This window comes from Musca autumnalis, unplaced genomic scaffold (assembly GCF_047663935.1).
Source record: "Musca autumnalis isolate F117 unplaced genomic scaffold, ASM4766393v1 scaffold_3, whole genome shotgun sequence".
In the NCBI taxonomy this organism is placed as follows: domain Eukaryota; kingdom Metazoa; phylum Arthropoda; class Insecta; order Diptera; family Muscidae; genus Musca; species Musca autumnalis.
The window spans coordinates 160,680,330-160,752,418 of NW_027411866.1; the positions used below are offsets into that span (position 1 = coordinate 160,680,330).

General features: G+C 35.8%; 5 protein-coding genes across 6 annotated transcripts; all 5 read left to right on the top strand.

The window, feature by feature from the left end:
• The first annotated feature begins 1,874 nt into the window (after nucleotides 1-1,874).
• LOC141396561 (uncharacterized) lies at nucleotides 1,875-2,700 on the top strand. The gene is made up of 3 exons (XM_073972123.1): nucleotides 1,875-1,984; nucleotides 2,059-2,220; nucleotides 2,275-2,700. Exons 1-3 carry the CDS (start codon nucleotides 1,880-1,882, stop codon nucleotides 2,614-2,616), a joined length of 609 nt encoding a protein of 202 aa, XP_073828224.1. The 5' UTR covers nucleotides 1,875-1,879; the 3' UTR covers nucleotides 2,617-2,700.
• A 4,936-nt stretch (nucleotides 2,701-7,636) lies between these two features.
• Nucleotides 7,637-8,410, top strand: LOC141396562 (uncharacterized). Its single transcript, XM_073972124.1, has 3 exons — nucleotides 7,637-7,740; nucleotides 7,814-7,975; nucleotides 8,030-8,410. The coding sequence occupies exons 1-3, from the start codon at nucleotides 7,654-7,656 to the stop codon at nucleotides 8,366-8,368; spliced, it is 588 nt and encodes a 195-aa protein (XP_073828225.1). The 5' UTR covers nucleotides 7,637-7,653; the 3' UTR covers nucleotides 8,369-8,410.
• Nucleotides 8,411-24,628: 16,218 nt separating this feature from the next.
• On the top strand, nucleotides 24,629-25,466 carry LOC141396563 (uncharacterized). Its single transcript, XM_073972125.1, has 3 exons — nucleotides 24,629-24,742; nucleotides 24,821-24,982; nucleotides 25,037-25,466. The coding sequence occupies exons 1-3, from the start codon at nucleotides 24,638-24,640 to the stop codon at nucleotides 25,361-25,363; spliced, it is 594 nt and encodes a 197-aa protein (XP_073828226.1). The 5' UTR covers nucleotides 24,629-24,637; the 3' UTR covers nucleotides 25,364-25,466.
• Nucleotides 25,467-48,692: 23,226 nt separating this feature from the next.
• Nucleotides 48,693-49,747, top strand: LOC141396564 (uncharacterized). Of its 2 annotated transcripts, none has more exons than XM_073972126.1 (3): nucleotides 48,693-48,845; nucleotides 48,926-49,087; nucleotides 49,142-49,747. In XM_073972126.1, exons 1-3 carry the CDS (start codon nucleotides 48,759-48,761, stop codon nucleotides 49,472-49,474), a joined length of 582 nt encoding a protein of 193 aa, XP_073828227.1. In that variant the 5' UTR covers nucleotides 48,693-48,758; the 3' UTR covers nucleotides 49,475-49,747. The 2 variants fall into 2 exon arrangements, with proteins under 2 accessions (XP_073828227.1, XP_073828228.1); XM_073972127.1 differs by having other exon boundaries at nucleotides 48,926-49,051; nucleotides 49,142-49,735.
• A 5,145-nt stretch (nucleotides 49,748-54,892) lies between these two features.
• Nucleotides 54,893-55,904, top strand: LOC141396565 (uncharacterized). Its single transcript, XM_073972129.1, has 3 exons — nucleotides 54,893-55,008; nucleotides 55,089-55,250; nucleotides 55,305-55,904. The coding sequence occupies exons 1-3, from the start codon at nucleotides 54,922-54,924 to the stop codon at nucleotides 55,626-55,628; spliced, it is 573 nt and encodes a 190-aa protein (XP_073828230.1). The 5' UTR covers nucleotides 54,893-54,921; the 3' UTR covers nucleotides 55,629-55,904.
• Nucleotides 55,905-72,089: the final 16,185 nt, after the last annotated feature.

Genomic DNA, 72,089 nt, shown 5'->3' on the forward strand with positions numbered 1-72,089 from the left:
TATTATTATTAGATCATCATTTTAAATTACAAGCTTCTTCTTTGTCGTAACCCCAAAACTTGTTAAAATTTCGCGCCCATCAAATCATCATTGCGACTTCCAGAGTATCTGAAAAATAAGATAACAACTTTGTTTTTGGTTCATTTCACATTTTACGACTATCACCAACAAATAATGGGGCCTCTTCTGGTCGGAACTTGACCTCCCAACAAAATTTTGTGACGATCGGTCCATAATTGAGGCCTAGAGTGTTTATTACAATTTTAATGGACGGACGGACATACAACATCAAATAAACCAAGTGCAGGAGTATGCGCAGAGAGGACACAACACCATTACCGTTGGACAACACCCCTTTGGAAGAAGTAAAAGAATTTATCTGTTAACGTCGACTGGAGGCTCTGGAGCAGATATAAATGGCCGCATGCGAAATGCAAAACAAGCATTCGGTACACTCAACAATATATGGAGATCATCGGAAATCGGACGTAGTACAATAATACGGCTATTCAACTCAAATGTAAAGTCAGTCCTATTGTGCGGATGCGAAACATCGAACATGTCATTAAGAACAGCTAAGTCACTCCAGGCATTCGTCAATAGATGCTTAAGAAGAATTGTAAGAATACATTGGCCTAATGTGATTACGAACCAATCCCTTTATGAAAGGTGCAACCAAAACCCAATGGTCGAGGAAATGACACTAAGGAAATGGCGATAGATTGGTCACACACTGAGGAAACAAGAAATACTGCCAAATATTGCCAAAGAATCCCTTGAGTAGAACCCGCAAGGCAGCCGCCGTAGGGGTAGACCTGTGGTAACGTGGAGACGGCAAGTTTTAGAAGAACAGAGGAAGGCGAATAAATCTTGGAATGAAATTAAAACTTTTGGAGGTTTGGCGTTTTTTAATTTGGGATGACGGGATGACTTCTATTTTGTTTTTCAAAATAGTCAGGCTTAATCCCATAGTCGTTGTATTAATATTTTACTAAAACAACTTTAATTTATTAGTGGGAAAAATTGGCGATATTTACCAAGGGGTAAGGCAGGGAAGACTATAGTTTCAGATCTCGCCACAGATCTTCATCAGTTCCCTTGTTTCTTGGTTTTCAACAAGAAACTTTTTATACCCAAGTGTCAATTGCTCGCTCAATTAGATACGTGTGCAAAGAAACACTCTGATCGAGAATTTCTTTGGCACTACCTAAACTCGAGCAACTTCACTTGCAAACAAAACCAAATCTTTCCCACTGCTATGCGTTCGTCGATTCTCGACGAAAAAACACATAACTAATTTGTTGCAATACCAACAAATTAGTTATGTGTTTTTTCTTGTTTCTTGCTGTTTACTACAGCAATAAACAACATTACGACGGTGCCCGGTCTCACAATTAGGAGGGTTGGCCTTTTTTTATTTGGGATGACTTCTATTTTGTTTTTCAAAATAGTCAGGCTTAATCCCATAGTCGTTGTTTTAATATCTTATTAAAACAACACTCGATCAGAGTGTTTCTTTGCACACGTATCTAATTGAGCGGGCAATTGACACTTGGGTATAAAAAGTTTCTTGTTGAAAAACAAGAAACAAGGGAACTGATGAAGATCTGTGGCGAGATCTGAAAGGATAATAACCTTACTGTCATTTATAAATGTTTGACAATTTTAATTTACATATGTATATTGAAAATAAAACAATGAATATAAAATCTAGTTTTCAAAACAATTTTAAAGTGTAATTTGTGAGGCAATTATAATATTATCTGATTTATGTTCATCATTTGAATTTAAGTGGTATTATTAAAAGTTTTGAATTCAATAACCACAATGATATATTTTTTAAAAAATATATAAATATCCATGCATGAATACAGCAAATATGGAAAGTGAAAGAAAAATGAAATTCATTTGGCTAAATTCTCCGATCTTTGCTCTACTATTTTTTTCTGCAGTGCCAAGGGCAATGTCAGTTTTTGAAACGAAGGTATGGATTGAATATATTGTGCCATAACTCATTCGATTTTAATACATCCGTTTGGTGCCTCCTTTTTTAAATAGCAAACCTGGACATATGAATTGAAAACCATTGAAACCTCTACCTCCGACTTGGATAAGTTTAGCTTTGGAGAGTTTAAAGTGGAACGTATAAGTCGTGGTGTGTATGCTGCTTCGGGATCGTTTACAATAAATGTCGATTTTGTTGAGGGTGATTCTAATATGGTAAGCGTTACAGAATTGTTATCTTTATTGCAACATTGAATAATTCTATTCTAGATTGAAACTCATACATATCGCAGTGAAAATGGCAAAGATTTCAAACCGATTGCCCTGCAAACACCTCGTATACATATATACGAATATTTCAATACTTTTTATAAGGACTATGCCATGGAGACTTTAAAAGATTGCTCTAATATGCCAGTATTTGAGGGTAAATTCGAACCACCATTAGAAAAGAAAACGTATGTTCTGGAAAAATGTCAATTTGAACAATCTGCATTTCCCCCATATCTCCAAGAGGGATTTTACAAAGCCGATATTGTAGGTACTGGTGATGTGGAATGGCATTTTATTTTCACGGTTCTAGTTGAACCAAACAAAGGAGTAATGTATTGAAAACTTTTTTTTGAAAACAAATTGTTCAATGTGAATTTACACATAGAATATTGTATGTGTGTTGCAAATAAATAATATTTTAATTCGAACAAATCTGTGATTTTCAAACAAAACAACATAAGTCGGCTTATGTAAATTAATATGGGCCTTTCTGCAAAATAATTTTCAATATAAACTTATTATGTGGACAAAACAACAATAAATTCCAAACATTTTCATAAAAAAGGACGAAAAGGACATTGAAGGAAGCGAGTTAGAAGGTCGAAGTATTCTACGAAAATAATCCTCATTCGATTTGACATGGCATCTCAAAAATAAGCTAAAGCAACAGTGAACAAAGATATAATGCTAATTCCTGATGGCTTACAGGGTCTCTAGCAAAAACTTCATCACGCCATAACGCGGAAGTCCTACTCACGGCGAATCTGTCCTTCGTCATTTTTAATATACTCGCCAAGGCCTTTCTTCCCGAAGACTTTCACCTCCATTTTGTTACACAATGTAATAAATGCATTTTATTTGTTATATTTTGCAATGAATTGCACACATTCCGCGGAATACCTGTATCAAAACACGTGCTTTGGGCTACATCCCATCCCAGCAAAATTTGAAGGAAGGGGTTTCATGCGATGACGTGATTTCATGGCATCTTTTGCATTGGTTCAAACGAAGTCGTGAAAGATCCGATCTTTTCACTAGCATTTGATTCAATGCAAAGGAAGTCGTGAAAGATTCGTTATTTTCATCAGCTTTTGAACCCATGCAAAAGAAGTCGTGAAAGATCCGATATTTTCATCAGCATTTGAACCCATTCCATCGATCCAATAGAGATGAATTTTGTGTTTTTATTTATACATTTTTTTTCTAAATATATAAGATTAATTATTTACAATAGGCTTGATGTTGTCGGAGACTCGAAATCACAACCAACGTTGTTAAAATTCTCGTCGTAATAATAATGTCATTGCAAAGGGTTGGTGAAAATGACATGCCAAAGCATTGGTGTAAATGACATGCTTTGGATCCAAAAATGAATAACATCTTTTGGGGTCCACGTTCATATAAAATTCATCGATGAAGATCCTAAAAAATGACATGCCAACTCACTTGCACCCATGATTGAATTGCATCTTTGGCATCGAACATTTTGCTGGGATTCTACACCAAGGGGTTAATTAAATGTTTTATGTTGCGTTAATTAGTTTGCATGACTTACTTATGTACTTGCCTCTAATGCAGTGCCGACCAAGAAGAGAGCAGACAAAAATGTGAATGTATTAAAAACATTGGCAATTTATGACAGTGTGTTAGTAAGTTTGTATGCACGCAAGCTACAAAACAAAAACAAATCAAAACATATGCTCTCTCTTGCCCGCTCTTTCTTTGCGTTCGGGTCGTGTGTGTGTGATTTGCCGAAAAACTTCGTAACCTCAACAATACTAAAGGACGACAATGCTCTAATGTAGCAGTTGATAAGTAGGAGGTCAAATAAATGTCATATCTTGCAAAATATTTAACACATATTCACAATTAACTAAACCCGTTTTATGTCGCACTAACATTACTGTCATTTATAAATGTTTGCCAATTTTAATTTATATTGAAAATAAGACAATGAATATAAAATCAATTTTTCAAAACAATTTTAAAATGTAATTTGTGAGGCAATGATAACTTTATCTGATTTATATTTGTCATTGCCGTAGATCATAATCGCAAATGAATTTTTATTTTAAGTGGTATTATTAAAAGTTTTGAATTTGAATAATCACAAAGATATATTTTTAAACCAGTAAGGAAAGGATCAAATTCGGGCGGGGCCGACTATATGATACCCTACACCACTGTGAATATGTAAAATATAAATCGGAGCTATATCAAGATCTTAACCGATTTTGATATATGTAATTTGGCACATTTATTTCCAGAGCGAATTCAGTCACACATTCCAAATATCATTGAAATCGGACTTATATATCGTGTTTGGAGCAGAAAATACAAGAAATCGGCCGAAAATATATATGGGTGCTATATCCAAATCTGAACCGATTGCGATATAATTTGGCACATTTATTTCTAGACTGAATTCAGTCACACATTCCAAATTTCATCGAAATCGGAAATAAATAGCGTGTTTGGTACAGAAAATACGTGAAATCGGCAAAAAAAAATCGTGAAATCGGGCGAACATATATATGGGAGCTATATCCAAATCGGAACCGATTTCGATATAATTTGGCTCATTTATTTCTGGACTGAATCCAGTCACACATTCCAAATTTCATCGAAATCGGACATATATAGCGTGTGTGGTACAGGAAATACGTTAAATCGGCCGAAAATATATATGGGTGCTATATCCAAATCCGGACCGATTTCAATATAATTTTGCACACTTATTTGTAGTCAAAATTCAGTCACACATTCAAAATTTCATAAAAATTGGACGTATATAGCGTGTTTGGTGCAGCAAATACGTGAAATCGGACGAAAATATATATGGGAGCTATATCCAAATCTGAACCGATTTTCACCAAAAGCAATAGCGTTCTTCCTGTGGCTAAAAAAGTTGTAGTCCCCAATTTTCAGCTGAATCGGGCAAAAAATGCGACCTGTATGTTGCGAACAAAAATACATGGACAGACAGACAGACAGACGGACGGACACGCATAAATCGACTCAGAAAGTGATTATATGTATATCCCCAAAAGGAACTATGGGTCTATTTCGTTTCCTTTTGTATGTTACATACAAATGCACAAAGACATAATACCCCTTAGGTAGGGTATAAAAATATATAAATATCCATCCAAGAATACAGCAAAACTAGAAAGTGAAAGAAAATTAAAATTCATTTGGCAAAATTCAACGATCATTGCTCTGCTAATTTATACATGCCCAGTAGAAAGTGTCTTGAAGACAATATTGATGAATCGTGCACGACATTTCCCATTCGTTCACGACTCTTTGCAGACAGCCCTTTGGGATCGTTGATGGCATTTTCATACAAGTGCCCCAGTATTCATGCACTACAACTTGGGCGACAGGGAAAATCAAGTTGTTGTCAACGACGATCTAGATGACTAAAATCCCCGTATTTCGTCGATGACTGTTTCACCGACCCTGTCTTGCTACTAGTCATCGATGACCCAAATAAAGAAAATTTCGTTTACATTGTCGTGTGTAAATTTTTTATTTTATTTATTTATAAAACATATTATTTTTATAAAATAAATGGACGAAATGTGTTTCAGGCAATTTGGAGTCGATTGAGCAATGTCCGTCCGTCTTTATATTATATTCTTTATATTTTGTCAAAATTTATTTTAACTTCTAAAATGGCCCATATCGGACCTCCATAATGGTACCTCCCCCACAAAAGTTAAACATTTGTGGCTTAGTGCAGTTAATTCCTAATCCACATTTTTGTCGCAAGTTCAAATGTCCAAAAAAGGCCACAAAATTCTGAAGAGACCTTAAATATATTCGATCTGTCCGTAGGTGAAAGTTTCACTTCACATTGGCTGAGGGTATATATCTGTCGGCAAAGCCGACTGACACTTTTTTACTTGTTTTAAGGTATCACTGTGCAACACGAAATTTGAATTTATCTGAGAGGCAAAGTTGTAGCTCTTGTCTTAAAGAACAAAAATTGTGAACACATATAAACCATCAAACTTCATCTGCAAGGTCAAAATCGCCATGGTCTAATTTCTTTACAAATTTTCTCAAGTTTTGTTTCGTATCTTTGGGCCAGAGGCAAAGAAAAAGTATAAAAATTGGATATTTTCAAAAGTTTTTTTGCTACTTTTACTACTTAGAATCCTTCATAGACATTTCGCATGTTCCAGAAAGTTGTGTATTGATGCCTTTGCTACGCATTGTGCTTGATTGTTTTCTTGAATTTTGAACGGTTTAATATCTATGGAGCAGAATCCTAGAAAAGAGGATAAAAATCGCAAATGTTTTGCTATTTTGACCATTAAGACATGTTCCTACAGGGTTCGTATATTCTAGAAAGATGTTTATTGAAATCTGAGGTACATTTAGTTGTTTGCTTCAAATTTAATGGGTTTAATAGCTGTATAACAAAACTTGAGAAAAAAAATTACAAGAAATTTTACCATGGCGATTTTGACCTTGCAGATGAATTTTGATGGGTTATATGTGTTCACAATTTTTGTTATTTAAGACAAGTGCTACAACATTGCCTCTCAGATAAATTCAAATTTCCTAACGGTTTGGAAGATATAGTCCCGACTAAATGACCCTTTCTACATCAAAGCCTCAAACCTTTGGAGACTTATAACCGCGAAAGTTGATGAGATAGGGAAAAACGGTGAGACACGTGTCTTCTCATTTTTGGTGTTCTACCACACTGTGGAGTCAGTTGTGAAGTATTTTTGAAGCCTTTTTTACTATCAAGTCAATCTACTGTCTCTGGTCTTCATAGAATCCTTCTTCAATAAACACACATATACAATCGAAGATTTTTTTCTTGGTGAATTGTAATGCCTTCCAGTTCGGAAGTTTGATAGATTGGTAGTGGCTTAGAACGCTAAGACCTCGACAACATTATCAGTTTTGTTAAAGAGGACGCAGGTTCAAACCTCAGCCGGGGCAACCGGCTCATGCTATGAATTTTTATTTAACTGTTAAATTATTAGGACGAAAATCATTTATTTGTGAGAGTTTTATTTAATTGAATTATTTGAGCTATCATGAAATAAGGAGTTTTATATTGAAATGGTGATATCTAGCGCAGTCCACACACACCCAACCAATATGGGTGTATTGGGTGTTTAAATATTTAAATTTGTATTGAAGATAAAACAGTGAATATAAAATCTATTTTTCAAAACAATTTTAAAATGTAATTTGTGTGGCAATTATAACTTTATCTGATTTATGTTCATCATTTGAATTTAAGTGGTATTATTAAAAGTTTTGAATTCAATAATCACAAAGATTTTTTTTATTTAAAAAATATATAAATATCCATGCATGAATACAGCAAATATGGAAAGTGAAAGAAAAATGAAATTCATTTGGCTAAATTCTCCGATCATTGCTCTACTAATTTTCTCTGCAGTGCCAAAGGCAATGCCAGTTTTTGAAATAAAGGTGTGGACTATATTTATTATGCCATAACTCATTCTATTTTAATACATCCGTTTGGTGTCTTTTTTTTAAATAGCAAACCTGGACTTATGAATTGAAAAATATTGAAGCCTCTTCCTCCGACATGGATAAGATTAGCTATGAAGAGTTTAAAGTGGAACGTATAAGTCGTGGTGTGTATGCTGCTTCGGGATCGTTTACAATAAATGTCGATTTTGTTGAGGGTGATTCTAATATGGTAAGCGTCGCAGAATTGTTATATTTATTGCAACATTTCCTAATTCTATTCTAGATTGAAACTCGTGCATATCGCAGTGAAAATGGCAAAGATTTCAAACCGATTCCTCTGCAAACACCTCGTATACATATATACGATTATTTGAATACTTTTTATAAGGACTATGCCATGGAGACTTTAAAAGATTGCTCTAATATGCCAGTATTTGAGGGTAAACTCGAAAAGTTAGAAAAGAAAACGTATGTTCTGGAAAAATGTCAATTTGATCAATCTGCATTTCCCCGATATCTCCAAGAGGGATTTTACAAAGGCGATATTGTAGGTACTGGTGATGTGGAATGGCATTTAATTTTCACCGTTCTAGTTGAACCAGACAAAGGAGTAATGTATTGAAAACTTTTTTTTTTAAAACAAATTGTTCAATGTGAATTTACACATAGAATATTGTATGTGTTTTGCAAATAAATAATATTTTAATTGAAACAAATCTGTGGTTTTCAAAAAACAAAACAACATAAGTCGACTTATGTAAATTTTGAGTTATTAATGGCACGTAGTTTTACTTTTTGTGAGCTTCGCCTATTACTTTTTCATTTAAAAAAAAAAAATTTAGTTACTGATATATTTTTTTGCAAAACTGCGTAAGTGGGCCTTTCTCCAAAATAATTTTCATAATAAACTTATTATGTGGACATACGTAACAATAAATCCCAAACATTTGCATAAAAAGACATAAGACGACTTAGGTCATTTTGGATAAAAATAAAATATCGATTGATTCTCTTTCAGGTGAAAACGACGTAAATATTATTAAAGAATTAAATATTAGTAAATAGTAATATTAAATATTACTTTTCTGTTTTTATGTAGTTTACTTCCTAAGACATGTCTCGTTGCGTAATTTGTATGAGAAAAGAGATCCATGACCGAAAAAACAGCAAGAACTGCTGATCATTCATTTAACCACTAAAGTACAAGGTTGGGACGTAATCGCAGTACAACAAAATGAATAAATAAGTACAAATTCTAAAAGTGTATTATATATGTATCTATAATTAATAATTTACCGTTTGTAAGTAACATTGGCATAAAGAATATTGTTTTAGTTTATTTTCGTCTTCGATCGTTTGCTTTTGGAGTGCTCTATATATACATATATATATATATATATATATATAAAAATCATCGACAATAAGCAAATATTACAAAAACACTATTGTATTCGCTCTCCAGAAAATTTTGATTTTTAGACTTATGTCGTTTCCCACGAAACCCACAGAAATACATATGTATCTTTGTCTTCAATACAATCATTGCAACCTATTTAGACTATTTATTGTTGTATGATCCCGAAAAGATGCCCAATTTTATATTTAAATGCACCAATAACTATCAACCGTAATATGTCTATGTCGGGCTTTCTGGCTACAAAATGTGAGTCATTTTAACCCGGCAAACCCGATTTCCCGGTCAGGCAACATTAAATTTTCAACAGTGACAAAATACCCCACGGTAATGTTGGCGACATGTAAAACTTCTCTTCAAGGGGTGTCGTATTCGGCGATACCCAATACGAATCGGTTGCACTCATTGATATGAAGGAAGTCTCCCTTGTCCCTTCCGGGATGTTTGTGGAACAATCATATATATTATACATTTCAAATAAATATTCTAAAATTGGAATATTGAAAATTAAATTTTCTTTGGATATCAGTATCCATTTTGGTAGACACCTAATATAACTAAACTAGCAAAACGCCCGCTATTTCGTAGTCGGAAAAGGAATAATAAATAATAAGTCTGTCTGGTTTCTTTCCCAGCAAGAATTGTCCAGCAAGAACTTTCTCAGAGAGTAAGGGGTTTTTATTCTCTTTTGCTAGAAAATTGTAAAAACTAAACAGACACCTTCCCAGCAAAAACCAGCAAGCAATCAGCTGACTTGCCAAAACAGAACAATTTGTCCGCCAACAAAGGAAGCAAACACGTTGTATTTTATTAAAAATAAAAAAGAAAATGAAACAAAAAAGTATTTTTCCACTTTACAAATTTTTTCTCCATAAAACAATACAATTAGACTAGACAATTGATTGTTATTTCCACAATAAAATTGTTTTTAATGTTCACAAACATAAATCAACAAAAAATTAAAAACGGCTGATTGATTGTTTTCAGGAAGAAGAAGAGCTTGCAAGTGCTTGCTAGAAGAAATTTGTCCAGCAAGAATTTGCAAGCTCTCAGTGAAAGAACTGTCAAAATGTCTCTCTCGAATCGCTCTCTTTTGCTGGTTTTTTGTGTTAACAGACGACTTCCAGCAACAATTGGTACAAATTGTTACAAATTTTAGGGTAACCAGACACAGCTAATATTTCAAAATAAACAATATTCGTAAACAAAAATGGTAAATATTTAATTTAAATTAATATTTAAGTCACTTTGGCAGTTTTGTTGAGATGTGTGTTTTACTTACTATTTGTATGTAAGTCAAGCTTAATCTCATATTTGTTGTTTTCAAATTTAAAAACAACAAGTTTAATGTGGGATGTAGTTAAAATTGATTACTTTAGGGGATGGCAGAGAAGACTAGTTTCGTCCAACGCCACTTGGGCTCATCAGTTCTCTTAATTCTTTGTATTGAAACAAAGAACCCTTCCCCAATTTAATGACGACTCGAGCTCAAGAATAAGTGTGACTGATGAATTAATTCGTTTAAATGCGAATTCAACCGAAACACCTAAAATCTCTCGTAGCCGCATATGTAAACCAAATAAAATTGGGGAAGGGTTCTTTGTTTCAATATAAATAACACTGTGATACAAAAGTGCACAAAATTTTTTTGCAGGATATCTGATGCATAAATTCGGTTTTGTGGGAGTCCATAGAAGACGAAAATACCTTTGGTTTCTTTGGGTCAGTTCGGGTTTTGATTTTATAACGGTAAATGTAGTGAAAAATGGTCTTTCTTGGATTTTCAACTTTAAACGGACATTACTTCTTTTTTCCACAACCGATTTGCACACACTGTAAAGGAAAATATGAAAAAAAAACCAAAAAGTTGAAATACAAAAAATGCCACAACGCATTCATTTTTCAACGGATTTTGTTGGGTTTTCCCATTTTGGAAAGCCAACTAAATTTCCTACTTGCTAACTGTAAATAATTGTACTGTTAGGTGTAATTTACGCAGCCTAGAGCACAAGGAAAAACATTTTACTGTTTTTTAATGCGTTTTTGTCACACTTAAACCACTAATACTTAGCCATTTGTTAACCGATTTTAAAAATCTATGGCTTGTTCGAAAGGCATTACTCTCCCCTTTATAACGAAAAACAGTGTATGCAAATCGATTGTGGAAAAAAGAAGTAATGTCCGTTTAAAGTTGAAAATCCAAGAAAGACCATTTTTCACTACATTTACCGTTATAAAATTAAAAACCGAAGTGACCCAAAGAAACCAAAGGTATTTTCGTCTTCTGTAGACCCCCACAAAACCGAATTTATGCATTAGAACCCCTGCAAATTTTCACTGTAGCACAGTGTAATTAATCAGAATACCACTTCCATTCCTTTATTGCATTTTAGTACTTTTCGCACAATTTTTATATAATTCCAGCTTCATTCCTACACCCAACACCAAATTTAGTACCATTTTGTACTTTTCGTTGCCTTATAGTAGGTATTTCCAACACCACCTCAATAACTCGTACCTAATTTCAGAATTTGTATGCACTTCAAAAACTCGTTACATAAACACCAACACAGACTTTAATAAAAAAAATCGAAACTCCACCTACCAAATGTTGTACATAGAATAGGTATAAGCTTCGAAAACTACATACCTATATCCAAAACTATATTCCAACCTTGATGCTCATTTACAGCTCTATCAGTTCTCTTAAAACCAATTGTAGTAGTATTTAGTACTTCTCGTATAGATAAGTACGAATTTCCGAAACCTCCTCCTTATCTCCACACTAAACGCCAACTGCTATCGGAACATCTCTACCCAATTACACAATAACAATTTGAACCAAATTCTGTGCCATTAAGTAATTTTCGTACACTTATCGTACGCATGTATATCCACACTACTACATCCATATCTCAACGCTACACACCAACAGCGACCATAATATCAAATCGTTCTGTATCATGACAACGCGAGCTCTCACACATCGATTAAAACCATCTCCTGTTTGATCGGACAAAACGTGGAATTGATGGGACATTCACCGTACAGCCCTGACTGGGGATCCAATGATTTCATTTGATTCCAGTGTAGCCCTCATATAACGTGTTCTTGTAGGGACAGTATAACATGCCGATTCTGGCAATATTTTTACAGAACATATTTTGCTCAGCAAATATTGTTGGATCAACCATATGTTTTATGTTGTGTTAATTAGTTTGCATTACTTACTTATGTACTTGCCTCTAATGCCAGGTCAGGCAATTAGGCGCCCGTGTGCGCTCATTTAACGTTGCCCTCTCCACACACACAATTCAACCCATAGAACAAGTAAAAAAGTGTTAAGTTCGGCCGGGCCGAACTTTTCATACCCTCCACCATAAAATATTCTGAACTAAAATTGTTTAGTTTTCATTCCTGTCCCCAACTTTAAGTGGGTACGTTAAAATGTCAGATAATGTACATAAAATGCTTCATTCGGGAGGCCCTTTTTATGGTGCCTATATCTAACTATGTATGTTGACAATTTTTGGTGGGCTAGAAATTGGGAGGTACCGTTATATAGGAATTATAATAAAAAAACACTTTTTGATGGGAGCCTTTAATGTCAAATAACTACTAATTCGGTTAAAAATTGCAGCTAGAATCCTCAAAATACAGAAAATCGGTACATAACGTGTGAACTTCAAATGTAATTAACAGCCAGTTCGGAGGTATGTGGGCTATACGAAAATATGAACTTAAATTAACAATTTTTGTTGCAGAACTTTTGTTGGCTTTTAAATTTCAAATTACAGAAACTTCGTCCAAAAAATAAAGCTACGATACGGAAAATCGGAGGTTTGTTTTGGGGCTATACCAAAACATGGACCTACGTTCGGTTAAAGTAAAATACTCAAAGTACCGAAAATCGGGAAGTATTGTTATATTGGGGCTATGTTGAAAATTGTTGATGCAGATGTGTGGTGACCACTACAACCTTCAAATGTCAAATTACATTTAGTTCGGTTAAAAAATGTAGCTAAAATTGCAAAACTACTGAAAATTGGGAGGTACCGTTATATGGGAGCTATATCCGAACATGGACCTATGTTGAAAATTTTTGATGGAGATGTGTTGTGACCACTAAGAACTTCAAATGTCAAATTACTGCTAGTCCGGTTAATATTGTAGCTAAAATCATAAAATTACTTAAAATCGGGAGGTACCGTTATATGGGGGCTTTATCAATACATCGACCTTTCTTGACAATTTTTGGTGGAGAGGTGTGGTGACCACTAGGAATGTCAAATGTTCAAATTACAGATAATTCGGTTAAAACTTGTAGGTAAAATTCTCAAAATACCGAAAATCGGGAGGTACCGTTCTATGGGGGCTATACCAAAACGTGGACCTATGTCCACAACTTTTGTTACATAAGTTTATTGACACTTAAGAACCCTAAATGTCAAATTATAGCTAAATCGGTCTGAAAATGTAGCTAAAAACGTCAAAATACCGTAAATAGGGGGTACCGTTATATGGGGGCTATACCAAAACGTGGACCTATGTCCACAACTTTTGTTACATAAGTTTATTGACACTTAAGAACCCTAAATGTCAAATTATAGCTAACTCGGTCTGAAAATGTAGCTAAAAAAGTCAAAATACCGTAAATCGGGAGTACCGTTACATGGGGGCTATACCAAAACGTGGACCTATGTCCACAATTTTTGTTATATAAGTTTATTGACACTTAAGAACCCTAAATGTCAAATTATAGCTAAATCGGTCTGAAAAGGTAGCTAAAAACGTCAAAATACCGTAAATCGGGGGGTACCGTTATATGGGGGCTATACCAAAATGTGGACCTATGTCCACAACTTTTGTTATATATGACACTTAAGAACCCTAAATGTCAAATTATAGCTCAATCGGTCTGAAAATGTAGCTAAAAACGTCAAAATACCGTAAATCGGGGGGTACCGTTATATGGGGGCTATACCAAAACGTGGACCGATATAGCCCATCATCGAACTTGACCTGCCTGCAAACAAAAGACGCATTTTCCCAAAGCGTTTTTTCAGCGTCCTATCTCAATTTTTGTGGATGCTAGAGTGATTACCACAGACGGACGGACGGACGGACGGACGTGCATAGATCACTCAGAATTTTACCCTGATCAAGAATATATATACTTTATAGGGTCGCAAATAAGTATTTCAATGCGTTACAAACGGAAAAACAAACTTAATATACCCTCCATACTATGGTGGAGGGTATAAAAAGCATGCACTCACACAATGAAGCCCCGTAAAGTATGCAATAGAAAATTATGGTGCCTGACGCTGCTCTAATGTAGCAGTTGATAAGTAGGACGCCAAGTAAATGGCATACACAGAAAAAAATATTTCAAGAATTTTTACGTATTTTCGTTCGTGATGTAGTTTTTTCATACTGTACAGGTACCTCACATAAGATACATGTGCAGTTTCTTGTTTCCATCCAGACACTTTTTTTCACAAATATGTACGATTTTCATGAGATGCAAAATCACTTTCCTATTTTCCGATATTTCACTATTTGCTCTCATATTTCCTCTCTTCTTTGGTAAATGCAAAGTTGAGAGCATTCGTTTTCTTTTGAATGGTCTCGTCGTCAATGTATCAACAAACCACACCACACACATACACACCACAACAACAACCTAAACTACAAGTGTTGTTAGTTAACTGACAAACCGAACAACTACAGTGCGTTTGGTGTCGAAAAAACAAAGTTCTTGTAGTCAAATACTTCGCAACTACAAATTTGTAATTTCTTTAATATAAAGGCAACATCTAATATTTCAATCTAGTGCTGATAGACTCAACATGTATGTACATATGGTTCGTATTGTTCTGCTATGTTCACAAGACGATAACAACTACAGTGAAAATCATTAGAAGAAACCGTAAGTTACAATAATACAAAATAAAATAATTAAATAAAAGTAGCAAAATTTGTCTCTGGTTTGGTTGGTGGTGTGTGGTTGTTAGTCAATAATAGCAAAAACAACAACTCACCAAAATTTTTTTTTCAATTTCTCAGAAAAACCAATATTTTTTTGCTTTATGAAAGGCGTTCATGAAATGCAGAAATTTGAACCTTGGCAAGACTTTGTGTATCCTTCAAAAAACATAAATGTGTTGTGGATGCTGCTGGAATGTAAAATATTTATTAATTTAATATTATAAACCCGTTTTATGCCGCACTAACATTACTGTCCGTGGGGGATTGCTAGATCCCCTATCGCTACCCTCCCTTTAGCGAATTGGGGACGTTAGACTCGCTAAATAAACGAGTCGGATACCAGGGAAATAAAATATCTGGGGTGTGCCTTAGTATCAGTGGAAGGCGGAGGTTAAGTGAACCGGCGCAGTGGCATCCACATAAACAGCTATTATACCAAGCGTCTGTTCTCCGTGTTAGGAGCGGTTTATCTATGACTGCTATTGTGGAAGCTTAGTTGGCAGCCCCATCCCAGAATAGAGTGCATCAGGGTAATGGCCAGATCACTTTAAACCCAATGATTACAGAAACCACCAGAAGGTACAATCAAAATCCCCCCTCGATGCACAGTGGGTCCACTTCTATGGGGAAAGTGGCCAAAGTGGCCTTTCCCCTCTGGAGGGGGTATACGGTAAGAATTGTTTTATGCTGTTAATGCAAAATGATATGAAAAAAGTTTCCGATTATCTTATGATGCAAAAATAGGGTTGGGGAAACTAAACAATCTCCAACCAAATTAGGGGATAAAAAAATCAACATTTTTGTCTGAAAATTGGTAAAATTTTTAATATAGATCTTGTAGCGTTCTTCCTACAGGGTACGTACCGCCAACGTAAGACAATTTTGGAAGAAGATTTCTTTATCTTGCCACTGATGCCAATTATGTTAATGTACGTGGTCAGATAACAGAGTTATACGCTAATATATCCGTAAAAACCCTATTCTAGGGCAGCGACCACCATTTATAGTCTGGCACTAAATGACAGCCGATTTTAATACTGAATTATCTTAAACCCATGACCTACTTTGGAAACTTATTCCCGAGGTGGGCAAGTATATGAGGTAAAATTTAAGTATATAATCGAATGGGCATTACGAAATACACTAAAAAAAATCAGCTAACTAGAATTCCACAACACGCTGAAACACTATTTTTTAATGAAAATTAAAGCATTACCACCTCCTTCAAAATCAACTATATTATTTTGCTATACGTATTAGATTCGCGATGTTTTGAATATATTTACTTGCACTTAAAATATAGGTTGTACTCACAACAAAAACTCTTAGTCAAATGTTCCGACTTTTGAAGCTATTCTTAAGAATATTGCGTTCGAATGAAACAAAAACTAATATAATTTTAAAAAGGTCCATGTCATAGCTGTCAGAATTGCCAGATGTTGTATCAAAATTTTTACATTAATTTATTTATTTTTGGCCAATGGGTGGATCCACTGTGCGATGACGACATTCGGAATGAAAACAAAAACACGATTTGAAACATGGAATATTCGCACAATGCTTGAACCCTCAAAACTTGCCCAGATAACAAAAGAGTTCTGCAGATATAAACTAACACTCCTTAGCCTCTGCCTTTTTATACTCGGGCAAACCAGTTGGACAGCCAAGATCTAGTGGAGTTGGGTTTCCCCTTTCCAAAAATGCCAAGGAAGCACTTGCTGATTGGAAACCCCATACGGATCGCATAATAACAGCAAGATTTCGTACGCATGCCAGATACCTTACCGTTATACTGTGCTATGCCCCAACTGAGAACGCTGAAGATTTCGACAAGAGTGTTTTTTATAGCCAGTTCACAAATTTTTTAGATGCAACCCACAGAGGAGATATAAAGATCTTAATGGGCGATTTCAACGCCCATGTAGGATGAACGATAACGCTGTGCGGACACGAAAAAAATTAACCATTTTCTGACACCACAGAGTGATAGAAGACAAAAAATAAGAAGACACGTATCCCGGCGTTTTTCCCTATCACTTCGGGTTTCGGGGTTATGGCCCCCAAAGAGCTGAGGCCTTGATGTCAAAAGAACTCATTTTACTAGGTTCATATATTCTAAACCGCTAAGAATTTTGGTTTACACGTCGAAGCAAAGTTGTAGCTCTAGTCTTAAAGAATAATAGTTGTGAACACATCAGATCAATTTAACCTCATCTTCTAGGTCAAAATAGTCAAGGTCAGATTTTCGTCATAATTTTTTGTCGGATTTTGGTCTTCAGATATCAAACCGATCAAAATTGAAGCAAACAACCAACTACAAAAATGTACCTTATATATCAATAAACAACTTTCTAGAATATGTGAACTCTGTAGAAACGGTTTTTAATGTCCAAAATAGCAAAACAAATGTTATTTTTATCCTCCTTTCTCCGATTCCGGTTCATAGCTATCAAACCGTTCAAAATTCAAGAACACAATCAACTACAATAATGTACAAAGATATCCCAACATACCAAATAAAAATAAAAAGTAATAGGACTTGATATAATATTATAAAAATAGAAAATTCACAATCAATTTGTAACAATAAGTGTGTCTGCGTACTCGATAATTTGTAATAATTTTTACAAATTATTACTGAATGTTGTCTTTTTACACAAATGTTCAGTAAAAGAGAATGAATTGAGAAACTTGTTTTGAAATTTTTATTACTGAGAACTTATAATTTTTACTGAAGGAATTTTGTTCAGTAACATTTCGTAGCTTTAGGCAGTTGTCAAAAGTTTAAAATATTCAAATATCGTAATCGTAAATATTAATCAAATTGAAAATTTTTACTGAATGTTGTCTTTTTACTTTTTTAATTTTTCCTTTGAAAGAGTACAAAATGCTTTACTCTCTAAAAAAATGTTACTGAGTAATATTTACTGAGAAAGTACAAGGACAAACATAATGCTTGTAAAACTATTACTGGCACAAACTTTTCTAAAGTCTGCCTTAATTCAAAATCGCAACCAAGGAGGAACATTTCATGTAATGGTATCAGAAACGAAATTTATGAATTCAAGGATCTATTCAAGAATAATTCAATGTCAATTGGATCGGTAAATTCGGTTAAATACGTAAAAATGTATAAAAGAAAACAATGTTATATCACCATATCGAGATATAACATTATGTTAAATTCATAAGCCATTCACTGAAGAATGATAGCAACAAAATGTCCTATCTTGTTGTATTTATGTCTTTGAAAATAATCAAATTTTGAGCGTGAAGAATCATTCCTAGAATGTTCATTTGTTCTAGAAAGCTGTTTATTGAAATCTAAGGTAGATTTTAGTAGTTGGATGTATACGTAATTTGTGAGCGGTTCGATATCTGTGGACCAAAGTCGGAGAAAAAAATGTAATATTTTCAAAAGTTTTTTGCTATTTTCACCTTTAAGGACCATTCATAGACAGTTCGTATGTTCAAGAAAGTTGTTTACTGATATCTTTGTTACATTATTGTAGTTGATTTTGTTCTTGAATTTTTTTTTTGTTTTGCTATTTTGGACATTAAGAGTTCACATATTCTAGAAAGTCGTTTATTGATATATAAGTTACATTTTTGTAGTTGGTTGTTTGCATCCATTTTGATCGGTTTGATATCTGAAAACCCAAATCCGAGAAAATATTATGACGGAAACTTGACCTTGACGATTTTAACCTAGAAGATGAGGTTAAATTGATTTAATGTGTTCACAATTATTATTCTTTAAGACTAGAGCTACAACTTTGCTTCGACGTGTAAACCAAAATTCTTAGCGGTTTAGAAGATATGGGCCTAGTAAAATGAATCCTTTTGACATCATGGCCTCAGGTCTTTGAGGGCCCATAACCGCGAAACTCGAAGTGATAGGGAAAACGCCGGGACACGTGTCTTCTTATTTTTGGTCTTCTATCATGTTGCGGTGTCAGAATATGGTTCATTTTCCATGACTCAAAAAATTACACGCAGTGTAATGGTACGCTTTTGGCAGAAACATGCGCCAGAAACGTTTTTGTGAGAGAATTCACAAGAGAATTCACAAAGCCACATGGGTATCTCCGGATTGCTTAATGGAAAATTAGATAGACTACATTGTCATCAGTAAAACATGGAGAGGGTCACTTCTAGATGTGTGTGTAAAAAGAAGAACAGATGTAGGTAGCGTCCACCATCTACTGATAGGAATACTCAGGTTTAAGGTAGCGGCAATTAGAACCAATAGAACAAAAAAAAAAGCAGATCAAGCTGTGATGTTGCCAAACTACAAAAGGAAACCGTGAGCAACACATACTCGAGGAAACTCGCTGCAAAATATGCCGAATTACAAGTCATCGAAAATTCTAACGTAAATGATTACTGGGAAAAGGCTAAGACCACAATTTTAGAAACAGCCGCCGAATATATAACTGCCAGGAGAATACCCAGAAAATGCTGGATACACTGTGCAACATTTTTATGGTAATACTGTGCAAACAATTTGAACTGAGGATTTTTTGAAAGTACAGACGCAAACGACAAAAACCCTATTTGGGTTTTGTTGTGTCAGATCCAGCTTGGATTTTATGGCCATATATAAACATAGTTGAATATTGACTGTTTAAAGCAACTCGGGGCTATATCTCTGAAACCAATGTGAATCTTCTTCTGACATCTGAAGCAAATTTGTAGATATAGACAAGAATAAAATATTTGGAGAAATAATGAACTCGAAAAACTGCATTTACTGCCTTAAATTTAAAAATATGTATATCTAAAAATTCCATAATTTGTATACATTTAGCACCATATCGCAATGTTATCTTTGAGAAAACTATTCGCTGGAATGTAACACATAACTCTTCAGAACACCCCATTGTTGTAAAATGCCTCTATCACGTTGTTTTTAGTATATTTTTAACGACGGTTTAATAAACATGTCAATAGTATGGTAAAATCCGAAATGCGAGAATAAACTTTTGGTGTGAACTGTGTTTGAAATACGTGTTGTAAACGATGTGTTACAAAATACCACTGAAATAACATGAGAGTTTCAGAATGTTCTGAAGAATTGCTGAGAACATTATTTGAACGATTTTTGCAACAGGTTACTTGGTTCAACCCCCAATAGTTTAGCAGCTTCTGACCAGAATTCCAGAAATTATGTAAAATTTTCTATATTAGATCGATTTTGATGCCTTAGATGGAGTTTTTCTTGTACAGTCTGATAACCAGGTAAGTTCTACTTCCAAATTCCTATTCGTTTCTGAGATAAAGGCCCAAACAAGATCGACAAAAAAACACCTTAAACAGACACAACAATGAGCTGGATAAGAAAAGACATTGGTCAGAAAATATTGCAGTACATTGCAGCATCATCCAACAAAACCAAAGAAATATAACAAACAAAAAAGAAGCTTAGTGGAAAAAAGACAACATTTTCAAAAGGTAAATCCTTAGTCGGTCAAGATAGTACAACCCACACAAACAGCCATTCACAACTCGATATATGGGTACATCACTATACCAACATTCTGTCCATAAACCAACCAGTCCGGAATTCAAATATCTGCAACATAGGCACAGCACCTCGTTCCATAGACGAAATATGTCATGTCACATCATCTTTAAAAAATAATAAAATTGACGAAATTGTCACTGAAATGCTAATAGCTAACCCAATCACAAGCGCATTGATCTTACATCCAGTCATCAACAACTTTTGGAGTACTGGGGAATTGCCATCCGACCTAAAGGAAAGACTGGTAATAAATGTACCAAAAAGGCAATCGTTCTCAATGCTCAAATAAATAAAACAATTGCATATATTCTAAACGACAGAATTTCATCAGCAATTTCATCCGAGCTAAGAAAGCAGCAACCTGTGTGGATCACATAAATACACTAACAATTATCATAGAGCAATCAATAGAAATAAGATCATCATTATATCTAACGTTCAAAGACTTTCAAGCATTCAAAAGCATTCGACACTATATACCACAATGCCATATGGGCGTCCCTAGTATGCAAGGGTGCTCCAACAAAAATAATCGACCTTATTAAAGTTCTCTATGATGACTCACATTGCAGAATTTTGCACGATGATTTAACTAGCCAGATAATTAAAATATGTGCAGTAGTAAGACAAGGATGCGTATTATCCCCGCTCCTTTTTATACCCTCCACCATAGTATGGAGGGTATATTAAGTTTGTTTTTCCGTTTGTAACGCATTGAAATACTCATTTGCGACCCTATAAAGTATATATATTCTTGATCAGGGTAAAATTCTAAGTCGATCTGAGCACGTCCGTCCGTCCGTCCGTCCGTCCGTCCGTCTGTGGTAATCACTCTAGCATCCACAAAAATAGAGATAGGACGCTGAAATTTTGGGAAAATGCGTCTTTTGTTTGCAGGCAGGTCAAGTTCGATGATGGGCTATATCGGTCCACGTTTTGGTATAGCCCCCATATAACGGTACCCCCCGATTTACGGTATTTTGACGTTTTTAGCTACATTTTCAGACCGATTTGGCTATAATTTGACATTTAGGGTTCTTAAGTGTCAACAAACATATATAACAAAACTTGTGGACATAGGTCCACGTTTTGGTATAGCCCCCATATAACGGTACCCCCCGATTTGCGGTATTTTGACGTTTTTAGCTACATTTTTAGACCGATTTAGCTATAATTTGAAATTTAGGGTTCTTAAGTGTTAATAAACTTATAAATTAGAAGTTGTGGACATAGGTCCACGTTTTGGTATAGCCCCCATATAACGGTACCCCCCGATTTGCGGCATTTTGACGTTTTTAGATACATTTTCAGACCGATGTAGCTATAATTTGACATTTGGGGTTCTTAAAAGTCAATAAACTTATATAACAAAAGTTGTGGACATAGGTCCACGTATTGGTATAGCCCCCATATAACGGTACCCCCCGATTTACGGTATTTGAACGGGTTTAGGTACATTTTCAGGCCGATTTAGCTATAATTTGACATTTAGGGTTCTTAAAAGTCAATAAACTTATATAACAAAAGTTGTGGACATAGGTCCACGTATTGGTATAGCCCCCATATAACGGTACCCCCCGATTTACGGTATTTTGACGGGTTTAGCTGCATTTTCAGACCGATTTAGCTATAATTTGACATTTAGGGTTCTTAAGTGTAACTAAACTTATATAACAAAAGTTGTGGACCTAGGTCCAAGTTTTGGTATAGCCCCCATATAACGGTACCCCCGATTTACGGCATTTTGACGTTTTTATCTACATTTTCAGACCGATTTAGCTATCAATTGACATTTAGGGTTCTTAAATGTCAATAAACTTATATAACTAGTGGACATAGGTCCATGTTTTGGAATAGCCCCCATATAACGTTACCGCCCGATTTCAGGTATTTTGAGAATTTTACCAACAAGTTTTAACCGAATTATCTGTAATTTGAACATTTGACATTTGAAATTCTTAGTAGTCACCACACCTCTCCACCAAAAATTGTCAAGAAAGCCCCCATATAACGGTACCTCCCGATTTTCAGTAATTTGATGATTTTAGCTACAATATTAAACCGAACAAGCAGTAATTTGACATTTGAAGTTCTTAGTGGTTACAACACCTCTCCATCAAAAATTGTCAACATAGGTCCATGTTCGGATATAGCTCCCATGTAACGGTACCTCCCAATTTTCAGTAATTTGGCAATTTTAGCTACAATTTTTAACAGAACTAACTGTAATTTGACATTTGAAGGTTGTAGTGGTCACCACACATCTGCATCAACAATTTTCAACATAGCCCCAATATAACGATACTTCCCTATTTTCGGTACTTTGAGGATTTTACTTAAAATGTTTAACCGAACGTAGGTCCATGTTTTTGTATAGCCCCAAAACAAATCTCCCGATTTTTCCGTACCTTAGCTTTATTTTTTGGACGAACTTTCTGTAATTTGAAATTTAAAATTCTGCAAAAAAATTGTTCATTTAAGTTCATATTTTCGTATAGCCCAGATACCTCCGAACTAGCTGTTAATGACATTTGAAGTTCCCACGTTATGTACCGATTTTCGATATTTTGAAGATTCTAGCTAAATTTTTTAACCGAATTAGGAGTTATTTGACATTAAAGGCTCCCATCAAAAACTGTCAACATAGGCCCATGTTTTATTATAACCCCTATATAACAGACATCCCAATTTCTAGCCCACCAAAAATTGTCAACAGTTAGATATAGGCACCATAAAAAAGGCCTCCCGAATGAAGCATTTTATGTACATTATCTGACATATTAACGTACTCACTTAAAGTTGGGGACAGGAATGAATATTTTATGGTGGAGGGTATGAAAAGTTCGGCCCGGCCGAACTTAATGCCTTTTTTCTTGTTAATATTGTTCTAGACACGGTTATGGCTGCTGCGATGCGGGAGCTTGGCGGCATCATCAGGGGATTAAAAGGACTACGCTGATGATATATGTATGTCTTTTGTTGCATCATAACACAAACATGCAACATCAAATAAACCAAGGGCAGGAGTATGCACAGAGAGCTGGCTTTCAGATAAGCATATCTAAGACTAAATGCATGCGCATCAATGCTGGGAACGCAACACCATTAACTTTGGACAACACACATTTGGAAGAAGTAGAAGAATTTAATTATCTCGGCAGTATTTAAGCGTCGACTGGAGGCTCTGAAGAAGATATAAATAGCGGCATGCGAAAGGCAAAACAAGCATTCGGTGCACTCAACAATATATGGAGATCATCGGAAATCAGACGTAGAACAATAATACGACTATTCAACTCAAATGTAAAATCAGTCCTATTGTACGGATGTGAAACACGAAACATGTCCTCAAGAACAGCCAATTCATTCCTGGCATTCGTCAGTAGATGCTTATGAAGAATTTTAAAAATACATTGGCCTAATGTGATTACGAACCAATCCCTTTATGAAAGGTGCAACCAAAACCCAATGGTCGAGGAAATCACACTAAGGAAATGGCGATGGATTGGTCACACACTGAGGAAACAAGAGGGAAATATTGCCAAAGAAGCCCTTGAGAGGAACCCGCAAGGTAGCCGCCGTAGCGGTAGACCTGTGTTAACGAGGAGACGGCAAGTTTTAGAAGAACTGAGGAAGGCGAATAAATCATGGAACGAAATTAAAACTTTAGGTTCGAAATAGTTGGAAACATTTTGTTGTGACCCTATGTTCCACCTAGGAATATTAATAATAACATTATTGTCATTTATAAATGTTTGAACATTTTAATTTATATTGAAAATAAAACAATTAATATAAAATCTATTTTTTAAAACAATGTAATTTGTGAGGCAATTATAACTTTATCTGATTTATGTTCATCATTTGAATTTACGTGGTATTATTAAAAGTTTCGAATCCAATAATCACAAAGATTTTTTTTAAAAATATATAAATATCCATGCATGAATACAGCAAATATGGAAAATGAAAGAAAAATGAAATTCATTTGGCAAAATTCACCGATCATTGCTCTGCTAATTTTCTCTGCAGTGCCAAAGGCAATGCCAGTTTTTGAAATAAAGGTATGGACTATACATTTATATTATGCCATAACTCATTGAATTTTAATACATCCGCTTGGTGGCTTCTTTTTTAAATAGCAAAGCTGGACTTATGAATTGAAAGCCATTGAAACCTCTTCCTCCGACTTGGATAAGGTTAGCTTTGGAGAGTTTAAAGTGGAACGTATAAGTCGTGGTGTGTATGCTGCTTCGGGATCATTTACAATAAATGCCGATTTTGTTGAGGGTGATTCTAATATGGTAAGCGTTACAGAATTGTTATCTTTATTGCAACATTTCCTAATTCTATTCTAGATTGAAACTCATGCATATCGCAGTGAAAATGGCAAAGATTTCAAACCGATTGCAATGCAAACCCCTCGTATACATATATACGATTATTTGAATATTTTTTATGAGGACTATGCTATGGAGAGTTTAAAAGATTGCTCTAATTTGCCAGCATTTGAGGGTAAATTCGAACCACCAATAGAAAAGAAAACGTATGTTGTAGAAAAATGTCAATTTGATCACTCTGCATTTCCCCGATATCTCCAAGAGGGATTTTACAAAGTCGATATGGTAGGTACTGGTGATGTTGAATGGCATTTAATTTTCACCGTTCTAGTTGAACCAACATAGGAATAATGTATTGAAAACTTTTTTTTTTTTTGAAAACAAATTGTTCAAAGTGAATTTATACATGGAATATTGTATGAGTGTTGCAAATAAATAATATTTTAATTGAGTGAAATCTGTTGTTTTTTTAAAAAAAAAACAACATAAGTCGTCTTATGTAAATTTTGAGTTATTAATGCCACGTAGTTGTACTTTTTGAGAGCTTTCCCTATCACTTTTCCGTTTTTGAAGAAAAATGTTCAGTTACTGATATCTTTTTTTGGCAAAACTACGTAAATGGGCCTTTCTCCAAAATAAGTTTCATAATAAACTTATTATGTGGACAAAAGCAACAAGAAATTCCAAACATTTTCATAAAAAGACACAAGACGACTTAGGTCATTTTGGATAAATATAAAAATATAAAAAGTAAGCTTAAAGCAAGGATAAGTGGTCCAAAAAGCGAGGAATAAACCTATAGAACAAAAAACAGCTCTAGCGGCTCATTGTTCCTTAACAGGACATACTCCCAACTTCGAAAAAGTAGATATTTTAACGCAGGAGAACAACTACAAAAGAAGGTATATGTTGGAAATGCTACATATAATTAATATTCCTGGCGAAAAGCGCATGAATTATAAAACAGATACTGAACACTGTGCGCAAATATATAGAAACATAATTGAAAAGCACAGAAAAACTTAGTTGAAAATTAAACTCAAACGTGAACACAATATAAAATGTGGTGCTAAAAAAGAAAAAATAAATGTAATTATTATAAAAAATTTTAACGTTTTTTGCTTAAATATTTATTTAGAACCTTTCGTTATTGTTTTTATACTTAAAGCCAAAAATCCCTGATGATAATCATAGGATATGATTGAAATATTGGAAAAATAAATATTAAAAATCAAAAACAAATTCTGGTTTTTATTTTTTCACATGACCTCGAGCCAAACAAAAGTAAAAAGAAGATAATATAAAAATAAAATAGGCCGATAGCCCTAGTTGCTAGTGCTTTTTTATTATAATTTTTATTTATTATAATTTTTATTATAATTTTTAATTGTAATAAATATTTTTAAAATAAAAAAAAAATATTTATTGATTCCCTTTCAAGTGAAAACGACGTAAATCTAAATTTTCTCTGTTGCATGCTATGTTATATGACTTTTCTGTTTTTATGTAGTTTACTCCCTATAGCAAATCTCGTTGCGTAATTTTTGTGAGAAAAGAGATCCATGGACGGAAAAACAGCAAGAACTGCTGATCATTCACTAAAGCACAAAATGGGGACGTAATCGTAGTACAACAAAATTAATAAATAAGTACAAATTCATCAGATTCTAAAAGTGTATTATATATGTATCTATAATGAATAATTTACCATTTCTACATAACATTGGCACGAAGAATATTTTGATTTTGTTTTAGTTTATCTTCGATCGTTATTTAACAATCGCCTACAAAAACTGATAACATTTTTGATATACAAATTTTTTATTTACATTTTTTTCAAATGTTTTTTACTTCTATTAAGATTGGGTAATAATTTGTAAAATAAATTTCACCGAAAAGCAATACAAGTGTACATGTGTTTTTCATTTTGCTCCGCTCTTTTTCATAAAAAACAACATAAGTATAAATCATTTTGTGCAGGAAATAAAATGCGCATCCAAAGATAAGTTAAAAAAAAAATTAATAAAAAATACATTTATAAAAAAATTAAAGTTTTTTGTTTCTAACATTTTTTGGGATGCTTTATCAATATATAACAAAAAACTAACATAAAATCATCGACAAGTAACAAATATTACAAAAGAAAACTATTGTTTTCGCTCTCCTGAAAATTTTGACTCTGTAGTTTTCTTGGAAAACGGCATAAGTTTTCCAAGAAAACCACAGGAATATGTATCCTTGACGTCAATACAATCATTGCAACCTATTTAGACTATTTATTGTTGTATGATCCCCAAAATATGCCCTATTTTATATTTAAACTAGCTGAACCCGGTGCGCTTCGCTACTCCGACTAAGATAAAATAAAAATATAAAGGAATGACTATAATTACATTAACTTAAAAGTTAACATTAATTAAATATTTATATACATATAAATACAGGATATACGAATGCGTTCTCAGTCCGTTCAGTGCTGTGAAGGATTTTATAAAGTATATTGCAGGAGGTAACATTCATTCTATATCCTTTCCGACATAAGTACTCCTACGTTGGTCACATTTAAAACATTTATATACTTTTACACTCCTTAGTCTACTCTCCCCTTTAAAAGAGAGAATTAAATTAGGAACAACACTAAGTTTGAGTACCATATGTTACAAGTGCCAAATTTATTTAATTCATAGGATTAATTTCTTCCAAACAATTGTGACACCTTAAATTACTCTTAGGATAACTCCCACTTGTATTGATAATTTTTACTCCAATATTGATTGAGGTATGTCATAAGTAAAATGCAGGTGAATACATAGCGTGTTTAATGCTTCAAAACAAAAAATCGATCGAACATATATGTGGGAGCTATATATAAGTTTGACACATCTATTTGACACATCTATTTCTAGGCCAAATCCCGTCACACATTCCAAATTTTATTGAAATAGGAAATATATAGCGTGTTTGGTCCATCGAATACATGAAATCGGCCGAAAATATTTATATGGGAGCTATATCAAAATATCTTCCCCTGACCTCACCCCGCTAATTTTGCAAGAGATGACGTGTACTTACTTCCCGCCTTTTTTAACAAAATTTGGTGACCATATCTTTTACCGTTCTATATATATATACGCATATGAAATCTAAATTATCTGGAGGTACCTCCGATTGTGATGCTATATCTCCAGATCACCGCGGAATTTCAAAAATTGTTATAGCCTTTCAGGCGATGTTGTAATATACTCTCAGAATTTCAAAAACAAACGTCTTTCTATTATACATATATACTAGCAAAGTGCCCGCTACTTCGTATGCGGAAAGGATGTAAAACACAAATAATCAATATATAATATGGAAATGGCGAACACTGAAAAATTTGTTGCAATAATACCAGTTTTTATCAATATTTATTTTTATTTTAGTACTGTTTCTACCCCTTTAGTTCGATTTTCAAAAATATCAGCCATATATCACCCTTACACATTAACAGCGAGACCAACGTTGCACACCAATACTCACCCTAAATCCAAAAAATACAGATTCCTGCACTGTCCCTACACCCAACAACAGATTGAGTACCATTAAGTACTTTTCGTATACTTGTGGTACGTATTTCGACGACATATCTCAACCCTACACTGACATTAATACAAAATAATAACAGGAGGGTTGGCGTTTTTTTTATTTGGGATGACGACTTCTATTTTGTTTTTCAAAATAGTCAGGCTTAATCCCATAGTCGTTGTTTTAATATTTTATTAAAACAACTTTAATTTAGTAGTGGAAAAAAAATTGGCGATGTTTACCAAATAGAAGTCGTCATCCCAAATAAAAAACGCCAACCCTCCTAATTGTGAGACCGGGAACCGTCGTAATGTTGTTTATTGCTGTAGTATGCAATACCAACAAATTAGTTATGTGTTTTTTCGTCGAGAATCGACGAACGCATAGCAGTGGGAAAGATTTGGTTTTGTTTGCAAGTGAAGTTGCTCGAGTTTAGGTAGTGCCAAAGAAATTCTCGATCAGAGTGTTTCTTTGCACACGTATCTATTTGAGCGGGCAATTGGCACTTGGGTATAAAAAGTTTCTTGTTGAAAAACAAGAAACAAGGGAACTGATGAAGATCTGTGGCGAGATCTGAAACTATAGTATTCCCTGCCTTACCACTTGGTAAACATCGCTATTTTTTTTTCCACTAATAAATTAAAGTTGTTTTAATAAAATATTAAAACAACGACTATGGGATTAAGCCTGACTATTTGAAAAACAAAATAATAACTGTAATCGTAATTCCAAATCTCAAGATTCCAGCTGTATCCGTTCGCGCAATTCCAAATTGTACCAAACTTAGTACCATTTCGTATTCTTCGTACCCATATGTAAGATTTTCGAAAACTACCTCAATCCTTCACTTAAGCAGTAATCTTAATTCCGAATTTCAGGACTCCAGCCCTAGCCGCTAAACCAAATCCAAATTGTACCAAATTTAATTTAATTTTCCTTCCTCTATTCGACAGGCCTACAATAATCATAATTGCAAATTGCAGGATTCTACCGCTATCCGTTCACCTAAATTCATATTGTACCAAATTTAGTATTTTTCGTAACTATAAGCACGATTTTTCAAAACTACCTGAATCCTACCCTTCGACTGTAATCGTAGTTCCAAATTTCAGGATTTCAGGTCTATTAATTCACCCATATCCAAATTGTATGACTACACTACACTTCTACAGTAATATTAATTAACGAAGTCTACCGAAATATTGGAATAAAAATTTAAAACTAAACATAAACAGCGTCTTTTCACTGACCTTTAGCCGAAATATACATCAAATATAAATAACCAAACAACAGGTCAACAATAAACAACAACAACATAATTCCAAATTTCAGGATTCCACCTCTATCCGTTCACCCAAATGCATATTGTACCATATTTAGTACCATTTAGCACTTCTCTTACCCATTAGTACGAATTTCCAAAACGTCCTCAATCCTACACTCCCGAACAGTAATCTTAGTACCAAATTTCAAGTTTCCAGCTCTATTCATTTACTCAAATCCAAATTGTACCAAATTTAGTACCATTTAGTACTTCTCGTACACATAAGTACGAACTTCCATATTTAGTACCCTTTAGTATTTTTCGTACTTTTCTAGGACGGCTTTCCAAAAACCCCTTTACACAAAAACAAATTGTACCAAATTCTGTATCATTTAGTACTTTTTATAGTATGTATTTACAAAGTCATCTATCTGCATATGCAAACCCCACACACAAACAGTGACTCCACGGCCGATACCAAATTTAGAACGATTTAGTACTTTTCGTATATGTATGGTACGCACGTACTTCTTAAACCACCTCCATATACGCTACACACCAACACTCACCCTGACAACCACATACATATATCAATCCTACACTGACATTAATACCAAATAATAACAGTAATATTAATTCGAAATTTTTAGTATTTTAAACCTATATCCATTCGCCCAATAACAAATTGTACCAAACGTAGTACCATTAAGTTCTCTTCGTACGATTTTCAAAACTACCTCAATCCTTCACTTCAACAGTAACCTTAACTCTAAATAACAGGATTCCAGCGCTATTCGTGCACTCAAATTCAAATTGTACTATTTAGTACCAGTTGGTAAAATTCGTGCCCATATGTTCGAATTTCACCAACTACCTCCATGTCTCAATCCCACACTCCAACAGTAGTTTTACCAAATTCAAGGATTCCAGCTCTATCCGTTTACCCAAATCCAAATTGTACTAAATTTAGTACCTTTTACTACTTTTCGTACACTCATAGTTTATAAAACCCTTTCCTCACCCCTCAGTCCAAATTTGAAGAAATCAAGCTTTATCCGTTCACCCAAACCCAAATTGTACTAAATTCAGTACCATTTAGTACTGTTCGTACACATAAGTACGAATTTCGAAACCTACCTCAATCCTCCACTCCAACAGTAATCTTAATTCCAAATTTCAGGATTCAGCTCAATCCGTTCTTCCAAATCCAAATTGTACCAAATTTAGTACCATTTTGTACTCTTTGTTCCCATAAGCACGAATTTCCAAAACAACCATTCATTCATTCCTATTCTCCAAAAGTAATTGTTATATCAAATTTCAGGATTCCAACTCTATATGTTAACCCAAATCTCAACTGTACCAAATGTAGTACTATTCGTACCCATAAGTACGAATTTTCAAAACAACCTCAATCCTACACTCCAACAGTAACCTTTATTCCAAAATTTCAGGATTCCAGCTGAATCCATTTTCCGAAATAAGAATTGTACCAAATTTAGTACCATTTAGTACGCTTCGTACACATAAACACTAATTTCCAAAACCACCTCAATTCTACTCTCCAACAGTAATCTTAATTCCAAATTTCAGAATTCCAAATCTTCCTGTTCATCCAAATCCAAATTGTACCAAATTTAGTACTATTTAGTACTTTTACCACCCATAAGTACGAATTTTCAAACTTATCTCAATCTTACACTCCAACAGTAATCTTAATTCCAAAATTGAAGATCCAGCTCTTTTCGTTCACCCAAATCCCCATTGTACCACATTTAGTACTTTTCATAGACATAAGTACGAATGTCCGAAACTTCCCCAATCCTACATTCCAACTGTAATCTCAATTCCAAATTTCAGGTTTCCAGCTCGATCCGTTCACCCAAATCCCTATTGTACCAAATGTAGTACCACTCAGTACTTTTTGTACCCACAAGTACGAATTTAGTACTTTTCGTTGCCATAAGTACGAATTTCCAAAAGTATCTCAATCCCACACTACAATAGTAATTATACCCTCCACCATATGGAGGGTATAATTAAATTTGTCATTCCGTTTGTAACACATCGAAATATTCGTCGGAGACCCTATAAAGTATATATATTATTGATCAGCATAAAATTCTATGTCGATTTGACCATGTCCGTCTGTCCGTCCGTCCGTCCGTCAGTCCGTCCGTCTGTCTGTCTGTTGAAATCAAGATACAGCTCGCAATTTTAAAGATAGAGAGTCAAAATTTGGTACAGAAGTTGCTATTACTTGCAGGATGGTTGGTATTGAAAATGGGATATATCGGTCCACGTTTTGATATAGCCCCCATAGAACGGTACCTCCCGATTTTCGGTATTTTTAAGGTTTTAGCTTCATTATCACACAGAAATATCTGAAATTTGGTACGTAGTCTTCTTTAGGGGTACAAAACGTTCTCCCAGAATTTTGTAGGTGTCGGTCCATACCTTCATATAGCCCCCATAGAACGGTACCTCCCGTTTTTCGGTATTTTGAAGGTTTTCGTTTCATTATCACACCGAAATGGCTGAAATTTGGTACGTAGTCTTCTTTAGGGGTATAAAACTTTCCCCTAGAATTTTGTCGGTATCGGTCCACACTTTCATATAGCCCCCATAGAACGGTACCTCCCGATTTTCGGTATTTTGAAGGTTTTAGCTTCATTATCCTACCAAAATGGCTGAAATTTGGTACGTAGTCTTCTTTAGGGGTACAAAACTTTCTCCCAGAATTTTGTCGGTGTCGGTCCATACCTTCATATAGCCCCCATAGAACGGTACCTCCCGTTTTTCGGTATTTTGAAGGTTTTCGCTTCATTATCCTACCAAAATGGCTGAGATTTGGCACGTAGTCTTCTTTAGGGGTACAAAACTTTCTCCCAGAATTTTGTCGGTGTCGGTCCATGTCTTCATATAGCCCCCATAGGACGGTACCTCCCGATTTTCGGTATTTTGAACGTTGTGGCCTCAATATTCCACCGAAATGGCTGAAATTTGGTATTTAGACTTCGTTGGGGGTACTCAAACTTCCCCTTTAAATTTGTCGGTATAGGTTCACGCCTTTATATAGCCTCCATGGAAAGGTACCTCCCGATTTTTCGTGTTTTGAAGGTTGTGTCTTCAATATTCCACCAAAATGGCTGAAATTTGGTATTTAGTCTTCAATGTGATATAAAACTGTTCGCCAGAAATATGTCTGTACAGGTCCACTATTTCATATTGCCCCATTTCCGACTAAAATTCGTCGGTATAGGTCCACGTTTCGATACAGCCCCCATAGAATTGTACCTCCCGATTTTCGTAATACTGAAGACTGTGACGTCAATATCCAACCGAAATGGCTGAAATTCGTTATTTCGTCTTCCAAGAGTAATAAAATATTCCAGAAGAGTATTATCAGTATAGGTCCACGTCTTCCTATATCCCCATAGAAGCGTACTTCTTGATTTTCGGTATTTTTTAAGTTTTAGCCACATTCTCTTACCGAAATATAGGAAATTTGGTATTTAGTCTTCTTTGAGCCTAAAAACTTTCCGTAAGAAATTTGTCGGTATAGATCGACGTTTTGAAATAGCCCGAAATTGCTGAAATTTAGTATTAAGTCTTCTTCATACACGAAAGGAAACAAATTATTCCATTTTACTTCAATACAACTTGTGGTGGAGGGTATAACAAGTTCGGCCCGGCCGAACTTAACGCCGTTCTTACTTGTTTTAATTCCAAATTTCACTATTCCAGCCCTATCCGATCACTTATATTCATATTGTACCAATTATGGTACCATTTAGTACTATTTAGTACCTTTCGTACCCATATGTACGAATTTCGAAAACTATCTCCATATCTTAAACCTACACTCCAACAGTAATAGTAATTCCAAATTTCAGAATTCCAACTTTATCGGTTCGCCGAAATTCAAATTGTACCAAATTTAGTACCATTTAGTACTATTCCTACACATGAGTACACATTTTCAAAACCACCTCCCTATATCAACTCATCTTCTAAACCTTGATTTTCATTCCAAATTTCAAGATTTTAGCTCTATCCGTTCACGTAATACCAAATGGTACTAAATTTAGTAACTTTTAGTTCGAATTTCCAAAAACCCTTTGGTACACCTTTCTAACTCTCCATCAGTCATTTCAAATTTCAGAATTCTAGCTCTTCGCGTTTGCGTAATGCTAAGAGTACCATTTAGTACCTTTTAGTAGTTTTCGTACCGTTCTAGTTCGAATTTCCAAAAATATCCAGCCTTATCTGACACCTTGGGACCAAGAGTGACATTCCCTCAAAATTTCAAGATTCTAGGTCCAGCCGTTTAGCCTGGGCGTTGATTATGAATCAGTCAGTCAGTGAGTCATCATTACTGAACTCTTTTATAAGTATATATATATATATATATATATATATATATATATATATATATATACAGTGCTGCTCAAAACATTTGCAACTCAGATGCCTATTTCACATTTACACTATTTTAAGGACATTTTATGTTTTGAAATATATTTATTTTTACAATTCGATTCTTTATTGACCCAACTTTCAAGATTTTAAAATGATTATTCAGTTCTTAACACTTATGTTACAGAAATGTGTGAAATGTCGGAGGATCACGTGTTTTAGTTTGCTCAAAACATATGCAACTCCGAGGTTCATATATTTATTACCTAATTTTTGTTGAGTTTTTTGTATTGTTTGGCATAAGATGGTTTTTAATCAGAAGAAGGGGGCAAAAACCTTTCATGAGAAATACATTCTATGCTGCCTATGTTTAATTTTGACAGACAAGTATGCCGAAAACAAGACATTTCTAGTTTTTTAATAAAAACAAAAGTTATGGTCTGAAATTTGTATCAAAGATATGAAAAATTTTTATTTCTGAAAATTGTGGATCCAACGCAGTCCAGAAATAAATATAAAAACATGACAATATTTAAAATTGAGCTGAATATCGCGTAAAAAGTACTAAAATTGCGATAAGATGGGAAGGAGGCGAATGTACAACTAGATCTACTGCAGGGGATAATCAAATAATGATGCGAATTATTAAGCAGATCCCTCAGAGGACATCAACAGACGTTAAATAAAGGGTTTACATCGATAAATCTATACAAAACCCTCTGATACATACCATAGATACCGGTGTACCAATATGGGCAAATTTTAGGAAAACAGTAATTTCTAGGAAAAGTTCAATTTTTCATATAAATTTTGCAAAAATGTTTGGAATTGATTGTGGAGTTATAAAATCGAGTATTTTTCGTCGACTTAAATCAATATTTGAGTTATATGTCTTGAAAAAATGTACTTGATCACCAAGTCGAATAATAATCGAATTTGTCCCTTTATACAAAAAAGTTGACCCGAAACGAAGATGGTGTTTTATATTGACCTGAAGGTATTTTTATGGACAGATATGGTACTAGAGGCATGAGGTCCAGATATTTATTGGATTTAAAAACTAACCACACATATAATATGTCGAAATCGCACCACGTACACACCACAGATGTCGTATAAGAGAGGTTTTTGGCATAATACCGCCACTAAACGTATGTATAACCACTTAAAACTAGCAATTTTTTGCAAATTTTTTTTTTGTTCTTATCGGACCCGATCAGCTTAAGTGATCTGAATTCATATAAAAGGTTCGGGGACCCTAAAATGGACTCCACACTATTAAATATCTAATAAAACTTTTGTATTTAATAATTATCCTTAGAGACAGGATTCAAAAGGATATATTTATTTAGTTATCTGAATTCCTTTATGATATGCCCAGATAATAAATAAAAGGTTAAACTCACAATATATTATCAAAACACAAATCATATATTCAGATTTTGAATCAAATTTTCTAAGTTGCAAATGTTTTGAGCAGGACCAAAAGTGAGTCCGAACTTTGTTTCGTGTATTTTTGTAAAATAAGTGCAATTATTGCCAATTCTTTTTTAAATATTTAAACAGGGGTCAATAAACAATCAACCTAAAAAAATATTTTCATTTCAAATCCATAAATTACCTCAGAACTATATAAAAATTGAAGTAGTCATTCCAGTTGCAAATGTTTTGAGCAGCACTGTATATATATATATATATATATATATATATAGATGAACCAATAACCAACATACCGTAATATGTCAAAATATTGGGTATATTTATAAATAGTTTTCGGGCTATCTGGCTACAAAATATGAGCCAGCAAACCCGATTCCCCGGTCAGGCAACATTAAATTGTCAACAGTGACTAAATATCCCTCTTCAAGAGGTGTCGTATTCGGCACTCATTGATATGAAGGAAGTCTCCCTTGCCCCTTCTGGGATGTTTGTGAAACAATCTTATGTGTATATTGTACATTTCAAAGTGACCCTATTTAGAAAAAAGAGTTTTCTCAATATTTAAGTTGTTTATTAAAATATCATAATATCCAAAATAAACGACAGTTTTTAAATATTTTTTGGTGTAATTGTAATGAAAGGTATGTGAAACGAATTTAAAATATTCAGTGTCGCCAATGAAGTGCGAGTTTTTAAATAATTGATGTCCGTACTTGTTGAATTTTTAATTGTCAATTGTCAATTGTCACATGAAAACAGTTGTGAGTAAAAAGGGAAGAGTTTTTTTTACCAATTTCCACCGAAACATCCTGCACATATTTGCACTTTTTGTTTATTTTGTCTTGCAGATATGTACAGATTTTCTTTTTTGAAATTTAGCGGGGAACATTTTTGTCTTTGACGCCATTATTCTAAAATGATGCTTTGTATGACAATTTTGCCAAAACCCACATAAAGTACGCCGTTAACTATAAAATGTTTATAATTTTGCATATTTCTATAGTTTAGGTGAGATATAGAGTTTTGGTGTATTCTAGGGCTCATAGCAAAAAATTATGGCGAACAAATTTGTAGAATATTTTGATCTGATACGATCACACTTTATAGGAGAGGGGGGCCAAAAAGACCCCTTTAATGAACATCTGAGGGTAAAAAAAAAATACAAAAAAAGAAACCAGCGACGCGAAAAACATAAGAACCCCAAGTTTGGCCACTGTGCGTGCAGTGCTCCAATTTATTCAATACTACAAATGATATGTAAAAATTGTCAATTGAAAATCTATCGTCCAAAAATTGTGCACTTATACCAAACATTTGCTTGAGAATGCACGCGATTTTTACGTTTGTCATATCAAAAATATATTGTATACCGGTAAAAAATAACTAATAATGGATAGAGATCCAAATAATTTGCCTGCAAACAAATTTATAAATCCTAAAATTAATTATTTAAATTATTTAAATAATTAACCATTATCACCGAGTAGATTTTGAAAAAATTAATAAATGCATAAAAAATCCAATTGGACAATTAATACGCTAGGGCTCCACGTAATTTGCAATAATGCAAAAACTGAGTATTTCTGTGTCATGATAGAACCAATTTGTGGCATGGGATGAAAATGTTGTTCTCTACACAAAACTCATTATATATTTGGCAGCAGGTCCGTTATCTAGCAGACATATTATTGCAATTTGCATCAGAGGAAAGGTCAGTAGTTCTTTTTCCATATGTAGGCTACTGTGCCGCCATATGTTCTCCAGAATTTAAAATATTTTTCATACAATAGTAATGGTCCATTTCACCCACTAAATAATATCAGATCATCATCCAAAATTGTAGGCATCTTCCGCGACCTAAACTCTTTCATCACGCAAAATCTCGTGACTATTGAGTTATAATTGCGAGCTCTAGCGTGCTAATGACAAAACTACAAACAAATAACTGGATATATTAGGCTGTAACTCTGTTATCTGGCCACGTAAATCAACATAATTGGCATCAATGGAAAGGTCAAGACTTGGCCATTCAAATATTATTTACAGGGGCGGACTGTGTTTTCCGGGAATAAGGATATAAACTGTAGATTAAAAATTTTCATAATTTCATAATAATAAATTTATCTGATCATCATCTCAAAATGCAAGCTTCTTCTTTTTCATCTACTCTTACCTTATTTAAAATTTCGCGTCGATTGGACTATTATTGCAACCTACAGAGCAACTACAAAATCGGATAAAAAATATGTTTCTGGTCCATTTCACTTGCTAAATATTACACGATCATCATCAATAATAATATGTGTCTATTATGGTCTGAAACCGACCTCCATGCAAAATTTCGTGACGATCGGTCCATAATTTCGCCCCGGAGTTTGATTACAATTTATAATGGATAGATGAGCGGAAGGACACATGAAGATATGAAGATTGGTATACGACTTTGGGGGTCTAGGACTGATATTTCGTGGTGTTACATGTATTTTTGCCCAAACAAACTTATAATACCCTTGCCACATAGTGGTGTACCTGGCGCAATTTACGCACTGGCAGATGTATTTAAAAAGGACAATGCCAACATTACTACCATACAGAAAATACGATGGATTGGGAGAGGCATCACCACAACACCATGCTATCACAAAAAGCATGAGTTTGGTTGCGGATTTGTAGATGGTCTGAGGTTGAACCAGCTTCACATTAGTAAATGAAAGACTTGCTGCAATTCGGATAAAAGCTAAATTTTCAGCGTCAGCTATATTTGTGTTCATACTCCCCCTGAAGACAAGGACGAACATACCAAAGATATATTTTATGAGCGCTTATAAGAATGATATAACCGTTGCCCTGCGCGTGAGATAAAAATTATTCTAGGCGATTTTATTGTCAAAATTGGAAAGGAGAATATCTTTGTGCCAACAGTCGGGAAATTGAGTCTACACAGTGAAACATCTGACAATGGTATGAGGCTGATAGACTTCGCATGGTAGTTACCCAGCGAAATGTTCGATGCCAAAGATGTTATTCAATCATGGGTGAAAATGATCTGTCATGTCATCTTTTTAGCATCTTCATCATCATCATTTTATATGAGCGTGGACCCCAAAAGATGCTATTCATTTTTGGATCCAAAGCATGCCATTTACACCAATGCTTTGACATGTCATTTTCACCAATTCTTTGCAATGACATTATGATTACGACGAGAGTTTTAACAACGTTGGTTGTGATTTGGAGTCTCCGACAACATCAATAATTAATCTTATATATTTAGAAAAATGAGTATAAAAAAACCACAAAATTCATATCTATTGGATCGATGGAATGGGTTCAAATGTTGATAAAAAGATCGGATCTTTCACGACTTCCTTTGAATGGGTTCAAATGCTGAGGAAAAGTTCGGATCTTTCACGACTTCCTTTGAACCAATGCAAAATATCCAGTGAAAGCATGGCATCTCATAGAACCACTTCCATAAAATTTTGCTGGGTTTCAGATTTAAGCATCTCTCGGCTGTCTCCAGACCAAAAAACAAGAAATCAAATGGATCACGTTATTATAAATGGGAGATATTTATCGAGCATGTTGGATGTACGATCGTTCCTAGGAGTAAACATAAGCTCGGACCACCACCTTGTTAGAGCAAAGGTATCCTGTAGGAAGCATGGGGTCATGTGTCGACATGTCATCACTTTGTCTACTATTATGGTGACAAAGTCAACACTTTGTCAACAATTGATACTTTAATCTTAATATGAAGAAGCATTTTTTATATTGACAGCTGATAGCCCAACTAAGCATATTCTCATTTTTTCGTCATTATACCCTCCACCATATTATGGAGGGTATAATTAAATTTGTAATTCCGTTTGTAACATATCGAAATATTCATCGGAAAACCTATAAAGTATCTATATTCTTGATCAGGGTAAAATTATAAGTCGATCTAACCATGTCCGTCTGTCCGTCCGTCCGTCCGTCTGTTGAAATCAAGTTACAGCTCGCAATTTTAAAGGTAGGGCTTTGTAATTTGATATGGAAGATTCTATTACTCCTAGGATGTTAGGTATTGCAAATAGGCTAATCGGTCCACGCCTTCATATAGCCCCCATAGAATGGTACCACCCGATTTTCGGCATTTTGAAGGTTTTGGCCTCATTATCACACCGAGGTGTCTAAAATTTGGTACATAGTCTTCATTGGGGGTATAAAAGTTTCCCCCAGAATTTTGTCGGTATCGATCTACGTCTTCATATAGCCCCCATAGAACGGTACCGCCCGATTTTCAGTATTTTGAAGGTTGTAGCCTAAATATTACTCGGAATTAGCTGAAATTTGGTATTTAGTCTTTGTTGGGGGTATAAAAATTTCGTCCTCTAAATTTGTCGTTATTGGTCCACGCCTTCATATAGTCCCGATTGAACGGTGCCTCCCGTTTTTTGGTATTTTGAAGGTTGTGGCCTCAAAATTCCTCCGAAATGGCTGAAATTTGGTATTTAGGCTTCGTTGGGGCTACTCAAACTTCCCCCTTAAATTGTTTGTTTTAGGTCCACGCCTGCATATAGCCCCCATTGAAAGGTACCCACCGATTTTCGGTATTTTGAAGGTTGTGGCTTCAATATTCCACCAAAATGGCTGCAATTTGGTATTTAGTCTTCGTTGGTGATATAAAACTGTTAACCAGAAATTTGTCTGAACAGGTCCACGCCTTCATATTGCCCACATTTCCGACTAAAATTCGTCAGTATATGTCCACGTTTCGATATAGCCCCCTTGGAACGGTACCTCCCTATTTTCGTAATACTGAAGGTTGTGACGTCAATATCCCACCAAAATGACTGAAATTCGTTATTTAGTCTTCCAAGGGGTTATAAAATATTCCAGAAGAGTATTATCAGTATTGTAGCATGGGGCAGCTCGCCAGCGCCAATTTTATCGTAAACTATAAGTGCAAAATTGTGAGTTTAATGAAGATCTATTCTCTCTATTATGTTTTGGGTGACGTACGGGATGAAAGATACCAAGGAACGGTCCTGACCGGCTTTAACATGGTAAAGTCCAGGATTTCTCTTGGTCCCTCTCTCATCTCAATTGGACACCTGGGGAGGTGTCACCTGGGGAGCTGCCTTTAACACCCGTTAAAGGTAGTGAGCTAACATGTGCCGCGCGTTCACCCATAAGAACGTTAAAAACTTGGGTTTGGGCGTCGGGCTAGTCAAAATTGGAAAGGAGAATATCTTTGGACAAAGAGTCGGGAAATTCAGTCTACATAGTGAAACATCAGACAATGGAATGAGGCTGATAGACTTCGCAGCGGCAAAAAACATGGTAGTTAGCAGTACCAGATTTAAGCATCTCGAGATTCCTAAGGGCACTTGGCTGTCTCCAGAGCAAAGAACAATAAATCAAATTGATCACGTTGCGATGGATGGAAGACATTCATCGAGCGTGTTGGATGTACGATCGTTCCGAGGAGCAAACATAGATTCGGACCATTACCTCGTTGCAGCAAAGGTACGTACCCGTCTAAACGTTGCAAATAAAGCACGGACAGACACAACACGAAAGTTGGACATCGGTAAGCTGCAAACACAGCAGATACCCACAGCATATTCCACTCAACTGACCCAATTGCTTAATGAAAGCGCTTCTCGTCCCGATAACATATCAGCACAATGGCAAAATATTGACCACTCCATGCAAACAGCCGCAAAATCAGTACTTGGATACCAGAGACCTCCACCAAAGAATCCATGGTATGACCAGGAGTGCCGTGCTGCTACCGAAGAAAAAATGCTGCATATAGAGCTACTTTACAATCAGTAGCAACGCGTAGCGCTCGAGAGAGGTATCGGGAGAAAAGAAGAGAGGAGAAACGTCTTTTCCGCAGGAAAAAAGAGAGATGGAAAAGAGGGAGTGTGAACAAATCGAGATGTACAGGAGACAGAACGAAGTCCGAAAATTCTACCAAAAAGTGAAGCATCAAACTGATGGCTTTGGTACAGGCATGTCCTCCTGTAGAGACCAACAATGTAATTTGGTAACTGATACAGATAGTGTGCTCAGGATTTGGAAAGAACATTTTTCCAAACTGTTGGTATCCGATAGCAGTGAAGACGGCGAAGATACCACAGATCCAATCCCAGAAGATGGTATTGAATGTATACCGCCCAGCCAAGATGAGGTAAGGACAGCAATAAACCGGCTGAAGAATAATAAGGCGGCAGGAGCAGATGGCCTACCAGCCGAGCTGTTCAAAACCGTAAGCGACACGCTGCTAAGGTGTATGCATCAGCTAGTTAGCACCATCTGGCAGGAAGAACGCGTACCCGACGATTGGAAAGTGAGCATCCTATGTCCAGTCCACAAGAAGGGTGATAAGACCGTGTGCTCCAATTACAGGGGCATAAGTCTTCTGCCTATTGCATGTAAGATAGTATCTGGAATATTGTGTGAGAGACTAAAGCCTATGGTCAATGAAATTATTGGACCCTATCAGGGCGGCTTTAGACCTGGCAAATCCACCATTGACCAGATATTTACCTTGAGACAAATCCTGGAAACGACCCAAGAAATGCAGATCGACACCTTCCATCGTTTCGTCGATTACACTGTGCAACACTGAAAATGCAAACAACTTCTAGTATGCATTTTTTGAAAGTACATATCTAGACTACAAAAACCCTAGTAGGGTTTTGTCCTGTCAGATCCAGTTCCGATTTTATGGCCTCATCTAAACCGGGCTAAATCTACACTTTTTTGCATTTATCAGGCCTTTATCTCAGAAACGAATAGGAATTTGGCCTTGCTGTCTGTAGCAGTATTGTAGCCCTAAACTAGTAGAATTTATCTTTTGAAAAAACTACATAAGAAAAACTGTATCTAGGGCATCAAAATCTATAAAATATAGAAAATTTTACATAATTGCTGAAATTCTGGTCAGTATCGGCTAAACTATTGGGAGTTGAACCAAGTAACCTTTTGCAAAAATCTTCCAAATAAAGATCTCAACAATTCTTTAGAACATTCCGAAACTCTAAAATGCTTACTTCATGTTGTTTCAGCGGTATTTTGCATCATATATTTTACAACACGTATTTCAAACACAGTTCACACCAACAGTTTATTCTCGCATTTGCGATTTCACTACATTATTGACATTTTTATTAAATCGTCGTTGAAAAAGGTTCTGAAAACAACGGCATAGAGGCATTTTACAACAATGACATGTCCTGAAGAGTTGTGTACTACATTCCAGGGAATATTTTTCCAAAAGAAAATATTCAGAAAAAATTAACGGTTTTGGAGATACGGTGCGAAATTTATAAAAATTGTGGAATTTTTGCATATATTTTGAAATTTGAGGCAATAAATGTAGTTTTTCGAGTTCATTATTTCTCTAAATATTTTATTCTTGTCCTAATCTACAAATTTGCTTCAGAAGTCAGAAGAAGATTCGCATTGGTTTCAGAGATATAGCCCCGAATTTCTTAAAAAAACTCAATATTTAACCATATTTAGATGGGACCATAAAATCCGAGCTGGATCTGACACAACAAAACCCAACTAGGGTTTCTTGTCGTTTGGGTCTGTACTTTCAAAAAATCCTCAGTTCGAATTGTTTGCACAAGATCACCTTAAAAATGTTGCACAGTGTTATAAAGCAGCCTTCGACAGCCCTATACGTTCAAAGGTGTTCCAAGCCATGTCTGATTTTGGTATTCCTGCAAAGCTCATTCGGCTTTGTAGAATGACATTAACTGAGACGAGATCCTCAGTTAAAATAGGAAAGAACCTCTCCGAAGAGTTTATTACCAAAAGAGGTATCAGACAAGGAGACGGCCTGTCGTCTATTCAACATCCTGCTGGAAAAGGTCATACGAGACGCGAAGGTCAAAAGAAATGGAACGATATACACGAACAGCCATATGTTACTGGCTTATGCCGACGACATTGACATCATGGGTCGATCGGTAAAGGAAGTAAGTGACACCTTTGCAAAAGTCGAAAGAGAATCTGCTAAAGTTGGTCTGGCAGTAAACAGCGAAAGAACCAAGTTGATGGCATCGACACGTAATATGTCCACTAACCCCGCACCATCTGTGAATGTTGGTACCTACAATTTTGAGGTAGTAAAGGACTTCGTCTACCTAGGCACCGCCATAAACACAACAAATAACATCAGTTGTGAAATACGAAGAAGAATAGTGTTGGCTAACAGATGCTACTTTGGGCCGAGTAAGCAGTTTAGGAATAAAGCCACCCCTCGTCAAACAAAAGTAACACTTTACAAAACACTGATACTAACCGTGCTAATGTATGGTTCCGAAGCATGGGTACTTGCTCAAGCAGATAAGGCAGTGTTTGGTGTGTTCGAGAGAAAAATTCTTCGAAAGATCTACGGACGAATCTGTGTTGACGGCGAATATCGGCGTCGTATGAACAACGAGCTGTATCAACTATACAATGACATCAATGTAGTTGAACGAATCGAGATACAACGATTGCGATGGCTAGGCCATGTTATAAGAGTGAGTGATGATGAACCCGCTAAAAAGGCGTATAAATACGGGCCGCATGGAGGTTCTCGCAGATCTGGAGGGCCAAAGCTTTGTTGGAGCGAACAAGTGAAACGAGATATCAGAAAGCTACATATCCCAGATTGGGAAAATACAGCAGCAAACAGAGAGGATTGGAGATTTTTTCTTAGTTCGGCTTATGGAACAAATGTTCTGTAAAAGGCCAGCTAAGTAAGTAAGTAAGTTATCTCCCAAAAGTTGGCAGTTGTGTCATAGGTATGATAGCGGACGCACGCGGTTTTGCGTTTTTAGGGTATTGGGAAAAATAATTATGGTATGGTAGGTTTTGCGATATCTTATTTACTTTTTGTGATATCAAAAAGATATTTTATACCGTTAGAAGACAACTACTGAATAATATAAATCCCAGTAATTCGCATGAAAAAAAATAATTACAAATGTCAATATATTAATATTATGATCTTGTATTCACTGTCCCCTATACCAAAGTACAAGTTTCCTCAGAGGCAAGTCCATACTTCCTGAAAAAATAGCCTGAAAGTTGAAAAACAAACCCTATGAAACCATGTTTATGGGTGGAAGCGCAAGATAATTCTCGAACGGAAATGACGATTCCGGCCAAAATTTGGCCTTCGTAATATTGTTTCCAAACTTAGTTTAAGTTCGTAGATAAGCCATATCGGTCCACTCCTTCAGGTACCTACCCCACAAAAGTTCAAAAATATTCGGAACATTGTGCGCACGATAACTCTTGATGGGAGTGACCGATTTGGTCCATACATTACACATAATATCTACCAGATATAGATCAGGTCCCGTACCTCCCACACTAAATTTTCGATAAGTTCACTTTAAGACCTGCTATTGAATCACTTTGATTTTTGTTGAAGCAACTTACATTCTCTGCCTCAATTACGATGATAAAAGTTGTTTCAGGGGCAAGTCCATACTTCGTGAGAAAACAGCCCGAAGGGTGTAAAAACCCCCTATGACACACACCCCCATGGTCTATGTCGGTCCATTCCCTTAAGTACCTTTTTCGCAAAATTTTTGAACTTTAATCCTAATCAACATTTTTGTCGGTTCATACGACCAAAATTTTGAAACCCCCTAAATACATTTGCACAGGCTGAGGGTATATCTCTGTCGGCAAAGCCGACTGATACTTTTTTACTTGTTGTACCTAAATTCAAGTTTCATACTTCAATTAAGTACTAGAATCTGTTTCTTTTTGTGAATTTTAAAATCATTTTAGATTATTCAATAGAAAACATATGTCTGAGGAGCCTCTACCCAAGGCGAAACATGTCATGTCACATAGTGGTGGTTGTGTGGGTTCGTATCGTCGGCTTTCCTTTTTCACTCGCATGATTGGTCATTAAGCTCGTTTCTAACGAAAACATGTTCCTTTTTCGCATAATGTTGATATTTAAGGAAAGAATGGTAAATTACACTTATAGAATCCGTTGGAGAATGTCACATATCGATGGCGAAACTGCCCCATGGATGGGGAGGCTTCGCCACTTTCTAGACATTTTTAAATTCTCAAAAATAATATTTTAATAAAAAAAAAACAAGTAAGAACGACGTTAAGTTCGGCCGGGCAGAACTTGTTATACCCTCCACCACAAGTTGCATTGAAGTAAAATGGAATAATTTGTTTCCTTTCGTGTATGAAGAAGACTTAATACTAAATTTCAGCAATTTCGGTAAAACAATGTGAGGCACCATTCTATGGGGGCTATTTCAAAACGTCGATCTATACCGACAAATTTCTGACGGAAAGTTTTTAGGCTCAAAGAAGACTAAATACCAAATTTCCTATATTTCGGTAAGAGAATGTGGCTTAAACTTAAAAATACCGAAAATCAAGAAGTACGCTTCTATGGGGATATAGGAAGACGTGGACCTATACTGATAATACTCTTCTGGAATATTTTATAAGTCTTGGAAGACGAAATAACGAATTTCAGCCATTTCGGTTGGATATTGACGTCACAATCTTCAGTATTACGAAAATCCGGAGGTACCGTTCTATGGGGGCTATATCGAAACGTCAATATGAAAGCGTGGACCTGTACAGACATATTTCTGGCGAACAGTTGTATATCACATTGAAGACTAAATACCAAATTTCAGCCATTTTGGTGGAATATTGAAGACACAACCTTCAAAATACGAAAAATCGGGAGGTACTTTTCCATGGGGCTATATGAAGGCGTGGACCTATACCCACAAATTTAAAGGGGAAGTTTGAGTACCCCCAACGAAGTCTAAATATCAAATTTCAGCCATTTTGGTGGAAAATTGAGGCCACAACGTTCAAAATACCGAAAATCGGGAGGTACCGTTCTATGGGGGCTATATGAAGGCATGGACCGATACCGACAAAGTTCTGGGGGAAAGTTTTATACCACCAACGTAGACTAAGTACCAAATTTCAGCCATTTCGGTGTGCTAATGAAGCAAAAACCTTCAAAATACCGAAAATCGGGAGGTACCGTTCTATGGTGGCTATATGAAGGTGTAGACCGATACCGACAAAATTCTAGGGGAAAGTTTTATACCCCTAAAGAAGACTACGTACCAAATTTCAGCCATTTTGGTAGGATAATCAAGCTAAAACCTTAAAAATACCGAAAATCGGGAGGTACCGTTATATGGGGGCTATATGAAGGTGTGGACCGATACCGATAAAATTCTGGGGGAAAGTTTTGTACCCCTAAAGAAGACTACGTACCAAATTTCAGCCATTTTGGTAGGATAATCAAGCTAAAACCTGAAAAATACCGAAAATCGGGAGGTACCGTTCTATGGGGGCTATATGAAGGTGTGGACCGATACCGACAAAATTATGGGGGGAAGTTGTATACCCCTAAAGAAGACTACGTACCAAATTTTAGCCATTTTGGTAGGATAATCAAGCTAAAACCTTAAAAATACCGAAAATCGGGAGGTACCGTTCTATGGGGGCCATATGAAGGTGTGGACCGATACCGACAAAATTCTGAGGGAAGGTTTTATACCCCTAAAGAAGACTACGTACCAAATTTCAGCCATTTTGGTAGGATAATGAAGCTAAAACCTTAAAAATACCGAAAATCGGGAGGTACCGTTCTATGGGGGCTATATGAATGTGTGGACCGATACCGACAAAATTATGGGGGAAAGTTTTATACCCCAAAAGAAGACTACGTACCAAATTTCAGCCATTTTGTTAAGATAATGAAGCTAAAACCTTAAGAATACCGAAAATCGGGAGGTACCGTTATATGGGGGCTATATGAAGGTGCGGACCGATACCGACAAAATTATGGGGGGAAGTTTTATACCCCTAAAGAAGGCTACGTACCAAATTTCAGCCATTTTGGTAGGATAATGAAGCTAAAACCTTAAAAATACCGAAAATCGGGAGGTACCGTTCTATGGGGGCTATATGAAGGTGTGGACCAATACCGACAAAATTATGGGGGAAAGTTTTATACCCCTAAAGAAGACTACGTACCAAATTTCAGCCATTTTGGTAGGATAATGAAGCTAAAACCTTAAAAATACCGAAATTCGAGAGGTACCGTTCTATGGGGGCGATATATCCCATTTTCAATACCAACCATCCTGCAAGTAATAAAAACTTCTGTACCAAATTTTGACTCTCTATCTTTAAAATTGCGAGCTGTATCTTGATTTCAACAGACAGACAGACAGACGGACGGACGGACAGACGGACATGGTCAAATCGACATAGAATTTTATGCTGATCAATAATATATATACTTTATAGGGTCTCCGACGAATATTTCGATGTGTTACAAACGGAATGACAAATTTAATTATACCCTCCATATTGTGGAGGGTATAATTATAAACATTTATATATGAAAAGTTATAATCAATATGCTGATATTTTTACCAAAAATAATATTTGAAAAAACTTTAGCGGTGTCGATACGAAAACATTTTGAACAAAAACGTGGCGAAGGCGCCCATGTTAACATATATATCCAGCGTACTTCTTGATTTTCGTTATTTTTTTAAGTTTTAGCTACATTCTCTTACCGAAATAAAGGAAATTTGGTATTTAGTCTTTTTTGAGTCTAAAAACTTTCCGCCAGAAACTTGGCGGTATAAATCGACGTTTTAAAATAGCCCCCATAGAACGGTGCCTCACATTGTTTTACCGAAAATGCTGAAATTTTTTATTAAGTCTTCTTCATACACGAAAGAAAGTTATTATTCCATTTCACTTCAATACAACTCGTGGTGGAGGGTATAACAAATTCGGCCCGGCCGAACTGAAATAAAATAAATAAAACAATGAATATAAAATCTATTTTTCAACACAAATTTACAATGTAATTTGTGAGGCAATTATTACTTTATCTGATTTATATTCATCATTTGAATTTAAGTGGTATTATTAAAAGCTTTGAATTCAATAACCACAAAGATATTTTTTTTTAAATATATAAATATCCATGCATGAATACAGCAAATATAGAAAGTGAAAGAAAAAATGAAATTCATTTGGCTAAATTCTCCGATCATTGCTCTACTAATTTTCCCTGCGGTGCCAAAGGCAATGCCAATTTTTGAAATGGAGGTATGAACTATATACATATATATTATGTCATAACTCATTGGATTTTCATACATCCTTTTGGGGTTTTTTTTGTTAAATAGCAAACCTGGACTTTTGAATTGAAAAATATTGAAACATTTTCCTCCGACTTGGATAAGGTTAGATTTGGAGAGTTTAAAGTGGAACGTATAAGTCGTGGTGTGTTTGCTGCTTCGGGATCGATTACAGTAAATATCGATGTGGTTGAGGGTGATTCAAATATGGTAAGCGTTACAGAATTGTTATCATTATTGCAACATTTCCTTATTCTATTCTAGATTGAACTGCATGCATATCGCAGTGAAAATGGCAAAGACTTCAAACCGATTTCCATGAAAACACCTCATCAACATTTATACGAATATTTCAATACTTTTTATAAGGACTATGTCATGGAGACTTTGAAAGATTGCTCTAATATGCCAGCATTTGAGGGTAAAATCGAAAAGTTAGAAAAGAAAACGTATGTTCTGGACAAATGTCAATTTGATCAATCTGCATTTCCCCGATATCTCCAAGAGGGATTTTACAAAATCGATATGGAAGGTACTGGTGATGTTGAATGGAATTTAATTTTAACCGTTCTGGTTGAACCAAAAATAGGAATATAGTATTGAAAAAAAATTGTTCAAAGTAAATTTACACATAGAATGTTGTATGTATATGTGTTGCAAAAAAATTATATTTTAATTCGAACTTTAATTTGACTTCAGTACAATCATTGCAACCTATTTAGACTATTTATTGTTGTATGATCCCGAAAATATGCCTTATTTTATACTTAAATGCACCAATAACCATCAACCGTAATATGTCAAAATATTGGCTATATCTGTATAAATAAAACTCAAATGTCGTTGAGAACGGTTGGACCGATTGGATAATTTTTTTTTTAAATGTTCGTCATAACCCAACTTAGTTTTTTGTGGAAAGTAAATTAGACCACGCCCACTTTTTTCAGTTCTAATCTTTATACCCTCAGAATTTATCCTAACGAGGGCACGGGCAAAATGTGCTTCATCGAAATAATGGTTTAGACCCCAAGTATGCTTGCACGAAATCCTATTTCAGACAATTTGCAGTTGATTTAGCCATGTCCGTCCTTCTGTCTGTCTAGCTAAAGCGCACGATAACTCTAGAACGTATTCGTTATATTTTTCCAAAATTAGTTTAAGTTCGAAGATTTGTTATATCGGTCCTCTCCTCCGGTACATCCCCCACAAAAGTTCGAAAATGTTTGGAAAATTTGTGCGTACGATAACTCTTGAAGGGAGTAACCGATTTGGTCCATACTGCACATGGTGAAATGTTGACCCACACTTTGTACATCGTGAAATTTCTACCAGACTTAGATGAGGTTCCAATATGAAGTCAATCGGTCCACTCCTTCGGGTACCTCACACACAAAATTTCGGAAAAGTTCAGTTTAGGACCTGCTCTCGAATAGCTTTGATTTTGATTTTTGTAACAACTTGTATTTACTGTCCCCCATACGACAGTACAAGTTTCATCAGGGGCAAGTCCATACTTTCTGAGACATAGCCTGAAACGTGCAAAAAAAAACCCAATGACACCGTGTGTAGCGCAAGATATATCTCGAACGGATCTGCCAATTCGGTCCAAAATTTAGCCTTCGTTATATTTTGTCCAAACATAGTTTAAGTTCGAATATAAACCATATCGGTCCACTCTTTCAGGTACCTCCCTCACAAAAGTTCAAAAATGTTCGGAAAAATTGTGCCCACGATAACTCTTGAAGGGAGTGACCGATGTAATCCATACTCTGCATACCTATAATATATACCAGATATAGATCAGTTTCGAATATGGACAATATTTGTCTACTCTTTCTGGTACCTCCCACACGAAATGTCGGATAAGATCACTTTAAGACCTGCTCTCGAATCACTTTGAGTTTTTTTTGAAGCGATTTGTAATCGCTTTCTCCATTACGACGGTAAAAGTTTTTTGAGGGGCAAGTCCATATTTCTTGGGAAAACATACCGAAAGTTGTAAAACCCTATGTCACCATATGTGGCTCTAGAACTGTTCTACCGATTTGGTGCAACATCTGGTCTTCCTAAAACGTTAGGACGATATCACTTGGATGGTGCAACCAATTTGGTCCGAACTTTTGATCTACTAATATTTTGTCAGAATTTAGTTTAACTTCTAAAATGGCCCATATCGGTCCTCCCTAAGGGCACCTCCTCCAACAAAAGTTCAACATTTATGTAAATTCCTAATCCACATTTTTGTCGGCAAATTTAAATGTTCAAAAAGGGCCACAAAATTCTGAAGAGACCCTAAATACATCCGATCTGTCCGTAGATGAAAGTTTCACTTCACATTGGCTGAGGGTATATCTCTGTGGGTATATCTCTTTCCACATTTGCTGAAGAATGTGGCAAGACTAAAATATGTTTAATAAAGTTGGACAAAATAGGAAATAATGGTTCAGAATTTGCAAATCATAATTTACACCCTGTTTTCCAAAATTCTAGCAACTCTACATTTTTATCTTTAAACAAATTTTGGAAATTTAAACGTGAAAGTTCGCGGAATTCTGAGTCCAATTCTTGCTTTTCGCTTATGTTTATAAAGCATTCGTATTCCTTTATAATGTCGAAAAATGAATCTTCTGTGCCATTTATTATAAAACTTGGAAATTTGTTTTCAAAATCAAACCGCTTCAACATCTGATCACAACGTTCAATGTAAAAGTTTTTGCAGCTTCTAATTATTTACACTAACTCACTTTTCGACAATTTCGGTTTTTAAATGGTTTTATTTAGCTCACCCCGTTTGTTTTATTATTTATTCTTGGGTCAAATTTAGTAATACAAATTTCACCCTCTTCCTGTCAACCGATTAATCTGAAATTTTGTATACACTTTGGATTTTGGTGACAATACAATTATGTTTATTCATTATCATTATAAATTCAAGATGGCCGCCGCTACAAAATGGCGGATAACGTAGGTTTTATCAATCCCATCAATATGGGTATCAAATGAAAGGGCTCAACAAGCAGAATACAATATACTATACAAAATTGAAATCCAAGATGGCGGCCGCTACAAAATGGCGGATAACGTAGGTTTTATCAATCCCATCAATATGGGTATCAAATGAAAGGGCTCAACAAGCAGAATACAATATACTATAAAAAATTGAAATCCAAGATGGCGGCCGCTACAAAATGGCGGATAACGTAGGTTTTATCAATCCCATCAATATGGGTATCAAATGAGAGTGCTCTACCAGTAGAATACAATGTACTATATAAAATTAAAATCCAAGATGGCGGCCTCTACAAACTGGCGGATAACTTAGGTTTTATCAATCCCATCAACATGGATATCAAATGAAAGGTCTCAACAAGTAGAATACAATTTGCTATGCAAAATTGAAATCTAAGATGGCGGCCGCTACCAAATGGCTGATAACAATTTTTTTATCAATCCCACCAATATGGGTATCAAATAAAAGGGCTTGACACGAATAATACAGTGCACTATACAACCTCAATATTTAAGATGGGCGCAACCACTAAATGGCGTATAATTAAGATTTAAATTTAGAAATTGAATCTGTAATTTAGGTATCTGATTAATCCAGCCTGAATCCACCATCCAAGTCAAGATTTTTTATCGTGTTGAGGACTGTGTGGTGTTGGGGTGGCTAAAAATGATACGTCGTTAGCGGTACACCACCCAAGCTAAGGTGAAAGGTTAAAACACTGTATGGAATTAGGGTGGATAAAAATGATATGTCGTTAGCGTTTTCCCCTCAAGACTCAGGCGCATCTTGTTGTACATAGCACTGCCCCTTTATTGGACCTCTGGGGGGTCGACCGTTTAAATGTCCATTACTCGTGGGAACAATATGGTAAAAAATATAAAAAATACAAACACAAACATAACAGAAACTGCAACACAACGGAAACGAAGGCTTCAAAAAGCGAAAGAAAAGTATAAAGCAAAACGAGCTAAAGAAAGTGAAGGTGATAGAAATAGTCGATTACAGAAACGACGGGAACAATTAGCGTCAAAAACACATGAGCAATATGAGGCCAGGTTAAAAAAGCAACGTCAGCGATATACACAAATGACGGCGTCAGAAACGCCTGAAGAATATGAAGGCAGGTTAACAAAGCAACGTGAGCGATACACACAGATGATAGCGTCAGAAACGCCTGAAGAATATGAAGCCAGGTTAACAAAACAACGGGAGCGATATACACAGATGTGTGTTGCCTTTAATACTATCATGGGCTTCTACAATACATAAAATGCAGGGCAGCACTGTGGACCACGCAGTCGTATACTTAGGTGCGAAACTGTTTGAAGAAGGTCAAGCCTACGTGGCTCTTAGTAGAGTAAGATCTTTGCAGGGACTACGTATAGAGGAGTTGGACTGCAATAAACTAACGGGCAAGAAACCTTGCAATAATGAAGCACTAAATGAATTAAACAGAATGCGAAATAAAAACTAAAAATTAGAAAATAAAAATAGGTAAAAAAACTTTTTAAGTTAAACGGTTTTATGTTAAACATACATTGCAATGTTTAAGATAAATGTACTAAAAACCAAAAAATAATAAAATAGATACAGTCGTGGGAATTATAAACATATGCATAGACTAGACTAAAATAAAACCGTGGGGCACGTCAATTGTCTACAAATTATCGACTTAATGTGCGATAGAAGAATCGTTTAATTCGTCGTTAGGCAGTTGGCCCGCAGACGGTTAGGAAATTATTTACTATTTTCTTGCTCATGGAAATTCCAATAGTTATACGCTCCATGTAAATAAAAGAGATGTTTCAACTAGTTTATCGTTGGACATTCACACTGCTGGCTGGCGAGGATCGTTTCACTGCTTGTAGTTTGTCTTTAATCGACAAAGTACTACTCGCTCATCACTATGAAACCCTAAAACTCGCTTATAATCGAGCTTGCTAGCTTGTTTCCACATTCTAGCCCTACTTATCACACGTTCATCGTTGTCGGTTGAACAACTGACTAATTATAGTGTAACATTACAAAACAAACATTTTAATCAACGATTGTAGACAATTGACGTGCCCCACGGTTTTATTTTAGTCTAGTCTATGCATATGTTTATAATTCCCACGACTGTATCTATTTTATTATTTTTTGGTTTTTAGTACATTTATCTTAAACATTGCAATGTATGTTTAACATAAAACCGTTTAACTTAAAAAGTTTTTTACCTATTTTTATTGAACAATTACCTTGACGTATGTACAGAAGTACACGTTTTGGTAATCAAGGAAATTTAAACTGTTTTTATAATCTGTTAAAAAAAGTTATTATTATTAATCAAACTACTCTTGACGGTATAGTTGTCTTTGTTACTGTACCAAATCAGTGCTAGCAACCAAAATTTTCACACAAAACGCAAATTTTATGTGAACATGTTGCCTTAACTAAAAAACGGCATTTTAGGGGTAAAAATCGGCAAATCGGCATTTCTATTTTTTTTTTTTTTTGACTTAAAATCGGCAAAATTCCGATATATCGGCAAATCTGGCATCACTGATAACACGATGTTTGTGGAGAGAGCGAAATTTATGCTCTCGATGTTGTATGCGTGTGACCGCACATACTTCATTTGTATGGGTGCCGATACCTGCTCTATATAACCATGCTGGAATATTCTTTATAAGACACATTTTATATGATGTATTACCAAATTATAATTTTATTACGTTATATTAAAATAAAGAACAATTGAATTGAATGTAAACAACCATTATCACAGATTTTCAGATATGAAGTATTTTTGAAGCCTTTTTTTTAATTAATATTGAAAATAAACAATGTTTATATATATTTGTTCATCTATTTTTTAACACAAAATTTATAATGTAATTTGTGAGGCAATTATAACTTTATCTGATTTATATTCATCATTTGAATTTAAGTGGTATTATTAAAAGCTGTGAATTCAATAACCACAAAGATATTTATTTAAAAATATATAAATATCCATGCATGAATACAGCAAATATCGAAAGTGAAAGAAAAAATGAAATTCATTTGGCTAAATTCTCCGATCATTGCTCTACTAATTTTCTCTGCAGTGCCAAAGGCAATGCCAATTTTTGAAATGGAGGTATGAACTATATACATATCTATTATGCCATAACTCATTGGATTTTCATACATCCTGTTGGTGCCTTCTTTTTTAAATAGCAAACGTGGACTTATGAATTGAAAAATATTGAAACCTTTTCCTCCGACTTGGATAAGGTTAGCTTTAAAGATTTTAAAGTGGAACGTATAGGTCGTGGTGTGTATGCGGCTTCGGGATCGTTTACAGTAAATACCGATGTGGTTGAGGGTGATTCAAATATGGTAAGCGTTACAGAATTGTTATCTTTATTCCAACATTTCCTTATTCTTTTCTAGATTGAATTTCATGCATATCGCAGTGAAAATGGCAAAGACTTCAAACCGATTTCAATGAAAACACCACGTCAACATTTATACGAGTATTTCAATACTTTTTATAAGGACTATGTCATGGAGACTTTGAAAGATTGCTCTAATATGCCAGTATTTGAGGGTAAATTCGAAAAGTTAGAACAGAAAACGTATGTTCTGAACAAATGTCAATTTGATCAATCTGCATTTCCCCGATATCTCCAAGAGGGATTTTACAAAGTCGATATGGGAGGTACTGGTGTTGTTGAATGGAATATAATTTTCACCGTTCTAGTTGAACAAAAATAGGAATATTGTATTGAAAAAAAAAAATTGTTCAAAGTTAATTTACACATAAAATGTTGTATGTATATGTGTTGCAAACAAATAATATTTTAATTCGAACTTTAATTTGACTTCAGTACAATCATTGCAACTTATTTAGACTATTTATTGTTGTATGTTCCCGAAAAGATGCCTTATTTTATATTTAAATGCACCAATAACCATCAACCGTAATATGTCAAAATATTGGCTATATCTATATAAATAAAATTCAAATGTCGTTGAGAACGGATGGACCGATTGGATAATTCTTTTTTTTTTAATGTTCGTCATAACCCAACTTAGGTTTTTATCGAAAGTAAATTAGACCACGGCCACTTTTACGCCCAGTTTTTTTCAATTTTAATCTTTATACCCTCAGCATTTATCCTAACGAAGGCACGGGCAAAATGTGCCTCATGGGTTTAGACCCCAAGTATGCTTGGACGAAATCCTTTTCAGACAATTTGCAGTTGATTTAGCTATGTCCGTCCGTCCGTCTGTCTGTCTGGCTGGAGCGCACAATAACTCTAGAACGGATTAACCGATTCGGTCTAAAATTTTGCTTTCGTAATATTTTTTCAAAGTTAGCTTAAGTTCGGATATGGGTTATATCGGTCCTCTCCTCCGGAACATCCCCCAAAAAAGTTCGAAAATTTTCGTAAAATTTGTGCGTACGATAACTCTTGAAGGGAGTAACCGATTTGGTCCATACTTAGCACATGGTGAAATATCTACCAGACATAGATGAGGTTCAAATATGGACTCAATGGGTTCACTCCTTCGGGTACCTCCCACACAAAATGTCGGATAATTTCAGTTTTGGACTTGCTCTCGAATCGCTTTGATTTTTGTTGTAACAACTTGCATTCACTGTCCCCCATACGACACACATACGCGATACATAGCAAAACATTTGCTCAAAACTCAAAATATAAAAATCGCGTTTTTAAAAATATTTTTTCCCATTCGCCATGACCATCCACAACTTTCTGTAGTTAATCAATCCAACGCAGCAGCCGATTCAACTCAGTCATAATAAAGCAAAAAAGTATGTACATGTTCGAATACTGAAAAATTAGGCGAACATTAAAATAAAAATAGTTTAGCGAAAATTTATATTTTTAATGGTTTTTTGTGTTTGTATGTTCTCCGTACAAGATAAGCTTATACAAATTCCAATTTGTTTTTGCATCTTCTCTCTTTAATGTTGGCGACATTTCCAGAGTATTTCAGCCTTGAAAAACTTCTCCATAAGTGGTGTCTTAAGACACGCCGTTCGGACTCGGCGATAAACAGTAGGTCCCATATCATTGAGCTAAATATGAATCGGGGTGCACTCATTGATATGAGAGAAGTCTCCCTTGTCCCGTATGGGAAGTTGTGGAACAATGTTTGTTTTCTCCCTCTTTAATTGTGGTTGCACGTCTCTACTATCATTTATATTTTTATACCCTCCACCATAGGATGGGGGTATATTAAGTTTGTCATTCCGTTTGTAACTACTCGAAATAATCATTGTAGACCCCACAAACTATATATATTCTTGATCAGCGTGCAATTCTACATCGATATAGCCATGTCTGTCCGTCTGTCCGTCTGTGGAAATCATTCTAGCATCCGAACGGATTGACGTAGGTGGATGAAATTTTAGGAAAATCTATTATTTGTAAGTAGGACTTTTGGTATTGAAAGCGGGCTATGTTGGTCCACGCTTTCGTATAGCCCCCATACAAAAAGACGCGTGACGCGTCGTCGTTTTAAGGAATTTTTAAGATATTTGTCCCATTTTACCACCGAATTGGTTGTAATTTGGTATTTTGTGTCTCCAAAGTCCAAAAAACATTCCTACCAAAGTTTGTTTATATAGGTTCACGTTTTGGTATAGCCCCATATAACGCCACATATAAAGTACACATCATTTTAATATATTTTGAATGTATTAGTCCCATTTGACCTCATAATCGGTTGAAAGTTTGTATTTTGTGTTTCCACAGGCTAACAAATATTTCTACCATAAAATGCTTATATATATCCAGGTTTTGATATAGAGGGTTTTAGCCTCAATATTCCACCGAAATGGCTGAAATTTGGTATTTAGTCTTCGTTGGGTGTACAAAACTTTCCCCCGGAAATTTGTAGGTATAGGTCCACGCCTTCATATAGCCCGTCCTATGGGGGCTATATGAAGGCGTGGACCTATACCTACAAATTTCCGGGGGAAAGTTTTGTACACCCAACGTACAACCGATTTTCGGTATTTTGAAGGTTTTGGCCTCAATATTCCACCGAAATGGCTGAAATTTTGTGGTTAGTCTTCATTTGGGGTATAAAACATTCCATATGAAATTTGTCGGTATAGGTCACACGCCCTCATATAGTTCCATAGGACGATATCTCCCAATTTTCGGTATTTTTGAAAGTTTTAGCTATACTATACTATCAAAATGCCTGAAATTTGATATTTCGTCCTGTTTTGGGATGCAAAACTTTCTCCTAGAAATTTATCTGTATCGGTCCACGGGTGTACATTACCCCGTGGAACGGTACATCCCAATTTTCGGTGTTTCGAAGGGTTTAGCTTCATTAAAAAAAAAATATATAACACCGAAATGGGTAAAATTTGGTACATAGTCTTCGTTGTGGGTATAAAACTTTCCACCTGAAATTAGTCGGTATATGTCAACGTCTTCATATAGCTCCCATAGATCCCTCATTATAACATGGAAATGGCTGCAAGATGGTATTCAGTCTTCGTTGAGGGTATAAAACTTTCCACCTGAAATTTGTCGGTATTGCCCCCATGTCTTCATATTGCCCCCATAGAACGGTACCTCCCGATTTTCTACATATAGCTCGTTCTCCACCAAAATAGCTGATATTTGGTATTAAGTTTTTCATAGAGGTATGAAACATTCCAGCCGAAATGTGCCGGTATAGGTCGACTTACTCAAATACCTCCATAGGACCGTACCTACCGATTTACGGTATTTTGAAAGTTGTGGCCTCAAAATACCACCGATATGACTAAAATTTAGTATTTAAATTGCCATGGGTGTATAAAATATTGCAGAAGAGAATCAGTATAAGCTCTTTTCTTCAAATAACCCCATAGAAGCGTACTTTCCGATTTTCGGTATTTTAAGTTTGTGTAATCAATATCCCATCGAAACGGATGAAATTTAATATTGAATCTCCGTTGGTGGTATAAAACTTCCCACCTGAAAATTTACCGCATTGTTCCATGTTTTTATATAGCCCCCATAGAAAGTTCTCTCCCAATTTTCGGTATTTTGAAAGTTTTAGCCACAATATTCAATGGGAATAACTGAAATTTGGTATTTAGTCTTCGCTGGAGTTACGAAACTTTCCTTCAGAAATTTATTGGTACAGGTTAACATTTTATACCGCCTCCATAAAACGGCGCTCCCAATGTTGTTAACTATCCAAATCCTGAATATCCAGCTTTAGTTCTAGTCGTTTTTGCACAATTTTATGTGTTTCGCTCAATTCGGAAAATTGTAAATATTGGTCCATGTTTTGGAAAGAAACAAAATTTCGCCCCATATTAACTGTTTTGAAGGGAGCATTCTCAGTTGAGATATATGTACTACTCCTGCAATAAAAGGAAGAGTTTAGTACTTTCACAAACGAAATAAAACTAATTGTTCCCATTCACTTCAATACAGTTCGTGGTGGAGGGTATAAAAAGTTCGGCCTGGCCGAACTTAAAGCTTTTCTTAGTTGTTTTTTTTTGGGTTTTTCATGGTTTCTCTCAACTGAAATCATTAAAAACTTTACTAGATGTTGGTCTGCCTTGTAATAGGGGCTCTTATGTATGATACAGTGTGATAAATAAGAGCCCCTATTACAAGGCAGACCAAAATTTGTTTTGCGCCATTCGGAAAAATCACGTTTTTTCCGAAGTAAAATTGGAATAGTATATGTAAAACAATTAAAAAATAAAAAAATTGGCAACGTTTGCCAAGACTAATTTTTGGTCTATCTTATAAGTGGAGCTCTTATTTATCAGAATGTATCATAACTTTTGATATAAGTTTGCGCGATTCTGAAAAATAACTGTTTCTTTCTCATATAAGTAGAAATAAACGGGTGACGTAGGGGATGGAAGATACCAAGCAACGGTCCTGACCGGTTTTAACATGGCAAAGCCCAGGATTTATCTTATTTATCTCTAAAGTTGACGAACCCCGCAAACGTTTTAAGGACCATGATCTGCGAATCTGCACCTGGAATGTTCGCACTCTTTATAGAGAAGGTGCAGTCTTCGCATTGGCAGACGTACTTGAAAAGTACAAGACCGATATTACTGCCATACAGGAAATACGATGGATTGGGAAAGGCGTCACAACAACACCTAAAGGTGACGCACTGTATTATAGCTGCCATGACGTAAAGCATGAGTTTGGTTGTGGATTCGTAGTTAGTCGGAGGCTAAAACATCTGGTATCCAGCTTCACCCCAGTGAATGAAAGACTTGCTGCAATTCGAATAAAAGCTAAATTCTTCAACATCAGCTTTATTTGCGCTCTTCCCACTGAAGAAAAGGACGAACAGCCCAAAGATATATTTTACGAGCGCTTAGAAGAAACATATGACCGTTGGCCTGCCCATGACATTAAAATCATTCTAGGCGATTTTAATGCCAAAATTGGAAAGGAGAATATCTTTGGCCCAACAGTCGGGAAATTCAGTCTCCACAGTGAAACATCTGACAATGGTATGAGGCTGATAGACTTTGCAGCTGCAAAAAACATGGTAGTTAGCAGTACCAGATTTAATCATCTCGATATTCATAAGGGCACCTGGCTGTCTCCAGATCAGAAAACAAGAAACCAAATTGATCATGTTGTGATCGATGGAAGACATTCATCGAGTGTGTTGGATGTACGATCGTTCCGATCGTACTCACTCCTCATCCCGATAACATATCAGCGCAATGGCAAAGCATTGCCCACTCCATGCAAACGGCATATAGGGCTACTTTACAATCCGTAGCAACGCGTAGCGCACGAGAAAGATACAGGGAGAAAAGGAGAGAGGAGAAACGTCTTTTCCGCAGGAAAAAGAGAGAGATGGAAAAGCGGGAGTGTGACAAAATCGAGATGTACGGGAGCCAGAATGAAGTCCGAAAATTCTACAAAGAGTCAAGCATCAAACTGACGGCTTTGGTACAGGAAATAACATTTTTCAAATCTGTTGGTATCCAATAGCAGCGAAGACGACGAAGATATCACAGTCCCACGCTGATAGGGTGTATTCATCATCTAGTTAGCACCATCTGGCAGGAAGAACGAGTACCCGACGATTGGAACCTGAGTATCCTGTGCCCCGTTCACAAGAAGGGAGATAAGACTGTATGCTCTAACTATGAGGGGCATAAGTCTACTCCCTATTGCCTACAAGATCGTGTCAGGGATATTGTGCGAACGACTAAAGCCTATGGTCAACGAGATAATTGGACCATACCAATGCGGCTTTAGACCTGACAAGTCCACCTTTGACCAGATATTTACCCTGCGGCAAATCCTGGAGAAGACCCACGAGATGCAGATCGACACCTACCACCTTTTTGTCGATTATAAAGCAGCCTTCGACAGCCCGCTGCGTTCAAAGGTATTCCAAGCCATGTCTGAATTTGGTATCCCCGCAAAGTTCATCCGGCTTTGTAAAATGACTTTAACTGACACGAGGTCCTCAGTTAAAATAGGAAAGAACCTCTCCTAAGAGTTTGGTACCAAAAGAGGTTTCAGATAAGGAGACAGCCTTTCGTGTGACCTCTTCAACATCCTGCTAGAAAAGGTTATACGAGAGGCAAACGTCAAAAGAAGTGGCACAATCTACACCAATAGTCACATGTTACTTGCTTATGCTGATGATATAGACATCATGGGTCGATCAGTAAAAGAAGTAACTGATACCTTTATAAAGGTCGAAGGAGAATCTGCTAAAGTGGGTCTGGCGGTAAACGGTGAGAAGACCAAGTTGATGGTGTCGACGCGCAATGCATCCATTGAGCTCGGACCGACTGTGGATGTTGGTTCCTATAATATTGAGGTAGTAAAAGACTTCATCTACCTCGGCACCTCCGTAAACACAACAAACGACATCAGTTGTGAAATAAAAAGAAGAATTGTATTGGCCAACAGATGCTACTTTGGTTTAAGTAAGCAGTTTAAAAACAAACCCACATCTCGTCAAACAAAAATAACGCTCTACAAACCACTGATACTACCCGTGCTGATGTATGGCTCCGAAGCCTGGGTACTTGCGCAAGCAGACATGGCAGTGCTTGGTGTGTTTGAGAGAAAAATTCTTCGAAAGATCTACGGACCAATCTGCGTTGACGGTGAATATCGACGTCGCATGAACCACGAGCTGTATCTGCTATATAACGACATCAATATAGTTAAACGTATCGAGATGCAGCGATTGCGTTGGCTAGGCCATATCATAAGAATGAGCGACGATGAACCCGCTAAAAAGGCGTATGAATACATGCCACATGGCGGTGCACGCAGAATTGGCAGGCCAAGGAATTGATGGCGCAAACAAGTGGATGATGAGATGAAAAGGCGCGGTATTCCAGAGTGCGAAGAAACAAATAGAGAGGAATGGAGATCTCTTCTTAGTTCGGCCTATAGAACAAATGTTCTGTAATGGGCCAGCTAAGTAAGTAAGTAAGTAAGTAGAAATAAACAAGTAAAAAAAAAAACATTCCAAAGGATCCTCGACAGACCCTTAACTACACAAATATGTTGAACATTTGTATGGGTGGTACCCCAAGAATTGGATCCAATTTTGAAAATTTGGAGCAAATCGGTAGATACGCTTGTGAGATATTGCGCTTATCATTTTAGCGAATATTTTCGAACTTTTGTGGGAGAGGTACCGGAAGCAGTGGACCTATAAGCATTACCTTCGAATTTCATCTAATATTCAAAGAAATATTACGATATCCAAAGTGTGGAGGAACGCAGTATTCGGTTTGAGCTCTACAGCCACTACATATAGTGGCATAGGGGTTTTTTTACTCTTTTCTGGCTGTTTTTTCAAGAAGTATGGACTTGCCCCTGAAAAAACGTTTACTGACCTAATTGAGGCAGAGAATGCAAGATGCTTCAACAAAAATCAAAGTGATTCGAGAACAGGTCTTAAAGTGAATTTATCCAAAATTTTGTGTCGGAGGTACCCGAAGGAGTGAACAAAACAAATACAGTCCATATTCGAACCTGATCTATATCTGGCAAATAAATTAGGATGTGTCAAGTAAGGACCAGATCGGTCACTCCCATCAAGAGTTATCGTGCGCACAATTTTTGCGAACATTTTTGAACTCTTGTGGGGGAGCTACCGGAAGAAGTGGACCGAACTTCGAACTTAAACTAAGTCTGGACAAAATATTATGAAAACCAAATTTTGGGCCGAACCGGTAGATCCGTTCGAGAGTTATCTTGCGCTCCAACTACACACGGTGTCATAGGGGTTTTTGGAACTTTCAGGCTATTTTCTCAGGAAGTATGGAAGTATGCTCCTGATGAAACTTGTACCATCGTATGGGGGGCAGTAAGTACAAGTTGCTACAACAAAAATCAAAGCGATTCACGAGCAGGTACTAAACTGAACTTTTCCGAAATTTTGTGTGGGAGGTACCCGAAGGAGTGGACCGATTGAGTCCATATTGGAACATCACCTAAATCTGGTAAGAATTTCACGATATGCGAAGTATGGACCAAATCCCTTACTCCCTTCAAGAGTTACCGTGCGCACAAATTTTCCGAACATTTTCGAACTTTTGTGGGGGAGATACAGGAAGGAGTGGACCGATTTAACCATCTTCGAACTTAAACAAAATATTATGAAAGCCAAATTTTGGGCCGAATCGGCAGATCCGTTCGAGAGTTATCGTGCGCTCCAGCCAGCCAGACAGACAGACGGACGGACAAGGCTAAATCAACTCCAAATTGTCTGAAACACATTTCGTCCAAATGTACTTGGGGTCTAAAACCATTATTTGGATGAGGCACATTTTGCCCGTATGAAAGTGTATATACCCTCGTTAGCATAAATGCTGAGAGTATAATAAAACAATAAATATAAAATCTATTTTTAAACACAATTATAAAATGTAATTTGTGAGGCAATTATAAGTTTATCTGATTTATATTCATCATTTGAATTTAAGTTTTTTATTTAAAAAAATATATGTGTATAAATATCCATCCATAAATACAGAAAATATAGATAGTGAAAGGAAAATGAAATTCATTTGGCAAAATTCTCCGATCACTGCTCTACTAATTTTCTCTGCAGTGCCAAAGGCAATGCCAATATTTGAAATGGAGGTATGAACTACATATATATATTATGCCATAACTCGTTGAATTTTAATTCATTCGTTTGGTACATTCTTTATAAATAGCAATCCTGGACTTATGAATTGAAAGCTATTGAAATCTCTTCCTCCGACATGGATAAACTTAGATATGAAGAGTTTAAAGTGGAACATATAAGTCGTGGTGTGTATGCTGCTTCGGGATCGTTTAAAATAAATACCGATGTAGTTGTGGGAGATTCTAATATGGTAAGCTTTACAGAATTGTTATCTTTATTGCAAAATTTCCTAATTCTATTCTAGATTGAATTTCATACCTATCGCAGTGAAAATGGCAAAGATTTCAACATATATACAATTATTTGAATACTTTTTATAAGGACTATGCCATGGAGACTTTAAAGTATTACTCTTATATGCCAGTATTTGAGGGTAAATTCGAACCACCATTAGAAAAGAAAACGTATGTTCTGGAAAAATGTCAATTTGATCAATCTGCATTTCCCCCATATCTTCAAGAGGGATTTTACAAAGTCGATATGGAAGGTACTGGTGATGTTGAATGGCATTTCATTTTCACCGTTCTAGTTGAACCAAAAACAGGAATATTGTTTTGTAAACAATTTTTTGAAAACAAATTGTTCAAAATGAATTTGCACATAGAATGTTGGATATCACGGTGTGCCTTAACCAAATTTAAATGGAAGGTGCTTACACCTGGGAAGTTTTTGCAGATTCTGAAACTACAATTCTCATAGATGAGAAATATCAAAAATCGCCGGAGGGATTTTCAAATAAATCGCGATTTAAGTTCACATTTTTAGGGGTTCTTTAGGTTTTCACGATTTTGCTTGGAAACTTCGAGTCCTATGTAAATGGTCCTAAAGAAAATGTTATAGCTGTGACAATTCTCCACAAGATTGTCCTTTATGATATTTTCGTAAGATTTACCGTTTTTGAGATATAGAAGTTCAAATTGAGACAATGCACTCTACAAGACTGACCTTTAGGTTTTTTCCATTTTAGAGATAATGGTACGGCTCTCATTGACAATACTAGAAATACATTTGCCAATTTTGTCGCGTTTTTGTGGTTGTTTTGTGCATTTACCCTGTTTTTGTTCAGAAAAATACTATATTTTGTTTTTTTGTATATTCGTTACAGAACATACAAAAACACAAAACACAGATTTTTGTGAGCAAACAGGGATATCTAAAATGACTATAAAAACGCGACAAAATCGATTAGTTGTCAATTTGAGCCGTACCTAAAATTTTCTGAGCGACATTTTTGCAGAACATTTTGGAGCTGAAAAACGTCATCTTGTGGTACTTTCATAGCGGCTCTTAAAATAAAGGACGAAAAGGACATTGAACGAAGCGAGTTAGAAGGTCAAAGTGCTCTACGAAAATAATCCCCATTTGATTCGACTGAAGACATGTCATCTCAAAAATAAGCTAAAACAATAGTGAACAAAGATATAACACTAACTCCTGATGCCTTACAGGGTCTCTAGCAAAAACTTCATCACGCCATAACGCCGAAGTTCATGGCGGATTTGTCCTTTGGGATTTTTAATATACTCACCAAGGCCTTTCTTCCGCAAGAGGAGTTTTCCGTGCCCCAGACTTTCACCTCCATTTTGTTGCACAGTGTAATGGATAGAGATCCAAGTAATTTGCATGCAAACAAATTTATAAATTCCAAAATTAATCATATTAATTATTTAATTAATTAACCATTAATCACAGAGTACATTTTGAAAAAAATTAATGAATGCATAAAAAATCAAAATGTTAGGCATATTCCTCGACATAAACTCTTACGTCACGCAAAATCTCGTGACTATTGAGCTATAATTGCGAACTCTAGCGTGCTAGTGGCAACAATACAAACAAATAACTGGATATATTGGGCTGTAACTCTGTTATCTGAACACATAAATCAACATAATTGGCATCAATGGACAGGTCAAGAGTTGGCCTTCCAAATATTATTTACAGGGGCGGAATGTGTCTTCCGGGAATAAGGAAAAATAATTTCATAATTTTCACACAAAATATGTGGTCCATTATTATCTGATCACCATCTCAAAATGCAAGCTTCTTCTTTGTCATGTACTCGTACATACATACATACATATGTTCCCACAACATCTCCGAAGGGACAAGGGAGACTTCTCTCATATCAATGAGTGCACGCCGATTCATATTGGCTCAATGATATGGGACCTACTTTTTATTGCCGAGTCCGAACGGCGTGTCTTACGACACCACTTGTAGAGAAGTTTTTCATGGCTTAAATACTCAGGAAATGTCGCCAGCATTACTGAGGGGGAATTTTGCCACCGTTGAAAATTTGATGTTGCTTGGCCTGGGATTCTAACCGCAGACTTTCTGAGTGCAAGGCGGACGTGCTAACCATTGCACCACGGTGGCCCCCATGTACTCGTACCTTATTTAAAATTTCGCGGCAAACGGACTATTGTTGCCGCCTACAGAACAACTACAAAATCGGATAAAAATATGTTTTTGTTCCATTTCACCCCCTAAATATTACACGATATCACTAATAGATATGTATATATTCTGGTCTAAACCAGACTTCCATGCAAAATTTCGTGAACAGAGGTTTAACCAGTTTCACATCAGTAAATGAAAAACTTGCTGCAATTCGGATAAAGGCTTCATTTTTCAACATCAGCTATATTTGTGCTCAATGCTCTCACGGAAGACAAGGAAGAACATACCAAAGATATATTTTACGAGCGCTTATAAGAAACATATAACCGTTGCCATGCTCATGAGATAAAAATTATTCTAGGCGATTTTAATGTCAAAATTGCAAAGGAGAATATCTTTAGCCCAACAGTCGGAAAATTCAGTCTACACAGTGAAACATCCCAGTAAACCAAATGTCGGATTTCAAATTTCATTCCAATTTCTATGCGATTTATCGTAATGGACTTCGTTTAGATTTCGTTCTGATTTAGGGGAGAATGTAGGACGTAAATTTCCCTTCGAATATACCAATGTTTTTCTTCCGATTTTGGTAAGAATTCGGAGCGGAATGTCGGAAACAAATTTCCCTTCGCACAATAACCACATTTTGTATGAATCTAACAAAAAGGGATTGGTTTCATTTTAGTTTGTTTGTCGAAAAGGCGTCAGAGAAAATTGTTTTCTTTCGATATTTATACAACATTATTCCGAAATCGTTCAGAAATTTTTACGAAGATTCAGAAGATACCTCCGATTTTCATACGGCATTCAGGGCAATTATGAACATTTCACTCGTATTTTTTTCGCACGGAAAATTATTTACAAAGGTGAAATTCCTTAACAATCAATATTTTAAAACGTGGAAAACTACTAAAATATCTTAATTATGTAATATGTGCGACTAACCGACAAACATATTCCACTTTGGAACATAAATACGGAAATAAAACTTGTGAAATTGGAGAAAGGGAACAATTTCCGCACGGAACTTTTATTCATGATTGCCCTTATTATTACGAAATCGTTCAGAAATCTGTACGAAGGTTCGAAGAAAAAAATTGCCCTTTTGAATTTCCCAAGGATTTTCTTCCGATTTTGCTCCCACATTTCGTTCCGAAATTATGTCATCTACGAGTACTTCATACAAGTTTTGTTAACAAATCGTTACGATTTGAGATCCGATATCAGACGTGGCATCCGAATTTAATTCCGATTTCGTTACGATGTCGATCTGACAATGGTATGAGGCTTATAGACTTCGCAGCGGCAGAAAATATGGTAGTTAGCAGTATCAGATTTAAGCATCTTGGCATTAGGGCACCTGGCTGTCTCCAGACCAGAAAACAAGAAATTCTCGTTATTATAAATGGGAGGCATTCATCGAGCATGTTGGATGTACGATCGTTACGTGGACCAAACATAGGATTGGACCACCACCTTGTTACAGCAAAGGCATGTGCCCGATTAAACGTAGCAAATAGAGTACGAACAGACACAACACGGAAGGAAGCTACAATCACAACTGATAGCAACATTATATTCCACTTAACTGGCCCAATTGCTTAATCAAAGCACTTGTTGAACCGATAACTTGTCAGCACAGTGGGAAAGTGCAAAGTGCAAAGTTTGCCATGCAAACAGCCCTACGTATAGCAGAGACCTCCATCGAGGAACCCATGGTATGACTAGGAGTGTCGTGCTGCTTCTGAAGAGAAAAAAATGCTTCTGAAGGAGAAAAGGAAGCGTATTTTCTTCAGAAAAGAGAGGGAAATGGAAAAGCTGGAGTGTGAAAAAGTCGAGATGTACGGTAGCTAGAATGACGTTCTAAAATGCTAACCAAAGAGTAAAACATCAAACTGATTGTTTTGGTACATGCACATCCTCCCGTGCTCAGGTTATGGAAAACCATTTTCCACATTGTTATTATCCAATAGTAGTGAAGACGACGAATATACCACAGACCCAATCCCACAAGACGGTATTGAGTGTGAGCCAAGAGCCAAGATGAGGTACATGTACATGGTGGTGGTGGGTTACCAGCCGAGGCGACACATTGATAAGATGTATGCATTAGATAGTTAGCACCTTTTGGCAGGAAGAACGCGTACCCGATGATTGGAACCTGAGCATCATGTGTCCCGTTCTCAAGAAAGTATAATTTACTGATGACACATATGACCAAGTAAAAGAAAATGCCAGCTTATTTCGATGTCTTTATGTGGTGTACTGTGTTTTAAAAAAATTATCTTAAAGTAAAATATTTTTTTTCTTTTCCGCTAAAAAATTTATTAAGAATATTGAAATTTCGGGAAGTGTTGCACTGCATGAAGGACATTAACATATATTTTTTTGAAAAAAAAAATTGCAGGATGCTTTCAAAGGATTTTTTATGATTTAATTTTTCAAGGACATTTTATAATTTTGTTAAAATATTCAAAATTCACAAAAATCCAGAGGTACCGTTCATTGAAGGCTGCAGGAATGTTTGACTTAATGCCAAATTTCAGTCATTTCCGTACGATATTGAGGCAATAACTTTCAAAATAACGAAAATCGCGTTCTATTGGGGCTACATGAAAACGTGGACCTATTTCAACAATACTCTTCTGGAATGTGTTATACACCCATGGAAGACTTAATACAAAATTTCAGCTATTTCGGTTTTATAATCACACTAAAACGTTTAGTATACCGAACATAGGGAGAGGCTGTTCTATGAAGATGTAGACCTTTACCGACTAATTTCAAGGTGGAAAGTTGTATACCTCCAACGAAGACCAAATACCAAATGTCAGCCATTTCGGTTGGATGTTGAGGACTCAACCTTCAAAATACCGAAAATCGGGAGCTACATGAAAACGTGGACCTATACTGATAACTGTCTTTTAAAGTATGAACGTCAATCATGACATTCATCCAGGTGAGTTATTTTTTCTTTTTTGTTGTAATTTTACACAGTTTATTTCTATTGATGTGAATAACATTCGGAACTAAGTTGAGGTCACTTTATTTCGCAGTGAAAATGGCAAGGATTATCGACCGCTACCATATAAAACACCACCCCAATACATTTTTGATTATTTCAATACCTTGTACAAGGAAAACGTTATGGATGCTGTAAAAAATTGTTGTAATTTACCCGTATTTGGTGATAACTTTGAGCCGCAATTCGAAATGGAAACATATTATTAAAACAAATGTCAATTTGCTCCGAGCACATTTCCGTTTTTTTACAAAGTTAACATGAGCATTAATGGTGATGTCAATTAGCATATTATGTTTACTACTGAAGTTCAAAGCAAGGTGTAAAGTGAGCATCAATTAAAAATTTAATAAGTTAAAAAGCTAAAAAAAAAATTCTGAGCTAATATAGAGTTATTAGTTTTCTTTCTGTTGCGAAAGTACCTATGTCCACAATTTTAGCTGAAGAAGTTACTTGACCACTAGAAACCCTAAATGCCAAATTATAGCTAATTAGATGTAGACCTATGTCCAAAATTTTTGGTGGAGAAGTTTCTTGCCCAGTGGGAGCCCTAAATGCCAAATTATAACTAATTAGGCCAGAACATGTAGCTAAAAGTGTCAAAATACCGCAAATCGGGCGGTACCGTTATATGGGGGCTATAAAAAAGGTAGACCTATGTCCATAAATTTTGCTGGAGAAGCTTCTTGCTCAATGGGAACTATAAATGCCAAATTATAGCTAATTAGGTCTGAAAATGTTGCTAAACGTCAAAATATCTGAAATCGTGCCGTACCGTTATATGGGGACTATACCAAATCGTGGACCGATATAGCCCATTTTCGAACTTGATCTAAGTTCAGACCAAAAACATATCGCTCATTTACTCAAAGAGTGACACATCTCAAAAAATCCAGTTTCGAGAAGAACGCGTTTTAAGTTGGCCATTGAAATTTGACTTCTCAACTTAAAAAGTTTTTTACACAAAAGCTAAAATAACTACTTGAACCATATTTTGCAAACAGCTAGCCAGATATCACTGCTAAATTTCAATACAAGATCAAGCATGATATGAAGTGTTTTAGTGCTTCATAGCGATAACTCGTGAAAGGAGTGACCGATTTGGTCCATATTTTACACATCCTAATATATGGACTATATTTGTCCACTTCCTCGGGTACCTACCACACAAACTTTCGGATATTTGAAGGCTATTTCTCAAAAATAGACCGATTTGTAGCAAAGTCGGTGAAGGATATGTATGGGGGCTATATTCAAACCTGAACCGATTTTTATGAAGATCGGTAAAACTACTCAGGGGCCTAAAAAATATCACATATTAAATTGGAAGGCTATTCGATCAAAATTAACCTAGTTTGTCCACTTTTATATGAAAGCGTCAATACTGTGCGACGTGTCTTACGACACCACGTATAGAGAGAATGGTATGACTGAAAATCTCTCTTGACGTACCTGAGTGAAGGAATTTTGCCCACAAGATTATGACAGGAATACCCATGGCGGTAACACCCAAACAGGCACTGCATCGAACGCATTGTGTGAAATCTTTGAAATGGTGAGGGTATAATTAAAGGAATTCAAACTGGGCCGACCCTCGCCAACAAACAAATCGACCGTGCACGGATAATGCAAGATCGCCATGTTATATACCGTGAGAGAGAGGCATCCATGGGAATTTCTTCCATCAACTAACATTTGATATCGTATGAACACCTGGCCACAAAAATGGGGTTTTTCTTGTTAGTTCCAGCAAAATTGGACAATCGCACAAAAACGGATCTTGTGGATTGGTGCAAAGAAATTGTAAAGAAAAACAATCGCGTTGCTTCAAATGATGTTTATAAGATCGTTGCTGACGATAAATATTGGATCTATCCTTAGGAGCACGAAACAAAACAGGAATCGACTGTTTATGTTTTCGAAAGCGAGCCAAATCCAACGAAAGTTGTTCATGTAAGAAGCATTTCGAAGCAAATGGTCGCCTGTTTCTTCGGCCAAACTGACCGTGTGGCATACTATACGGCTTGAGAAATGTAGAACGGTTAATTTGTTTACCTGAAGACTCCTGAGAAATTCGAAAAACCATCAGGAGAAGACGAAACATTCTGCATCATAACAATGCGAAACCAGTGCCTGGTTGACCGGACGTTAAAACGTGGAATTGATGGGACATTCCCCGTACAGCCCTGACTGGGGATCCAACGATTTCATTTGGTTCCAGCATATCAGAAGATGCTGTAAAAACGTGTCTTTATCGGAGTGGAAATAGGGGATTCAACAATTGGTTTGAGCGCATAAAAAGTGTATAAATCATGTTGGAGACTACTTACGAAAACAATAAAACTATTTTTGATGGTAAATATTCGCGTTTTCATTGTTAGGCCAGATAGTTATCGTGCAGCCCTCCTATAACGTGTTGTTGTAGGGACAGTATTACATGCCGACTCTGGCAATATCTTTAAAATACACATTTTGCTCAGCAAATATTGTCGGATCAACCACATTCCAGCAAAATAAATTGAAAGTAGTGCAATGTGGACTAGTCCTATCACGACATGTTTTCATGAAAAAGGCAATCCATTCCTCGCATTATACCGCATTTGGAT

Excerpts from the sequence above, each read along its gene's own strand:
- LOC141396564 (XM_073972126.1), top strand. The coding sequence starts at position 48,759 with ATGAAATTCATTTGGCTAAATTCTCCGATCATTGCTCTACTAATTTTC. Across the intron at positions 48,846-48,925 it reads TGCCAATTTTTGAAATGGAG|CAAACCTGGACTTTTGAATT; the intron begins GTATGAACTATA and ends TTTGTTAAATAG. Across the intron at positions 49,088-49,141 it reads TTGAGGGTGATTCAAATATG|ATTGAACTGCATGCATATCG; the intron begins GTAAGCGTTACA and ends ATTCTATTCTAG.
- LOC141396562 (XM_073972124.1), top strand. The coding sequence starts at position 7,654 with ATGAAATTCATTTGGCTAAATTCTCCGATCATTGCTCTACTAATTTTC. Across the intron at positions 7,741-7,813 it reads TGCCAGTTTTTGAAATAAAG|CAAACCTGGACTTATGAATT; the intron begins GTGTGGACTATA and ends TTTTTTAAATAG. Across the intron at positions 7,976-8,029 it reads TTGAGGGTGATTCTAATATG|ATTGAAACTCGTGCATATCG; the intron begins GTAAGCGTCGCA and ends ATTCTATTCTAG.
- LOC141396563 (XM_073972125.1), top strand. The coding sequence starts at position 24,638 with ATGGAAAATGAAAGAAAAATGAAATTCATTTGGCAAAATTCACCGATC. Across the intron at positions 24,743-24,820 it reads TGCCAGTTTTTGAAATAAAG|CAAAGCTGGACTTATGAATT; the intron begins GTATGGACTATA and ends TTTTTTAAATAG. Across the intron at positions 24,983-25,036 it reads TTGAGGGTGATTCTAATATG|ATTGAAACTCATGCATATCG; the intron begins GTAAGCGTTACA and ends ATTCTATTCTAG.
- LOC141396565 (XM_073972129.1), top strand. The coding sequence starts at position 54,922 with ATGAAATTCATTTGGCTAAATTCTCCGATCATTGCTCTACTAATTTTC. Across the intron at positions 55,009-55,088 it reads TGCCAATTTTTGAAATGGAG|CAAACGTGGACTTATGAATT; the intron begins GTATGAACTATA and ends TTTTTTAAATAG. Across the intron at positions 55,251-55,304 it reads TTGAGGGTGATTCAAATATG|ATTGAATTTCATGCATATCG; the intron begins GTAAGCGTTACA and ends ATTCTTTTCTAG.
- LOC141396561 (XM_073972123.1), top strand. The coding sequence starts at position 1,880 with ATGGAAAGTGAAAGAAAAATGAAATTCATTTGGCTAAATTCTCCGATC. Across the intron at positions 1,985-2,058 it reads TGTCAGTTTTTGAAACGAAG|CAAACCTGGACATATGAATT; the intron begins GTATGGATTGAA and ends TTTTTTAAATAG. Across the intron at positions 2,221-2,274 it reads TTGAGGGTGATTCTAATATG|ATTGAAACTCATACATATCG; the intron begins GTAAGCGTTACA and ends ATTCTATTCTAG.